General features: G+C 38.1%; 7 protein-coding genes across 8 annotated transcripts; 6 read left to right on the plus strand and 1 right to left on the minus strand.

Annotated features, from left to right (window-relative positions):
• Positions 1 to 7,598: 7,598 nt before the first annotated feature.
• LOC113732610 (serine/threonine-protein kinase MHK-like) lies at positions 7,599 to 9,391 on the plus strand. The gene is made up of 3 exons (XM_027258520.2): positions 7,599 to 8,003; positions 8,265 to 8,340; positions 8,908 to 9,391. The coding sequence occupies exons 1-3, from the start codon at positions 7,775 to 7,777 to the stop codon at positions 9,035 to 9,037; spliced, it is 435 nt and encodes a 144-aa protein (XP_027114321.1). The 5' UTR covers positions 7,599 to 7,774; the 3' UTR covers positions 9,038 to 9,391.
• Positions 9,392 to 10,908: 1,517 nt separating this feature from the next.
• Positions 10,909 to 13,107, minus strand: LOC113732618 (anthocyanidin-3-O-glucoside rhamnosyltransferase). The gene has a single exon (XM_027258531.2). The coding sequence runs from the start codon at positions 12,641 to 12,643 to the stop codon at positions 11,210 to 11,212; it is 1,434 nt and encodes a 477-aa protein (XP_027114332.1). The 5' UTR covers positions 12,644 to 13,107; the 3' UTR covers positions 10,909 to 11,209.
• A 3,308-nt stretch (positions 13,108 to 16,415) lies between these two features.
• Positions 16,416 to 25,430, plus strand: LOC113732625 (replication protein A 70 kDa DNA-binding subunit D-like). The gene is made up of 11 exons (XM_072081165.1): positions 16,416 to 16,729; positions 16,810 to 16,858; positions 22,847 to 22,996; positions 23,081 to 23,351; positions 23,435 to 23,519; positions 23,627 to 23,751; positions 23,845 to 23,923; positions 24,017 to 24,146; positions 24,236 to 24,393; positions 24,468 to 24,588; positions 24,684 to 25,430. The coding sequence occupies exons 2-11, from the start codon at positions 16,853 to 16,855 to the stop codon at positions 25,053 to 25,055; spliced, it is 1,497 nt and encodes a 498-aa protein (XP_071937266.1). The 5' UTR covers positions 16,416 to 16,729; positions 16,810 to 16,852; the 3' UTR covers positions 25,056 to 25,430.
• LOC140004257 (uncharacterized) lies at positions 16,867 to 22,954 on the plus strand. Of its 2 annotated transcripts, none has more exons than XM_072081143.1 (10): positions 16,867 to 17,381; positions 17,462 to 17,614; positions 17,712 to 17,774; positions 17,909 to 17,971; positions 18,067 to 18,144; positions 18,239 to 18,301; positions 18,395 to 19,306; positions 19,394 to 21,072; positions 21,440 to 21,765; positions 22,853 to 22,954. In XM_072081143.1, the coding sequence occupies exons 1-9, from the start codon at positions 17,027 to 17,029 to the stop codon at positions 21,476 to 21,478; spliced, it is 3,405 nt and encodes a 1,134-aa protein (XP_071937244.1). In that variant the 5' UTR covers positions 16,867 to 17,026; the 3' UTR covers positions 21,479 to 21,765; positions 22,853 to 22,954. The 2 variants fall into 2 exon arrangements, with proteins under 2 accessions (XP_071937244.1, XP_071937254.1); XM_072081153.1 differs by having other exon boundaries at positions 17,242 to 17,381; positions 17,556 to 17,614.
• Positions 25,431 to 33,418: 7,988 nt separating the features above from the next.
• Positions 33,419 to 36,038, plus strand: LOC113732640 (nicotine N-demethylase CYP82E4-like). The gene is made up of 2 exons (XM_027258561.2): positions 33,419 to 34,463; positions 35,252 to 36,038. The coding sequence occupies exons 1-2, from the start codon at positions 33,507 to 33,509 to the stop codon at positions 35,876 to 35,878; spliced, it is 1,584 nt and encodes a 527-aa protein (XP_027114362.1). The 5' UTR covers positions 33,419 to 33,506; the 3' UTR covers positions 35,879 to 36,038.
• A 772-nt stretch (positions 36,039 to 36,810) lies between these two features.
• Positions 36,811 to 40,504, plus strand: LOC113732651 (uncharacterized). The gene is made up of 6 exons (XM_027258569.2): positions 36,811 to 37,212; positions 38,079 to 38,278; positions 39,030 to 39,170; positions 39,247 to 39,327; positions 39,975 to 40,102; positions 40,210 to 40,504. The coding sequence occupies exons 1-6, from the start codon at positions 36,984 to 36,986 to the stop codon at positions 40,247 to 40,249; spliced, it is 819 nt and encodes a 272-aa protein (XP_027114370.1). The 5' UTR covers positions 36,811 to 36,983; the 3' UTR covers positions 40,250 to 40,504.
• Positions 40,505 to 42,300: 1,796 nt separating this feature from the next.
• On the plus strand, positions 42,301 to 45,352 carry LOC113732655 (uncharacterized). The gene is made up of 6 exons (XM_027258575.2): positions 42,301 to 42,663; positions 43,527 to 43,726; positions 44,039 to 44,179; positions 44,266 to 44,346; positions 44,927 to 45,054; positions 45,157 to 45,352. The coding sequence occupies exons 1-6, from the start codon at positions 42,438 to 42,440 to the stop codon at positions 45,203 to 45,205; spliced, it is 825 nt and encodes a 274-aa protein (XP_027114376.1). The 5' UTR covers positions 42,301 to 42,437; the 3' UTR covers positions 45,206 to 45,352.
• The last annotated feature ends 6,306 nt before the right edge of the window (positions 45,353 to 51,658 follow it).

Raw genomic sequence — 51,658 nt, forward strand, 5'->3', positions numbered from 1 at the left:
CTGCATTTTCATCTTTGACTATAGATTTCAGAAACTAACACAAACTTTGATCAAACTCTCTTAAACCAATGTCCAAACTTTGAACACAACACACAACTTTGACATTCAAATCAATAAAACACAGAACGAAATGATGCAAAATCAAGAAAACTTTCATGCAAAAACCATCATGCATTCTAGTTTCTGCAACTTCCGTTGCTTTTTGGCGGCCAGATTTTTATATTAATCCTTAAACCAAAACAACAAGCTCATCAATTAAGATCCATTAATAACCAACTCATCAACAAGCAAGGAAGATCCGAACGTGAAGCAGCCATTGAGAACCCAAGCAACAGGAACAAAACATGAAAGACACGGAAAAATGCAGCTAGTTTATGCAACATTGAAATGAATTACGTTGCCTTTTGTTTCCCCAACTTTTACTCATTCGACCGAGACAAACATCCATGCCTAAAGACTCATGATTATCTTCACTCATTCAAACACTAAGCGTAGTGATTTACAACAAAACTAGAGAAACAATCAAACAGGCTTCAGGACACAAAACGCGACAAGATGAGCTAGAAAACATGCTAGCATTTGAAGAACAAAAGCTGCTGCAACTTTGTCGGTCTCTTATCAGCACTATCCATTTTTCATGAGCAAGTAATTTACACACAACATTAAATCACCCTGATGAGATTGATAAAAGAGTCAAGATCGCAGACCAAAAACATGCCACTTCAACTTGGATCAAAAATGAATTCCTAACAATGCTAGTTTGGTCAGACCTGACACACAACATGAAATAAGCTTTGCCGGAACTTCATATTATTTTCTGCAATTTTCATCATTCCAGTGCTGGCCAAAGATTGAAATAACAACCCATGATACAATCCCTTAACATTCAAACACGGTCATCAAAACTCATCGAAGCAATTGAACATAAAAATATAACTAATCTAGACCATGGAAGACCAACGGCGCACAAGAACAGGAATTTATGATTTCAAATGTCTGTTCTAAGAATAAGACAACACATCTCATTCGAAAACAAGCTATACTTCCTAATTAACATCAGACTTTGTTTTCAAGGACAAACCTCAGACACACATCATGCAACAAAATCCAACCGATAGGCTGTTTGTTTTCGGGAAGAAAAGAGGAAAAAATAACGATGAAGAAAACGCAGCAACACTTTTTTACATGCTTGAAACAAATCTGGATTTGTTTGAAAGATATAAGGCAAAAAGGGATTACCTTTAACCCTGATCACTTACAAGGTTGAACAACCACCAGAGATCGGAGGATAGATGTCCAACTCGAAGCTGATACGACGGAATGTCCAGCTCCTTTCTCTACCACTGCCCGAAGTTCGCTGCTCCGCTTCCTTCAGCCGCCAGTCTTCTGATTTTCCAGCCGTCCCAAGCCTCTCTCTTGATCGCTCTCTTTTGCCGTTGTTACAAAAACCTCTTCCCTCTAAGATCCTGGCCCAGCCGCTATGCAACCTCCCAGCTCTCAGCCCTCAAGTTCTCGTTTTTTCTCTCAAGACTCCAGCCGTCATAAAACTCTTTGGTTTTTCAGCCGTCCTTCTCTCCCAAAAATCTCTGCGCAGTCGCTGTTTTCTCTTTTCCTCTCTTCCAGATTGGCGGCTATCACTTTCAATCCTTCTTCCCTCCGCTGTTGTTTCTTTTTCTCTCAACCCGTATGCTCTCCCCCAGAAAACTCAGCCCTGTTTTTTTCCTACGATGTTTTCTATCTCCCAATCCTCTCTCTCGGTTGTCTCTCTTATCTCCTCCGAAACTCAGCTCTCTCTGATTTCTTTCTACCCTCAAAACCCAGCCGCCACCTTTCTCTTGCTGTTTCAAAAACTCCTCCCATATAGCCGCCAACCTTCACTCTATTTCTGTCCAGCCCTCGGTTTTCCTTTGCTCAACCTTCCCAGCCGTCAACTCCTCAGATGAAGCCCCTCTCCTGTTCAGCCCGTAGGTTTCTTTCCCTCAAAACCCCAGCCGCCTCCTTTCTTTTCTGGTTTCTCCCTTTTTTTTTCTAGGCCTTAAAACCCTCAGCTCTCCCTTTTGTTTCTTGTTCTAACCCCAGCCTTCATCCAACCTCCTCCCTTTTCAGATTTTCATCCGTCAATCTTTTATCCCCCCACCTTGCGGCTGCCTTTTCTTTTCTATTTATATGGGGCATCATAACCCTAAACCCTTCAGTCCTTTCTCCTATATTTGCAGCCAAGGGCTGCCTTGAGCCCTTCCTTGCAAGCTGCGAAAAAACGCAGCTTGCATGCCGCAAGCACTCTTCTTTTTTTTTTAGATTAATTAAAACAAAATTGATAATAATAAAAAGAAATAACAAAAACAATTTTAATTAACATTGGATAAAGAATAAATAAACTAGAAACAACAAAGTGCAAATTCCATTTTTCCTTTTTTTTATTTTCCATTTTCATCCATTTTTCCTTTTTTTTCTTTTTTTTTTTTTAAAGAAATTCTATGCTAAAAACTTAAAAATAAAAATAAAACTAGAAACTAAAAACTAAAAAGCGAATAAAACTAACACGACAAATAAAAAACTAAAAATAAACAGTAAATGAAATTACACCAAAATTTGGTGTCTACAAGGTTAATTTCTACTGAAGTCTCTGCACATAATATTTTCCACTACTGCTCACAAAAGAAACAAAATTAATATATTTACAAAATCAATAGAGAGCCAAAAATAAATAAGAAATTGAGAGAGAGTGTGAGGGAATTAACTCGATAAGTTAATTAAATGGATCAGTAAAAGGGTTGGGAAAAAATTATTGACATACTATATTATTGGAAATAATTGAAAATAAAAAAATTACAGTATTGGGAATAATATTTAAAGAAAACACGGTACCGGAATTTCTAATTTGATGCGAACGACGTTTTAATCGGTGTAACCTGAATTTTGTCATTCAGATTTGATTTGAGATTTCTCTTTCGTCAGTGCAAACTTGTTGAAGCTTTTCCAACTGGTGTGTGGAATCGTTGTTGTGCATGTTTCGTTTTCTAAGCAAATGTTTTCTCCTTTGCAATTTTGTGAGTTTGAAATCTAGTTGTTGTTGAAATGCTTGTAGGTGGATATATTCCATGGTGAGGAAACTTTAGATGAGTTCCCTACAAATTTTGAGTGAAAAATTTTAATACATTAAATAATAGGACAACTTGAATTTGGGACAGCAGATAAGTGGGGCAAAGGTGAAAAAACACAATAACTTTTAATTGAAGTGCGAAACGTGGGAGGAAATGTAGGGGGAAACGTGGGATGATGATTAGAGAATTTGTATGAGTGGTTGTAGGATGAGTTAAGATAGTGGGATAGTGAGAGTGAGATAGTGGGAATATTGACCGGTGATAAGATGGGTTATAACCCACTACATTTTATGTATTAAAATAAATATAAAAATCTAGAAAAAAGAATGAGAAGTTTAGAAGTCATTGAGAGGTTTCTACTAAAAATCCCTTTCTGAATACATATAGATATAGATACTAAGCATTCGATTTCACACGCATCGTTTCCACTTTCCATTTTCGCTGAATTGCTGCTATTTGAGTAGCAACAGCATGATCGATGCATAAATCATGCATTTAATGGGTTTTTTGGAGCATGTGTTTGTGATTTTGTGTTTATATTTTATCCCATTGTTGAGTATCTTTGCTTTACGGTGTAACAATATACAAATGACCGTTCATAGGATTTTGTAAAAAAAATTCAGAAATAATGGATGATCAAAAAATCGATGCAATATCATTCATGACAAAAAGCAAATCAAAAGCAAAACATACTTAAAAGGTAGAGGGGTAGAGGGGACTGACTTGGAAAATTAAGCCGACAAGAATATACTTCCAGTTCTCCGCAAGAAGGTTGATTTCCGTTGAAATCTCTGCACATAATCTCTTCCATAACTGCTCACAAAAGAAACAAAATCAATACATTTACAAAATCAATAGAGAACCAAAAACAAATAAGAAACTGAGAGAGATGGTGGGGGAATTAGGGGTGGAATTCTTTAGAGGAGTTTTAATTGAGGTGAAATTCTTAAATTGGAGGACTCTTAATTGGAGTGGGAAACGTGAGAGGAAATGTAGGGGAAAACGTGGGATGATGATTAGAGAATTTGTAGGAGTGATTGTAGGATGAGTTAAGAGATAGTGGGAATATTTTAAATTTAAATTTGATTGATGATAAGGTGTATTATGACCCACTACTTTTTATGTATTAAAATAAATACAAAAATCTAGAAAAAAAAATGAGAAGTTTAGAAGTCATTGAGAGGTTTCTGCTAAAAACCCCTTATTGAATAAATATAGATATAGATAGATATAGATTGTTTCGAGTTAATTTTCCGCTTACCTTCCGTGTTTGTTCTAATTATGTGTGTGTGTTATTTCCGTTTCGGAAGGAAAAAAGTAGCAAGTCAAAAATCACTTATCCAGCTCAGCTGCTAAGAAGGGAGTGCCAGCGTCATATGTGGAGTGTAACAACCCCACCTTCCCCTAAGGCGAACCAAAAGGGTTAGCGGACTGCCTGCCCAACTCTCGCCAGGACTAACGGATCAATTTACTTCGATCTATTACGTCCCGGAACATACCAACGCGCGCAAACAAGTCAAAATCACCAAATAAAAAAAAATGAAAATTCGCGCCGATGATGAATAGTGACGGACACGTCAGAATCCGGAGTTCAACCCAACATCAATCCAACATATACATACATTAAAATTCAACATTTACAACCAAATGGCATGCTAAAAACCACTCATCATGAATATACATGTTCGGTTTGCCAATCAAAAGAAGATGAACCCAATACACATTAGGGTTTTATTCAAAGATCTATTCAAAAGATACATTTACATGAGCTCAACTTGACAACCATCTAACACAACCTTTTCCAAAAGTGGTCAATTTTCCTATAAGGAAAACAAATGGAACGGAATGAGTTTAAGTCCAGTGAGTTACTACCACATAAGCAACAAAGAGCATACAGCATAACCTTTCATTTCAAGTACACAAATAAGGAATATAACAAGTTGGTAAATGGATACAGACGGCTCTCAAGAGCCCATTTCCACGCTTACATTCTTGATTCAACTTCATTGACCCTCCGTCAATGTTTAAGAGTACCAACCGTAGAACCCACTTCACTTCCATTCCTTCCACCCAACATACCCCAACCGGGCCCGCACTCCAAACAGTAGGTTTTGGTAATACTCGAGTATACCGGAATCAAGAGTCTCATTACTACAAGATTCCCCAGTACAGTCCCCGTGGCATGTCAATTTTCACGACCAAACTCTCGCCGGCTCGATTCAATTGGCTACCAACGGGGTTGAGCTCAGTAATACAGTAAGGCCGTTGAATACTCGTCCAAACGACACCAAATCAGTTTTTCCATGAATGGAATTCAATATCTCATATATCAAGTTCAGTATTTCAGTGAAACGGTAAACAGTCATTAACGGTATCAAAGGGGGTGAGGACGGTCAAGTACACCCTCACCTTAACCAATTCCATTAGCCAAATAAGCCTTCAAGGCATCACAATCACATATAGCAAAGCCACATTACAACATTCAAGTGAGTAGTACACTCACCAATCAATTAAGTGTTATTTCATGCACTTTCGTCAAGAGAATGTCGTGAACCACCGTCACGCCCTAGAACACGTAAACAAGTACAATGAGACTCGATAACGAGTCATAAACCAAGGCCAAACATGACCCCAATAGGGTTCCATAAGCATATACAAACATTAAAGAAAATCAGAAATTTCGGAAATGTAACTAGCTTTGACCCTGAAAAAAAAACAGTTTTTTGTCCTCATTTTGCGGTAATGACACCAATTTCACTACGATTATCGGATGAGGGTACAAGACCCACCATTTCGAAGCAAAAAGACAGGGTTATAACATCATAGAAGGTCACGCAACCCAGTTTTGAGTGCAAACAGGTCAAAAATGCAGGATACTACATCAAAAACGTAAAACAGATTCACCAAAACGTATTCTAGCGGAAACCTCATAACTCAGGCTCTCCAAGTCCAAATCCAGAAATTTCAAAACCAACGGAAAGCTAAGAAACATGGCTAAATTTCATCAGAAGACCTCAAAGGCCAAATCGTGCATTTTCATGTAAAAAATGGAAGACTACACGAAAACAGAAATCTGGGCGCGAAACAGGTTTCGAAAACAGTCAAGGGTATTTCGGTCATTTCACATGCTACAGTGGTTGGATCAAGCTGAAAATTTACAGGCAACTAGTTTATATCCTTGGCTACAACTTTCATGTTTTGGCCAAAATCTAATTCGGTAAGGATCAGGGTGAAAAGTCACGGTCAAATTGGGTGAAAAGACAACCCTGTTCGCAGCACCCCTTCCTAGACCAGTCTCGGTATTTCCGACTTTTCTCATTCCACACTACTCCAATTGACCTGAAATTTTAAAGGCACCTTTAAAACATCAATACCTACAACTTTCATGTTTTAAGCCAAGGCCAATTCGGCCTCTAACCATGAGATACAAAAACGGACAGAATTGGGGATTATGAAACCCTAACTTTTCACATTTCCTTCCAAATCCAAAATTAGTTGCAATTACCAATCATTTACACCTACTAGAGTCATTAAACATCATTTCCAACCATCATGGACAGCCACAAACTCATGATCATATCAAACCAGAAAAATCATCAATAAATTGGAAACTTCATCAAGTCATCCAAAAGCAAGACATAAACCACAAATTTCAGCACTTTAGCTACCACTAAACACAACTCAAGCTTCATTAAATGTAGGAGAAAATTCAAACACCACTCACCTAGTAAACAAGAGAGGAAGAGTTGTTGGACACCTTAGCTTCCTTAAACACTTCACCAAATCACTTACTAGCACCAAATGGAGAGATTTTATGGAGTAGAAACAAGATCAAGCAATTGTTTTGGAGAATTTGAGCTAGATGGTAGCCAAGATTTTGAAGAGTTTTCTTCCTTCCTAAGCTCAAGGTAGCCGGCCAAGAAGGTGAAGATAAGAGTGAATTTTTTTGTGATTTTTTGAGATATTTATTCGATTGGTAAGAAAAGTCAAAAGGTGAATAGTTGTCAACAAGTGAAACCAATGGCCAAGTGACACTTGTCACTCCTTAAATGCAATCCTATCCTTCTTTTTTCCTCTCACATCAATCACATCACATCCTCTACTTATCTCTTAACACCCGATAAATTTCAACCAGTATCCGAAACTCAACCCAATTGGCCGAATTTTTCCGAACTTTTCGCACTAGTGGGTCCCACGTCCATTATATATCTGTAATTTTTCAAAAACTATCCAATACTAGAAAAATCATCTAAAAACTATAATTACTCATAAAATTCACCAGGAAAATTTTCCTAAACCAGAAAATGCAGAAAACATGCCATTAAAGGAAAAAAAAAAACCCTAGGAAAATTATTAGTGAACTTACGGGTTCTCACGAGGAGATGTCAGCAAGCTATTGGTTAACCGCCCTTCAGGAAATCCATAGGTGCCCACGTCATCGTCGCTCAGAAATCATAACTCATAAGTAGTCGACTCGTTCGTACTACGTCGGTCAGGGCTGGCAGTAGTACCAGGTAACGAGCGGAGGCACCCACAGCCAATCCCAAGAGTGGAAAGTGCCAAAGTCAACACTGAACCTGCAAACTTGCTCTGTCTTCGCCTTCGCGCTCTCAAACAGAAACCATAATATCGGAGCGTATCTTCTCTGGGGCAATTGAGTCGAGTTATTAATGGGTCGACGGAGGAATTCATCGGCAATGAGCAAGCTATTTACATGGGGGAGGAGGCAGTCCATGAAGGTCAAGGCTTTCTTGGCCGTGACTTGTCTTCTCTCAGCATTGGTGGCACTCAAATTGCTTATTAAAGATCATGACCACTTTTTTGTTGCCCCCGAGGCTGCACATTTTTTGGGCATCATCGTCCTGATTTATAAGCTCTCCAGTCAAAAGACTTGCTCAGGTAATTTTCACTTTTGTAATTTTGGTGCACAAGCCGAAGCTTGCTAGTTCTAGGATGAATTCTTTTCTAGTAAAATATGCAGAGAAGTATACTGATTTAGTTTGCACCTTCATAGACTTTTTTTTTTTTAATTCTTTTTCAAATAAAAAATAAAAATGGTATACTTGAGCTACAGGTTCAAATTTGATTGTCTAGGTAAGATTGCATGTAGTTTCTTCTTTTTTGGGATATGTTGTAATATTGCCTTTTCTTGCTTTCCAGTTTTTTGGTCACTGCTTCCTCCGGATGATCATGGAATCTCTGATCCTGTGGAGTCTTCCTTATCATTATCATTCAGGTAGCTTAACATCTACAGGACAGCTTATAAGCTATCCCAGTGGTTTTAACTGTCCAAACTATTTTGTTTGTTATTGATATTTCTGCGAGAGGCATGTGGTTGGGATTGTGTTTTCTTGTGAATTTCATTCACCTTCTTTGTATGCAGCGGTGCCTTCTCTAGTTGGTTGTTTTTCTGTGCAATTCTTGCACATTTCTGTTCTGGAATCACTGGTCTGAGGGGCCATAAGAAGTTTACAAGTTAGTAAATGCACGAGAAATCAATAGCAAATGTGCCTTGAATGTAAATGACTGGATATGCATTTATAAACTTAATGTCCACAAGTATGGAAGTTATGCCTTTGTTCTTGATCCATGATACGAATGTCAGAAAGGATTTAATGTTAAATCATCAAATTTGGTTCTGGGAAATGAAATTATTGGGAGTTTACAACTGAACTAAGGTATTACATGTGGCACCTGGCTAGAGTGCACATTTATAATCACTCATTTGCGCTTCCAAAGTTTTTAACCTGGCGAATGTTTAATGGGCTTATAATCTGTTCTTTACGTGTTTCCCCTGTGACAGCACAATTTCAAGTTCACCGAATGGAGTTCCACAGTCAGCTGGATTTGCCATTGCCTCCTTGCAGTCTAACATCCTAGACCATCCGTTGCTTGCTCTGTCCTCTCCCTTCCAGCACGGACGCTGTCTTTGAGTGGTGGAATTGGCTGTTGGTGATCCAATAAGAGAGAGATTGTAGAGAATAGCTGTAATTAGCACAGTTAAAGTGTTCATATAAGATCTGTCATATAGCAACTAAACTGGGTGTGTTAGTAGTTAATGGGAAGATTGCTTCTCAAGATCCAATCCTTGTATTGAAGACGCTGATCTGAAAAGTATTCTTTTCTCCGGAGGAGGATAGTCATGTAGATAACTATGTTGAAGAATTCCTCGAGTGGGGTAAAAAGAGGGGAACAAGAGAGGATAGCAAAGTTGTCAGACTCAAAGAAAAGTAATTATTAGTCGCTTTGTTTGTACCTTGTAAGCTTATACGAATGTGTTTCTTGTCTTCTGATGACTAAAATGACCCCAAATCTGCCTCGTCGGCCACCAAAGAAAGTTGCATCTTGAATTTTCTTAATGTTCAGTTTCGCATGCCACTCTTCTCAAAATTTTGCCAATTGTTTTAGTTCCCGGATTTTAAAGGGGAAAAAAAAAAGGTTACCATCATGCTTAAGGGTGTACGAAATCATTTGAATTCATCTTTTCTGCTGCTTGACCGTGTAGCTTTAACACACAAGATGCGGAGAAAATTCTGCAGATTCCTATTAGTTTGTCAGGGAGAAAGGATAACAACTACTGGATACATAGCGAGACACGCCAAAAACTTTTGGAGGTTGAAGAGGGGAGGTATAGGAGGACTTCCTGAGGAAACGAGTGTGGAAAGCAATTACTTCAAGATCTGGAAGAAGTTATGGAAGTTAGGTATAAAAGAAAACTGAAACATTTTTGGTGGAAGTGCATTAATGGAATTTTGCCAGTGAACAATCAGGTTTACAACAGGACAGGAAGAGGTGATCCAATTTGCAAGGGATGTGGGGAACAAACAAGTGGAAACAATAGAGCACATGCTTCTTCCAAACTGTAAGAGAGCTAAAAATGGTTGGAAAATGCCACCAGTTCAATAAGATGGGGCTTCAGAACATTCTGGTAACTTTTTTTGACTGGTGGAATACAGTCATGGAAGCAGAAAAGAGACTTGGAGGTCAGAGCCATATTGAGCTAATAACGAACATACTATGGCGAATTTGGAAAGTCAGGAATGAATGACAATTCAATTCGAAGCTCAAACATCCTCTGAAGATTGTCCAGAGAGTACAAAAAGACTGGCAAGAGCAAGTTTTGGCAAAGGAAAGACGTGAACAAATGAGCACTGTTGAAACATCCAGAGTCACTAAAGAAGTTGACCAGGCACAAGAGGAGGCATATGTAATGAACTTGAAGCTAGATATCTATGAAGACAAAGATACCAAGAGGTTGGGAAGGGGCATTTTTGCAAGGAATCACATGGAACAAGTTCAGACAGCTTGGACGATGAGGGACAGAGGAGCAAGCATACCAGCCTTGGATTTAGCTGAAACAGCAAGACTAGCTTTGATAAAGGCCAGAGAAAAGCAATGAGTAGAACTTAAGGCCCATATCCCTCACAAGCAGCTTCTGATTTCGCTGATGCCCAAGAGAATTAAGGACACCATATTAAGGACATTAACAACTTAAGCTCTTTGTCAAGCGTTAAGTCGGCTGCTTACTTGAAAGAGATATATATATATATATATTGGCAAAAAAGATTATTGTCAAGTCGAGCGTTTCCTTCAAAGATCTTTTTTTTGGCAAAACAAAGTATGATTGCTTTGAAAGATGGGACAACATTACAACATATCCCATCTCGTATTCCCTTTTTCCTTTTCTTCTCATAGATAATGTAAATTTTTTTGCGGGATCGAGGCCTTCAACAATTTTGGGTTACACTTCAGTCCATTCATCTCCTCATGAAACAAGGTATTTATTAAAAAAAAAAAAAAAGTATTCTCCCAACGAAATATATATCTTAAATAGTAAATGTCCAAAATGATGACTACAGATTGATCAATTCGCATACAGATTGTAGAAACCTGTTTCGTTTCAAGTGTTCAACAAGTACCGCCCTGATAACATTGGACGAATAAAACTAAACTAAGAGGCTCTCATTTAAAAGGATACATGACATGTTTTTTTTTTTTTTGTAAGCGATGGATTCGAATCATAAAGCAACAAATGAGAAGAGAAACCCCTCTTCTTCAAAAGAGTAAATAAAATTAAAGGACACATGACATCAAATACAGGAGGATTAAACTGTATGAAGCCCGGCCATGGCCTCCATCTCTTTCACCAAGTCAGAGACAAATTTCGTCTGAATTTCACTGTTTTGCAAAAACTCCTTCCACTTCTTGTGATTACCCCTGATGGACTTGGCCGGCTCCTTGTCAATGTCCGCCATCACTCTTCCCACAGCATCCTTTATGTCATCTTTCCCGAAATACCCATCTACATCCCTCCGATTCACCTCCACCCCAGCCTTCAAATCACCGCTCACTAGCTTGGCATTCAGCAGCTGATCTCCTCTTACGGGCAGCATCACCAGCTGGCAATCGTTCACAATTGCCTCTACAACTGAGCTGAACCCCGCATGGAAAACGTAGCAGCCCACGCTCTGGTGGGCCAGGATCTGCTCTTGTTGCACCCACCCGGCGTGAATTACGGCCTTGTGCTTCACCTTCTCCAAGAACCCCTCAGGTAGGGCCCTCTTCAACTCCGCAGAGATGTCGGTGTTCGCAGGGAAATTCAAGACCACGAAAAATGGAAGTCCCGTGAGGTCCAACCCCAGCAGTAGCTCTTTGACCTGTTCGTCACTCAGAAATGCTTCGCTCCCGAATGAACAGTATATGACGGACTTGGGTTCGAATTGACCCAGCCATGAAGCCCATCGCCCTTCCAGAGGCTCGGAGCTCGGCTCCGGAACCACCGGCCCAACCAGTAACACGGGCTTCTTGAATTGTTGCGTCACGTAGTCAACGTAGGGGCCCTCCATCTCTCTGCATGTTTTGGCGAGGATGACGTCACAGCCGTTGAGGCCTCTGAGCACCCGGTCGTACACGCTGGCCCCACTGTAGAAGCTCTTGAACATGTACAGGAAACCCCGCGCCTCGAAGGTTTTCACGGACTTGATGGAGGTTTCCGGGAACCCGGGTGGCGGTTTCTTCAAGTCTTCAATCGCAGAAGGTCTTGCGAGATAAGCGGTAGAACGAGGTAGCCTGGCGGGGACGGTGAGATAAGAGGTAGAAAGAGCGACGAATATGGAGTAGAAGACGGTTTTGATGCCTAACTGAGAAGCAAGAGGCGGGAGCCAATCCTGGGCGAAATCGAAGAGTACGAAATGGGGTTTGAGTTGGGACAAGAGGGAGCTGATCTGAGGCTGCATGAGGTCGAGTGCTAGGTTGAGGAGCTCGGACTGAGCACGTGAGAGATCGCTGGTGCTCTCCAGGCCCGGGGGAAGACCCTCGACGGGTGGGAGAGTGAGAGGGATGACTTGGGTTGTTGTGGGTGCTGAATCTGAGTGGAGCATGGATTTGATGCGGTTGACATTGCCGAGTGCAGAGAAGAAAGAGATCTGGACGCCATGCAAGGATAGCTTCTTCGACAGCTGAACAAATGGGCTAATGTGACCGAATGCGAAAAATGGGAACATTACCACATGGAGACGGTGTCCGCCATTAAATTCCATTTCTTTAGAGTGAGTTTCTTCCCCGATCTTCTTATCTTAGTGATTGAAATTCGAAAACTCCTCCCTTTTCTCTCTCTCTCTCTCTATATTATTTCTCTTTTAAGTTGCCCTTTTAGCAAAGCATGTAGCATGTAGCATGCAGCATGCAAGAAAGGAGACTAGGGTCTGGTTCTTGAAAGTTGAAATTGGAGTGGAGTTATATAGCAAGGGTGTTCGTTCTGCATTTTGCTATAGATTACTGGATAAAAGGTAGGATCTATCTTCTCCCCCCTCCTTCTTCTTCCTTTTTTTTCATTTTTATTTGAAATGTAACCCTTTTTTTTTTAAGAAGCAAATGTCGTACGCAATTAAGGCCGGGAGTGATATTTTGACAGTTTTGATGACGCATCTTTCTTCTAATGTTTAATGGTATACTCTAATGGAGCATAGATGCAAGACCTATGCGTATCAACATTTCTGATTTCAGAGAATTTATGTCCTGGTCTTAATGATGATCAACTGTGATGCCGCCGTCCGATGATGCTGATTAACCCCAAAAAACCACACATACGCACACACTTTATATGAGAGGTTATGTTGCTTATTGAATGGCGATGAGACGCGCAACGTGTAGTGATTAGTCAACGGACGATTGGCCGGTAAATTACTAGTCCTGCTACGGGTTGGGTATGCAGCTTGATAGGTTTGATTTTTTTTTTTTTTGTCTCTCGCACAGTTTAATAAAAGCTACTCAGTTAATTTTGTTGAAAAAATAAATCTAATTCACTATCTTTCTAAAACACCCTTAGTTGCATCAAATGGACTATTACTGATTATTTTTACATTAAATAAGTTAGGTTGTATTCAATAACAACCTATATTAAATAAGAGTATTTTAGAGAAGTTGTAAGTTAATTACATGCTTAAATGAAAAAATAAATTATAATTTGGGACGGATGGAAAGGAAATATAAGCCTATTAAAGTGGGATGAAGGAATTAACAAATTTTATGAATTTGGGGCAGGTAAGCTTGTACTTCAGTCCAATTCTGTATTATTATTGTATTTGTTACATTATTTAGTGTGTAATCATGTGATACTGTTGTATTGGGGAAAAAAATAGTCTACACAAATAAAATGTTTCATGGTATTCGATATAGCAGTATAATTTGATTGTAGGCCAAATGTTATAATAACAAATACATCAATAGCATGAACAAGATAAAAAGTGTTGAAAACACTGGCTCCGAGTCTAAATTTTAATATGGCTTTAGAATTCGGCACTCAAAAGTAAAAAGGGGAAAAACCCATGCACCTCTCTACCTTTTTTTTTTTTTTTTTTTGTTTCAGAAACTATGCACCTGTATGCTTGTTAACTGGTGTCGGCATGCCCGCACCCGCACGAGCATAGGAAGGCAAATGCTCTCGCATAGAGCTGTTAATCAAGTCGAGTTGAGCCGAGTATTTGGCTGTCGAGCTTGACTCGAATTTAATTCGACTCAAGTTCTAGCTCGCTCAACTAGGCGGATAAGTTTTGAAATATGTTCGGACTCGTCTCGCTGAATGTGACATATAGCTCGAGTTCGACTCGTTTATCACAAATGAGCCAAACTCACACGAGTTCAAACTCGTGCAAATTAACTCCACTAAAAATCTGTAATTTTCAATTTTTATACTTTTGAATTGTGAAATGACATACATACCCTTCCTTATCGAGACCAATCAAACTATTTAAATAACAAACGAGTCGAGTTTACTCGACTTGTTAATTAAACGAGCATATCTCGACTTCGAACCTTATCGAGTCGAGTTCAATCGAGCTTTCGATCTGCTCGTTTCAATTAACAGCTCTACGCTCGCATAACACCGGGTTCTTCTTCACAAATTTCTGCTTATATATAGCAGACAAAAATCATTGTAATGATCTTCCAAAACAAGAGATTTGCGGATTTATGCCTGGGTACAGACAGCCAGGTTCATTTGCTACAATGAAACTGATTTCGAATTAACGTATTTCAATGTGGCGCTGCTCAAACTACCATATGTACTGGAACTCTTTGCTTGTTTTGAGGCATTTAATTCGTCCTGTCGTGAGCTACCATTCAGCTTGAAAGAAAACAGCAAAGAGCCACCATTCCTCACTCTCCGTGGTCTTTGTGATCGAGGATTTTGGAAAATTGAGTCCATGCACGCGCAACGAAAGAGCACCCTCACACTCCCTCCCAGGTCTTAACCCCCCACACGGGAATGTCTTTACTTCAATATGCAGTAAAACAGATTAGGGAAATGATCGCATGCTGAGAGGTGTTTCCCTCTCCTTAATTTGTACGAAAAAGTTAAAAAAGAAAAAAAAAGAAAAAAGAGGTGATTTATTAGCTGCCTGTATTGCTTCTTGACAAAGTCATTTATGTTGGATTAAATTAACCTTGCTTGTCTAAAATGATATAATGTAGAGAAAACTAAACCACTCTTTTCTACCCACTCCTTTAGCTGTCAATCAATCCTGTTTCAGCAGATAAAATCAAAATGCAAAATGCTAGTTGTACAATTTGGTTGGACCGCTTACTCAGACATTCTAGAAGAGAAAGTAATTCATTTATCTTTTTTGTTTTCAACAAACGAAGTACTGATTCATTTCAAACTTTTGAATAACGTCTCACCAGATTTAGATTAGGATTGCTGACCCGGAATTCTCATCCAGAGGGCCGTGAGACGGTGGGGACGACCCCAGACTTTATAATAATTGACTCGCATCGCATTTGTCCACTTGTCCCTTTTGAGCCTAGTTGGCAACGTCTCACCCGCCACAGCGCTTATCCAGCTGTAGTATTTCCTTTTTTCATATCGTACGTAACTGTACATTGCACGCTCTAGTGTCCACGCACCGTCCCCCGTTTGTCTACTTCATCTACGCTATCCTCGACGGATAACTGATAAGCTGTTCCGTAGATATTCTCTGTCTCTCATTCCCTTCCTTTCCAAAGGTGTGTCCCATTTGAATTAATATTTTTTGGAGTGTTTGTAAAAAAATTATATTGTAATAATTTAATATATATAATAAAAAGATAATTAAAAAATTACCTTCACGAAAAACATAAAATTTTTTAAGAAAAAAAGGGCCATCCAAACAAGTGTTTTAGACATTTAACCCCTTCTCAAGGGAAAATCCTTACATATACATAAGAAGCACTTTGTGTTTCTACGGTGCAGCTATTTTCAAGTGCCACTTTGCTTCCATGTGTTGTACTTTTGAGTGCTGAAACCTTTGCTAGAGCTGTTGTACCTGAGGTGGAGCTTCAAGTGCACTGCATATTTTCTGGATTGTGTTTTGTGCTCCTGCCACTTATGGGCCCCGACTTTTAAGAAATTCAGAGAGTTATATATATATCCTACGTATAATATTCCTTTATATTATATACATATATATATTTTTTTTCGTTTGTAAAAAAAACCATTGTGTATGCTGAAGGCATTTTGTATATACATATATATATGTATATTTAGAGATATATCTAAGATAAAATATATATATATATATATATATATATGTATATTTAGAGATATATAAAATAGAGATATATCTAAGATAAAAAATTTAATCACATGTTTCTGTAAATCGTTTATTATTGTAATCCTTTATTATTTTTTATATGTAAAGAGATAAAACAATCCACTCACTTCAACGAAAATTTAGGTAAGTGCATAGGTTCCTTGTTATCTAAAAACATACGTGTCATTGTTTACAATTTTTTACGTATTATTTAGCTCAACTATTGAACGAAAATTTATGTAGACACACAGGTTCCCTATCATTATCATCATTTCAAAAACATACGTGTCATGTATCATTCAGCTCTTGCTTACAATTCATGCTTAGCTTTTGTTAATTGTCGGCCATTTACCTTTGCTGTTTACCAAATTCTTCTGGACAGTATCTGTTTTCTGCATCATTGCATGGCACCGCTTGGTTATATTTGTAATTTCCCATTTCTTTCATTGACTTGTAAGATACAAACAGTCTTCATGCAAAATCGACTGCATACTTCAGCTTTGACTTCCATGTAAACCTTGTTCTCGGTTCTTTTGAATACAACAATTCCCACGCAAGGTATTCTCTGAACTTCCGTCTCTCTGGTTTCTTTGTTTATCAGAAATTCTACGGTTACTGCTTTAATATCTTTTATTCAGCTCTCCAACAAATTTGCTGCACTGCTGTCTGCCTTAGCTACCAATGGAGGTATTGTTTTGCTAGATTTATTAACAAGTCTGTTAGTCCATAGTTTATGTCGGTCGTTTTTGCTGTTGTTGCTATCAGTATTTTCTGCTTATCACGCTTAACAAGCTCCTACTTTATTCACTGTGTAATTATATTATAAAAAATCTCTTCCATTATAATACGGACAACATGAGTTCCTCTAAGTTACATCCACCTAACAATGCTCTGAATGTCCGTGAGAAAAAATCTGAGAAGAATAGAAAAAAGAGAGAAAGATTTGCTGCTCTGTCGGTAGAAGAAAAAGAAGCTCATCGAAAGAAAAATAGAGATGCGTATCACAGAAGAAAGTTAAGCAAACTCTTGTCCAAGCCACTTGCTGAACAATCTCAGCAGATTTCCAGACCATCAGATACTCCAGGCTCTGGTTTACTAGCTATTTCTAACAACTGTGCTGATGGTAGCTATTTCCACCGATGCAATAACCTGTTGCCACGGACGAAGATATTAATGTCAGAATTAAGTGAACATGGTCGATGTGTCACATGTATGTTTCGCAAGCTTCGTTCACCCTTTCTTTTTTTTTTGTTGTCTGCATGTTGAGTTTCTGTTTACCCTCTATTGCAGCTCCAAATCTTCATGGAAATGCATCTGCTCAGAAAATTGATGCGTATGTCACCAAAATTGCCTCTCCTAATCCTCAGCTCTCTGCATGTAACAGTCAATCTGGTGGATCAAAATTAAAGAACAGTGTGTCTCACTTTTCCACTTATGAACAAGGTCTTCATCCCTGTTACTTTTATAGAAGTATTACTACCATTATCATAACTGTTGCTTCAAAATACCATTGTATTGTTCTAACATTCTTCAATTGCAGGTAGTTCTTCAGGCACGAACCACAAGCATGTCTGCTCACATCATACTACTCCATACACTTCAGGTGGACCACTACTTTACCTAACTTTGTATTAAATATTGCCAGATTTTATTGGCCATAGAAATGTATTTTTGAACATATAACTGGCCACCAGGTTCTTCATACTTATTCATTTATTCTTTATGTTAAACTTACAGCTAACTCATTTGTCTGTATGAGCTGCTACAACTTCTCTCCAGAGAGTATTGAACAAGTTCCAGGTATTTGATGCTTCAGTACCGTCATATATTTTGTTTCTTCTTAAATTACATTCAGTTTGTTTACTGTAAGTGACACGATGGGTTCCTCTTTATAGAACTGTCATCACTTGTTACACGATATCAGGCTACTCGACAGTTACTAGGATCTACTGCTAACAAAAATGGAGGTTTAGGTTGTCCTCTGTCACCAAGTTTCATTATTGTAATACTTGCTACACCATCAGTCTACTTCTCACCGTTGACAAAATCTTCTGAATAAATGTACAGCCAACACAAAATCAGTGCTGGAAAAAACTCAGACCGTTAATAAGACAACTAAGAGACCAAAAGGTATTTTGAATATAGTTTATTGTACATGTAGAGTTCTGTTCCAAACCTCTACTCTTCTGTTCAATAGTTACAATTACATTGAATGTATTGTAGGGAGAACAAATCCAGATGGGATTGGAGCATTGAAATTCATTAACGATGAACCAGACATGTTGCCTTCAAAGCCACATTGCAGTTACTGTGAGGCAAAAAAGTTCCATTCTGAAACACCAAATTTTTGTTGTTCTAATGGTGAAGTGGTTCTCCAGCAAAACAAACTTTCGGATATTTTGATAGAACTATATACTGGTCGGTCTGATGAAGCTGCTTCTTTTAGAACATATGTCAGGACATACAACAACATGTTTGGCTTCACCTCTTTTGGAGTGCATTATGATAAATTCCTCTGCAAAAGAACTAATGGCATTTACACATTCAAAGTCCAAGGACAAACTTATCACTTCATCAAAGATCTGATTCCATCTGGAGGTTCTGGCGTCTATCTGCAGCTATATTTCCATGACACAGACCATGAGTTAGAAAACAGACTAGCTATATCACAGAAGCTGACAGAGAGTATAGTAAAAAAAATTATGCATATGATGGAATCCAATCCTTACGCTTCTTTTCTTCGAAGCTTAAAACATGTTCCAGATCTTGACTCATACCAGATAGTACTTAAATCCCATTCAGAAAATGATCAGAGGGTCTTCAACCAACCAACTGCATCTCAAATTGCAGCTTTATGGGTGGAGGGTCAGGAATTTAAAGAAGGATACACGAGACATATTCAAATCTATACAAAAGAGGGTAAAGACCACCTGTTACAATACTATTATGGATGCTATGATCCATTGCAGTATCCACTGTTATTCCCGCTTGGAGAAACTGGATGGCATCCTGGTATAAGAAGGATAACTATGGAAAATCCAAAGAAGAGAAAGAGATGCAACAAAAAAGCTAGCTGCACTACTCCTTTTCCTAATTACAGATCTGCACAAGAGCTACTAGATGCTGAGGAGCAAGGTATGCATAGAATCATAATCTAGAATTATATTCTCCAGTATATACTTATAAATATTATGATGCTTACATTGAACAATTGTATTGCAGGTTGTAACGATCTGGAAAACAATAAGGAGTTTGTATCAATGCGTGAGTATTATTCATATAAATTGCAGATGCGAGAAAAATATACTCCAAGTGTACTTAATACTGGCAGACTGCTACAACAATATGTGATTGATATGTATATAAAGATAGAAACCCAGAGACTTGATTACTATAAGAATCGACAAGAATTAATAAGAATAGAGCAGCTTCAAGGTATAATGGACAGTGTAGTAGCAGGGCATTGCCAGGGATCAAGGGTAGGGCAGCGAGTAATCCTCCCAGCTTCATTTATAGGTGGTCCACGTGATATGAGGAGAAGATATGTTGACGCCATGGCTCTTGTACAAAAATTCGGCAAACCAGATCTGTTCATTACAATGACCTGCAACCCTTCATGGCCTGAGATCAAACAACATATGCTTCCTACTGATGAGGCTCATAACAGACCAGACTTATTAGCTCGGATTTTTCATGCTAAACTTGATCTTCTCAAAGAAGAACTCTTCAGAAAAGAAATCTTTGGACCAGTAGCTGCCTATACCTATGTAGTTGAGTTTCAAAAACGTGGTCTGCCCCATGCTCATTTTCTCATAATCTTGAAAGCAGGGTCCAAGCTCTACTCCACAGAATCTTATGATAACATTGTGAGTGCAGAAATTCCTGATAAGATGCCCAATCGACATTTATTTAATATGGTCCGAAAGCATATGATCCATGGTCCTTGCGGAAAACAAAATCCAGATAATGTTTGTATGCAAGGAAGTCAGAAGAAGAAGTGCAAAAATAATTACCCAAAGCCATTTGCTGATACAACCTTCCATGGAGAGAATACATATCCCACTTATCGCAGAAGGAAAGATGGAAAGAAAATAATAGTTCGCGGACATGAGTTGGATAATAGATGGGTAGTTCCATACAATGGATATCTGTTAGCAAAATTTGACTGTCATATAAATGTAGAAATTTGCTCCACAGTGAAAGCCGTGAAGTATATATACAAGTATATATATAAGGGGCATGACAGAATACGTTTTAGAGTAAATTCAGATGCTTCTGATCGACCAGATTCTAACATCCAACCATCTGCAATTGATGAAATAAGGGAATTCCAGTCGGCTAGATGGGTATGTGCAGTAGAGGCAACTTGGAGAATCTTCAGATTCCAGCTAAGTGAAATCCATCCTTCTGTCATTCACCTCCAGCTCCACTTAGAAAATTGCCAAGCAATGAATTTCACACCCGATCAGGACCTTCGAGATGTGGTGAGGAAAAGGCATGCAAAAAGAACCATGTTAACAGAATTCTTCTATATGAATTCAGTGGACAAACTGGCTCAGCATCTTAAGTGCACGTACAAAGAATTCCCAGAACACTTCATTTGGTACCCTGGCAAGAAGAAATGGGAACCCAGAAAACAAAAGCATTCTATTGGTAGAATTGTCGCAGCAAGCATAGGAGAAGGAGAACGTTACTTTCTTAGATTACTCCTAACACATGTTAGAGCTCCAACATCATTCGATGACCTCAAGACAATCAATGGAAAATATATCAGTACATTCCGTGATGCAGCTATCCTTAGAGGCTATTTTGAATCAGATACGTCGCAGGAGCAATGTCTTGAAGAAGCTAGCTCGTACCATATGCCATACATACTGAGAAGGCTATTTGCAACTCTCCTGGTACACTTTCCTCCATCAGATAGTAGATACCTTTGGAAAAAATTTGAATATTCTTTATCAGAAGATTTCATAAGAATGTCAGAATTTACACCTGATCAAATACGATACAAAGTACTTGAACAGATAAATAATTTTTTGCAATCAATGGGAAAAGACATCAACTCATATGCTCTGGTTCCACATGCTCTAAACTTTAATCATATGAACAAGAACACAAGAGACACAACAGCAGAAACAACAATCACTGTCCAAGAATCTGATCTCCAAGCAATTTATCAACTAAACTGTGACCAAAAAATTGCTTTTGATATAATTATCGATGCAGTGTTCAAAATAAAGAAGGGTTGTTTTTTTATTGATGGCCCAGGCGGAACAGGCAAAACATTTCTCTATCGAGCACTCTTAGCTGAAGTGAGATCAAAAGGATTCATAGCACTTGCTACAGCATCATGTGGAGTAGCAGCTTCAATATTACCTGGTGGAAGAACATCTCACTCAAGATTCAACATACCATTAGATACAACCAAAAATACCAACTGCAGAATCAGCAAACAAAGTTCATCAGCACAACTTCTAAAATCAGCCAGCCTTGTAATTTGGGATGAAGCTCCAATGATGAATAAAATCTCAATAGAAGCTGTTGATAGATTACTCCAAGATTTAATGGACTGCAATGACTTATTTGGATCAAAGGTAATTGTCTTTGGAGGAGATTTTCGTCAGGTATTACCGGTTGTTACTAAAGGCACAAAAGTGGATTTTATTGATGCTTCCATAGTAAATTCATATATATGGCCACAACTTCATAAACTTCACCTGACAGAGAATATGAGAGCAAGACATGATCCTGAGTTCATTGAATATCTACTCCGTATTGGAAATGGAACAGAGCCTGTTATCAATAACAACTCTATCCAAATACATACTGCATTGCTGATAAGATACACAAATGACGAAGATTCCATCACAGAGCTCAGTAAGGCTGTATTCCCGGATTTAATGGCATTCTTCCATGATGATTTTTCAGCCGTGAACCGTGCTATACTTACAACAAAGAACGAATTTGTTGATGACATCAACCAGAAAATCATACATCAATTACCTGGACAGGTCCAAGAATACATCAGTAGGGACAAATGCATTGACGATTCTGAACAGACAATCATGGAGGATTTCGTGAATGCCTTAACACCCAATGGATTTCCTCCTCACAGGCTGCTCCTCAAACCACATTGTCCAATTATATTGCTCAGAAACATTGATCCCCCCCAAGGATTGTGCAATGGAACGAGGCTCATCTGCAAATCTTTAAACTCTAACATTATACATGCAGTAATAAGTTGTGGAGAGTTCACTGGGAAAGAGGTCTTTCTCCATCGAATATGCTTCAGAATTGAGACCAATCCAGACTCTCCAGTATCTTTTGAACGCATCCAGTTTCCTGTTCGACCCTGTTTCGCAATGACTATTAACAAAGCTCAAGGCCAGACGTTGGATTTTGTGGGAATATACTTACGTGAACCAGTTTTCTCACATGGACAGCTATATGTGGCAATGTCCAGAGCAAAAAATAAAAACTCAATTAAAATGCTCATCAAACCACCTATATTTGATCCTGAACAAGACTCAATAACAAATAATGTAGTGTATAAAGAGGTCCTCGATTTAGCACATGAATGATTTGCTCACTCACACACGTGCCACTCTATTATATTATCTGTATTCTGTTTCTATATTTTTTTTCACAAAATCATCCACCAATTATTCTTTCAAGTTACAGGAAGACAGAAAAGTCATAGCATTTGCTGAAATTATTCCTGGACTTCGAGATTGGACAACAATAGTTCAGGTTCTTGACAAACAGAAGCCGCTCCTATCAAAAGCAGGAAATCGCTATCAGAAGCTTACACTCATTGATGGGCAGGTAAATACACTACAAAACTTCCTGAATTCTTACTACACCTCAAAATACATCTCACATTTGAATGGAACCAAACCTTTTGTACAGGGCACCACAGTGGAGGCTATGATATACAAATCAGACATAGAATTCTTTCGCAACCACTTTCGCCTGTATATGCGTTACATGCTGTCCAATGCAAGAGTTGAATATACTCCACTGGAATATCGTGTACGTGAAAATCAATGTACTTGGTATATTGACAACTCCACTGTTGTCCAGGCAATGGATGAACCAAATCCCCCAGAAATTCCTCCTGTTTTCAGATTCACTCCTTTCAGAAGATTCTACCAACACATTGATGATACGTCAGACATAGGTAATATGCAAAACTCAGATATATAACTATCTCATATTTGAAAAACTGCTAATTAATTTCTCCTTGATGAATGCAAAGAACAGATATACTTGGCATTGTCGCAGAGGTCCATCAACGATTTCACAAAGGCACTACCCCAACTAGAGAGATTGTAATCATAGACAAAAGGTAATCATTATTGTAAAGAGAGTAATCAGTCTATTAGATTGTGCCACCAAATTCAATAGATAGATATAAAAAAACTAATTTTAGACATCTAATCAAATACATTGCAGCTTCATGCCAGTCATCCTAACTCTCTGGGGTGATCACGAGACAGATGAAGGCCAAGCAATTGCCAACATGATTCAATCAATGCCACTCATTGTTGGCCTTCGACTGAGAGTTTCATCATACCACAGTAAGTATAGCTCAAAATATCACAAATCCACCATTCATATACTTCACCACATCTTAGAATATTAATATCATCTTCAATTACATAAAACTGCAGCTCTAAATCTCTCAACAAAGTTTGGCTCCAGTGTTTTGGTGAACCCCCCAATACAACAAGGTTCAATGTTGAGGCAATGGTAGGCGCTTGCTTCAATTAAACTGTCCTCCGATATGTTATAACAGAGTATTTGCAATATTCTTATAACTAACAATTGATATCTGCTCACAAGGGCTATGGAAAACAAAACACAGATCAATGACCTCATAACACAGAGAGCATACCTAAACCGAACCAGCCTACTACCACAACCTACAGAAGATGAGCTCTGCACTATCAAAGAGTTCCTGAATTTACCAATGGTGAGCTTCTGGAACTTTCAGAAATCTAACTTCTTGGCTCATTCACTTATCTACCAAATTAGGCAACTTAGAGTCTTATTTCTTCTCAGAAAAAAGCTTATTGGATTCAAGGAAGCCCACGATTCCTTGACAAAAGCCAACGGCTATGGTATAATGCATGCTCAAACTGTCACAAATCCTTCAGAGCTAAACCTCAATGGAAGATTATTTGCACTTCCTGCAACAAGAATGTTAACATTCTTCCAAGGTAACCATCACAACAGCAACTTCACAAACTACTTCAATAAACATTGTTTCACTAATTACCAACAACAATTACAGGAGTAGGTTAACCATAGAGCTGGCTGATTACTCTGGAAACCTCACACTTGATTTGTATGACAATGATGCACAGCAACTACTGCCCTTCACACTGCCACAGATTCAAGAACTCGAAAGCAAGGTCAGTATACATTCATATGCAAAACTTACCAACCTCCAGTTAAACATAAACTCATATACATTGTATAGACTAATACTCAAACACAAATATTGCAGCATCAGCTTGATTACACAGCTATTGAACAGGCTATTGAGAGTAGTATCCTCACCTGCTTCGTGAAAAAAATGACTGAAAATCGTGGACCTGCCGACACAGAAAAATACGCAGCTATCATAGTGCACAAAGCAAATGCTGCAGAACTAATATCAAGCACTTCTAGAAATTCAGCTTCAACTTCCACTCCTTCTACAAATCCACTTACAGCTCCAGAATCATCGAACTTGACCACCAGTTCAACAATTCTCAATGCAACTGCTCAAAGTTACAGGGGAGCAACAAATTTGGACAGCAATTTGTTCACAACACTCAAAATCACAGAAACTCCAACTAAGAAACAACGCACTGACCCGACTGACATGGAGCTGTAGATATAGTATATGCATCTATGCTTTTGACCAACCTTTTGAACATCTGATGAACTGCCATCTCCATCAGTGTACATAGGCTATCGTTTGTGGGTTGCTAAAAGGTCTACACCAAGGCATTAGTCTACCCTACTCCAAACTATCTGCATCAAAGCTTTTGACCAACCTTTTGAACATCTGATGAACTGCCATCTCCATCAATGTACATAGGCTATCGTTTGTGCCTTGCTAAAAGGTCTACGCCAGGGAATTAGTCTACCCTACTCTAAACCACAGCTCCAATTATGTTTTTGAACATTTTGTATAGCATCATCAGATATGTAGCTGTGCTTTTGAAGTGCTGAAAATGAAATCAGATGTCTAACTATGATTTTGAAATACCATGTAATTGATGAATACTATTTCACGTTACTGTTAAAAAATGGTCAGCTCATTTCTCGAAATAATTAACCTGTGATTATAGACTTATAACCAGTAACTAGATACGAACCTCATATACTTTCATTATATCTAAACTCCAATTCAATAACACAATCACAACATCTAATATGGTAAATTTATTACACAAACACTTACATTATATCAAAGTACCAAAACAAAATACACAGATCCAAATCCTTCAACATAGTGCAAGCCACAAACTAATGGCCCCAACATCTTCACATAATAATTAGTACATATGAAACACAAAAAAAGCCCAGAAAACCACTAAATCATAGCACTCTCAGCAGCTTTCTTCTGTTCTTCGACCTCAACTTGCATGCGGTGAGCAATTATCTGAAGAAAAGGAAATTCTCCAATATCTCCCAAAACTTCATCCAACACGGCAATCCTCTCAGATCTTCGATAAAAACTCTTAAACAAGTCATATATCTCATTCCGCAGCAAAATATTATTTGCCAAGGCCCTGTTAGAACTATTCAAACAGGTGGTATCTCCATTATGGCCAGGCAAAGACCCCACCACACCAGCTAATGACAATCGATTGAACATGACTTCAACATCAGGATGCAAATCACGTAATACCGCAAAACGATTATGAGTATACTCCATCTCTAAACCACGAAAAAAAACATCTACATCCTATGCTCATATATATATACACAAAATAGACAGTGAGTTTGCATGCCTGATCCCAAAGATTCCCAAAGCCAACATTTATGCACCCCTGAAAAAAAATCACATGCATCTGAACTCAATGAGACAAAACCATTTATTACACACTGCTCACGTGAACTATCTATAAACTCTATGCATCTGATAAAGAAAACTTCAAAATCTGTACAGCACTACAATCTTGAAGTGTTGAAAATACTTCATCGTTCACCGCCATTATTTCACCTGTCACGAAAACAAAATCTCGTAAACCAACAACTTAAACTCAGCAAACCAGCTCATACTTATACTCCACGTCTCACTTTCAAACAAATACGAACTGTGCGCATGTGAATAGCAGAAAAAATTACTCTGCTGCTAAAGAACCAACAACTTAAACTCAGCAAACCAGCTCATACTTATACTCCACGTCTCACTTTCAAACAAATACGAACTGTGCGCATGTGAATAGCAGAAAAAATTACTCTGCTGCTAAAGAATGTGACGTACACTTAAAATAAACAAATGAAAGGATAACAAACTCAGACCAAAAAAATTTGGCTAGAAGTATTATTTACCTATTAATGAAAACAATACACTATTAGTTAATAAAGACAATAAAAAATACTAACCAAATCAAATTCAACAACTGCAAACATGAAAAAAAATACTAAGCATTAAATACAGCCCACTGTACATTTTAAGCATCGGCGCAGATTTTAAATACTAAGACTAACCAGTACTGAACCACACTAACCTGCCGCCCGCGCATTGCGCGGAAAAACACACCTAGTATTAGATATAAAGATTAGTTTTTAGTAGTATTGTTTAATAGAGACTTCAAGGCGTTAACCTTTTTTTTTTAAGTAGGGAAATAGGGAAATAATGGGATGGAATAAAGAGAGCGAGGGGCATTAATTCAGGTTTTACTTTAAAAAAATTAAGTAAGACCTCAACTATTACTTTTCTTAGAAATTTTTTTTATTTAGGAAAGTATCAAATGTATATATATTACATGGCAAATTAGACATTTTTGAGATATACTAATTAGTGTTTATAGACACTTGTATATCTTTTTATTTCCATTTGAATTAGCTGTTTTTTGATTGTTTTTTAAATATTTTTTCGTAACAATATATATGAAAATTTTTTACTGTAAATATTTTTTATGGTATTTTTTGAAATTTTTTAGAGTATAAAAGTTTTTAAGATATTTTTATAAAATTAACACTACCACCCATTACTGCCACCTATTCCTTTCCGCTTATTCTCCTCTCCTCGATCTACCTCCTTCCTTCTCCAATCTAACTTGGTATAGTCAATACTAGATTGAGAGCAGGGGTAGAGAATACGCAAGGTATGGCGGGAAAAGATAAGGGAAGCGGAAGGGAGAGGGAGGAGTTAAGAGAGGGAGAGGGAGGAGTTAAGAAAGAAGAGGCGGTGGTGGTAATCGATGAAAAAAGATGATAGAAATAAATTTTTTTAATTTTTATGTATTTGGGAGTTGATTTTGATATATTTGAATATTTTTAAATTATTTTTATTTATATATTATCATAATATTGTATTTTAAAACCTTGTTTTTCAAAAGAATGGAGAGCTCAAACAAAAAATTGCTAACGTCCATGAATGTTACTTCCTAACCAAACAGCAAGATGATTTTAACATCTATGAATGGTGAAATAGAATTTTTTTTCCAATCACCAACAAATGTTAAAGAATTTCTTCGAGAAAGGTCGTGTATTTAAAGAATTTGATCGGTAACTTGTGGTCTTGAAAACTTACGCGGAACGGTGACGGTAATAGAAGCTTCGTTTGATGTAACGCAACCGGTGCGGGCTAAGCCGTTGCTAGTTGTACAATTTAGCAATACCTCGTGCGACGACAAAATTTCTTGTGACCGATACCCATTAAACAAATCTGTTTGATGGGTATCTTTACAGAAATGATATTGCAAAGGGGCCGTGAACGGTGTCTTTTCCCAAGGAGACACATCGAGGTGGGTTACGCAATTCCACAGTCAAGATCAGAAGTTGCGGACATGCACAAATCTGGAGTCTAGACCTAGGGATTCGAATTTGCAAATTCAATCTAGTAAAATACTGACTTTATGCCTTTTATGATAGTAATAGTATCATGATAGTTATACGTTTCAACGAAACGCTGGCCAGTGACTCAGTGATCACCAGAAAATAACTTAAATCTTTCATTGGATTGTAGGTAAATGTTCCAATCTCACCCTGTAATGAAAAAAATCAAACCATTTTGTTATAATATTTTTTTAGTATAGTTGAATCTGTATATTCACAAACTCTCTACTACATATATTGTTACTGATAAAAAAAAATATCATACATTTGAAGAATGTTTTTGGCGCTTGAAGATGAGGGTGGATAGTTGCGAATGGTTTCTTCTAGATACGGGCGACCGACCGATCAAAGAAAGAAATAAAAGCGCCTGTCATTCCGCGTTGTAGCCACCAGGTTTTGTCCCCGTCAACGGTTCTTCTAGATACGGGCGACCGACCGATCAAAGAAAGAAAGAAATACGGTTCTTCTAGATACGGGCGACCAACCGGTCAAAGAAAGAAATAAAAGGGTCGGTCATTCCGCTTTCTAGCCACCCGTTTGGCTGGGAGGTTTAGAAAATTTTGATTCCTATTACACAACTAGCTACCAGCGGGCAAACGCAAACACCGAGGAAGAACCCGCAGATTGGTCCCATTGTTTAATGGGTTAATTACATTTACCTCCCTTGGTCAAACCTCCCTTGAAATTTGACCAAATAACGAATCGGTCCATAAAATTTGACCAAATAACAGATTTCTCATCCACACTAACTTCTGTCACTTATAAGTAACGGAAATAGCCAAAAGTCTAAATAACCCTTATTAATTTCCACCAAATTTTTAAGGGTTAATTACATCTACCTCCTTTGTGGTTTGACCAAACTACCATTAAATGCCTGTGGTGTGGTAATATTACAAGTACCTCCTTTTTAAGTAAACCCGTCAAAAACACTTAAATAGAAGTAGTAAAATGTCATATTTATCCTCTCTATAAAAACTTGTAGTTAGAGAAAACTTACAGTTAAAAAATCGAAGGTGGTTTCAATAATAACAAATTAAACTAATAATTTGCTACTTAAATAAAACAGTTTTTAACCAGTATAAAAGGAAAAAAATAAAACCAAGCATGTAATAATCAAATTTGATAAAATATGCGCATAAAGGAACAAAAGAAAGAAAATGAAGAAAGAAGGAAATCCTAGAAAACAAAAAAATAAATTAAAATGTGAAAAGCAGAGAAAGGAATGGAAAAAAAAATATAGTGAAAAAAAGAAACCGACAATTGAGTGATGAAAGAAAATTTATGGAAGCAATGTAAAGGTTCACTCAATCCACCACAAAAGAGTCTCTACAAGTCTGTAACCCTTTGTCACCCAATAATCTTATTTGTTGTATTTCCCTTCTCTGCAACTACCACAATCACATCGACCAATTCAGAGACGAGTAAAATCTCAAACTCACTCAAATTGGCAGCGAGGAATTAACGATTATCAACCAAGATATGACTTGATTCATGCAGGTATTTAGAGTTCCAAACAATCATTTTTTCAACTCTGGGTTATATCTGTAGTTGGTCATTGGGTTTGATATTATCAAATGGGTTTTTTCTCTGCTTATAACGGAGTTAAAAGGATGGTTGTTATGGGAATAATAGAGATGAAGGCAATTAAATTTCTATAAATTTATTATGATTTTGACAGTGAAAACATGCTCACGAAGAAAATGATCATGAAAGTGGGTATCGATAATATATCTCGATAATTTTGCTGTCATAGTTATGTCAACGGTGGTAAATGGAGTAAGTTAGGTTTTGAAGAAAAGCAACAAAAGGAATGGGAAGGTTATGGATTTATGGGCAATCTAGGCATGATGGTATCATTATAATCTTAACAGTCAACAACAACAGACTAACGGGATGGGTGTATTTGTTATACATATTTCAATTTGAGGGATCTTTTTGTAGTTTGTCTAAATTTTAGGGAGTAAATGGTAATTTGGTTAAACCTCATGGGAGGTAAATGTAATTAACCCTTGTTTAATTTGTTTATTCCTACGTTTACCGTCGCTGCTTACAATTCATACGTACCCGTCTAATCTAGGGATGGCAACGGGGCGGGGGACCCCTCCCCCATCCCCCGCTCCGCTCCCTACAAACTGCCCCCGTCCCCGCCCCATCCCTCGTCCCCCACTCCCCCTGCCCCGCGCCGCTTCCCCCGCGGGTGCCCCCGTGGGGCTAATAAAAATTTGTTATATAATTTTATTATAGTTAAATTTTAGCAAATAATCAAGTATTAAAATATCAATATATCATCAAATTATTATTCATTGTAATTTTACAATTGAAACTTATAAAAACAATAAAATAAAAATTATTTGAATACAATCCAACACGACGAAATAAATATAACTAAAGTAGTCAAGTTTTCACTTTTGACATAAATACAATCACTAATTCATTATTGTACTTGTGCTTTTTTTTAAGAAAAAAATGTTATTGTATTAAGTGTAATTAGAGATTTAGTATAAATACATTAGTAAATTTAGTATAACCAATTAATAATTTGTATTAGTACATGTATATAATCATTAGTATAATTAATAATATCAATTGTATTATATATACTAATAGACATTATATAATACATATAACTAATAATATCATTATCATAAGTTTATAACTAATTAAATTATAAATTATAAATTATATATATAATTATATACATATATATTTTATATATTTATTTTTTAAAGCGGGTGGCGGGGCGGGGGTACACTCCCCCGCCCCAATCCCCTCCCCATTAGCCCCCCGCGGGGCGGTCACCCGTGCCTCCATTGCCATCCCTAGTCTAATCCTTTTGCCAGCTTTGCCTTTTTTTTTTTTTTGACTTTTAATTCCTTATGGTGTCACTTTAAACGCCAAAGAAGCGTTTACTTGATGGACACGACAGTGGTTGAATAAAAGAAATACAATCTGAAAGATACCCGACTTTGAGCTAGGGACTCAAATACGAGTTCAACTCAATTGAGAGCTCTTTTATTAGTAGAGTATTAGCTAGTTGATAAAAAATTGAAGGCTGAGTGTTCTTCAACTTTTCAATTCGGTTTAATGGTCATGAATTCTTAATTTACACGTAGGGTGTAAACGAATCTAATCAAATCGAATACTCTAGTGTTTAAATTTGTTTGATTATTTTACGGTATTTAAAATTTTGTTCAAATTTGATTTGTTTTTTTGTTGAATAGAACTTGAATGAGTTTTTTTTTTAAAATCAAATCTGAAAGTTATTAAATATAAATCTCAAATCAACTTTAATTTGATTAATTGGCTAATCAAACTCGAGCGAGCTCTTATCAATTTAAATTTGATTCGAGTTTCGAGTAATTTGGTTTATTTTTAAACCCTGTTTACACAAAATATAATTAAATAGTAGAAGGTTTGGATTTTTTATTTTTGTTTTTTTAAAAGTAGGTCCACACTCAAGCTATGACAGAGTGACTGATTCATTTGTTGTTTACCTGGAGCATATGAATACTTGGTATCTTCTGGGTCCACACGAGTAATCCGTTGGCTTATCCCACATGCTGCCCCAAGTTTTCATTGGATTAGATCCAGTGAAAGGGCCGCCACATATACCCGACCTAGTTTACAACTTTGCCTGGTAATGCTACTCAGCAGTCTCAAAAGGATGATCCGTTAAACTTGGGCCACGACGGAGCACCTTTACCTTGAGTTAGTTCACCTGGAAATTCTAGATGCGTTAATGTCATGGGCCACGATGACCCAGACACCTGAATTCTTTTTTTTTTTTTTCAATCTGTCTGTCCAAGCCACTATGTTTTCAACTTGGGCCACTATGTTTTTCTGAGTTGCAGTGGAAAGCATTCCAAGCCCCTTCCCAGAGAGGAAATGACAAGAAGCAACCTCTACTTCACAGAATCACAGAAACCGGGGCTAAGGTAACGCACTCACCATTACTGCTGCAATTATGACTTGGCCAGGAATGTTAAAATCACGGTGTTAAATTTGTCCATTTACAAGTACCTACTTTTATTACTACTACTCCCCGTCCCACTTTGATAGTCCCATTTATTTTTTCACACAATTTAAGAAAAAGCAATTAACTTTGTTAGAAAAGTAAATTTAGATTGCTATTTTCCTAAAATACCTTCACATTAAATATGGTACAATTTTATGGGAACTTGAATTGATGGTAAAAAAAAAATCAACTCTCATTAAATGGGGTAGACGAAAAAGGAAAACGGGACTATCAAAGTGGGACGGAGGGAGTAGCATTATAGTCAGCATTCCAAGAAAGATTGTGTCTGTTTTTTTTATTGCTCCGATCCGTGGATGGCTAGAATGCGTTCCTTGAATGAAATTAGATCTTGTAAAATCATATTAATTATTTGATGATACATTCCGTACTTTACTAAAAAATGGATAGTTGTTTGTCAACCATACATTATCTAATTAAATCGAATTCTCTCTTTACACGTTTCTCATAAAATCCGGTTCCTTCCCCTAACTAAGGAAGAGATCTCGGCGGAATTGCCACATATGAAATTGAGCACCTTCGAAACCCATTGCATTGGGCTGGGGCAGTGCAAGAGAAATCATATAGAATACATATCATAAGTGACAAACAAATATTTCTGGAAACACCATATATATTAACTTGGAATTTAACTGCTATTTATGCAAACAAGCACAAAATGCACCTAGTACCTGTTCTTTTCTGTTCTGTTTAAACCTTTTCTTATAAAAGCTTTGGTAGAAAATTAAATGAAGCACGCCTGATGGTTCATGCAATACTATACTGAGATTGAAGTATTCTTGAAATTTTTTTTTTGGGTTGTTGGAGGGGTGGGGCTGGGGGCCGGGACTCAAGAGCCCAAGTGTTGTTAATTGAGAATCAAATAGGTGTTGGCTTTGCTCTTGTGTCTGAGATCGCCAAGGGAAGAATAGTAGAATTAGCGGAAACCTACCACCAAAGTTCAAGGTTGTTTTATCAAAAGCAATAATAATATTGGTTTTGTGGAACCTGACTATTCATACATTTTCGTCAAAAACTAAGAAAAGGTTCAAGACCATCCTGTCGTTTTTTGAAATAAATTGACATCGATTTTTCCTTGGGCCACTTTTGCCCCCAAGAAGACTTGCTCATTCATGTATGGTCAAGCATTAATTAAACACGAATCTGACTGCTAAACTAATACTGCCACATAGTCTACTAGTTCTCACTTCTACTGTACTTCTTTGTTTCACCGTTCACACTTCACACTGGTTCAGGATGTATCTTCTTCCACATCTGCTTGCAATTGTTGGCCTCTTAGCTTTGCTTCTGCTTTACAAACAACGGAGACCGATGAATCAGAATTCAAATAGTAATAGTTTTAAGGCCCGCAAACAGCCCCCAGAACCATCAGGTGCCTGGCCTGTCATAGGCCACCTTCTACAATTGAACAGCCACGACACACTGGCCAGGACCTTTGGAGCCCTGGCAGATAAATACGGTCCTGTCTTTTCCATCCGGCTGGGAATGACCCGGGCCCTGGTCGTGAGCAACTGGGAAGCTGTCAAAGAATGCTTTACAACCAACGACAAAGTCTTGGCTTCTCGCCCGGATTCTAACGCCGGAGTATACCTCGGCTACAATAACGCAGCTTTTGGTTTTGCACCTTACGGCCACTTTTGGCGCCAGATGAGGAAGCTGGTTTTGCTACAGGTTCTTTCGAATCGAAGGCTCGAGACTCTCAGGCATGTCCGAGTCTCAGAAATACAAACCAGCACCAGGGAATTATTCTCAGTTATCAACAGGGAAGAAAATGCTCCAGCAAAGGTGGTGATCAGCGAGTGGGTTGAGCAATTAACTTTGAACATAATTGTGAGGACAGTTGCCGGCAAGAGATACAGTGATAGCGAAGCTGGTAACAGAATTGATGCTCAGTATTTCAAGAAAGTTGTCAAGGAATACATGTATGTTACAGGGCAATTAGATTTGTCCGATGTGATTCCATTTCCACCCCTGAGATGGCTTGATCCTCTGGGGCATATTAAATCCATGAAGCGTCTTTTCAAAGAGCTTGATGCTATCATGCAAATCTGGATCGACGAACATGTTGAGAAAAGAAGGACGAAGAGCATTTCCGGTGTTGAGCAAAGCTTCATAGATGTTCTGCTTTCAGTGATTGAAGATGACTTCACACTTGGCCAACCCAGGGAGACCTTAATCAAGGCCACAATAAATGTCAGTCAACTTTTCTCCACCAAAGTCGTTGCACTATAGTACTACGTACTAGATTTTCCAACCAACTAATCTTTTTTCCAACCACATCCACAGCCCTTTTTATCTCCCAAGATATATGGGAAAAAAAAAAAAAGACGAACAACTAGATATTTTTCGAAATATACAAAAGATATTTAATTCTAGTAATTGTGCCACTCACACACATATATCTATATATATATGTTGTGTACGTCAACATCGGAATAGGGAGTACGTGGCAACAATATATTATTGTTTATAGTCGTCTGTGCTGAAAAACAAAACCGAAGGAGCCAATCAAGAAAGCTAACTTTAGTAAATATTTAAGACGTAAGAACAAGGGACTTCAGGAGATTACAACATTCAGGTTTCTTATACAGTATAATCAAATACTATATCGCTAGTTTTAAGTTTGTTTGGATAAGAATTTATTTGGATGATTTATTTGAGATAATTATTATTGCACTTTTTGTGATATGATGTATGTGAGATAAAAAATTGATTGAAAAAATAAAAAGGCGATTGAAATTTACGAAGCAAGCATCTTATTCTTTGTTGGATGCCCGTAATTTTTTTCACCTTTTAACTTGTTGATAGATCATGATTATTTTGAGATCGTCATCAATTAATTTGTGTGATTCTATGAATTCTTTTTCTTGTTTTAGCAACCAAACATTTGGTCTTTCATTTTTAAAGCCTTGTTGCTGATGCTTGTCATATAGAATCTCCTAAAATAACTCATAATCCATAATTGATTTTTCACGTTGCAGAACCTGATCCTAGCAGGATCCGACACGACGTCAGTTCATTTGACATGGCTGTTATCCCTCTTGGTGAACAACAGGCAAGTGATGGAGCAAGCACAAGAAGAAATAGACTCGAGCGTTGGTAAAGAGAGATGGGTAAACGAATCCGATATAAAGAATTTAGTATACCTCCAAGCAATCGTGAAAGAAGCATTGCGCTTATACCCACCAGGACCTCTATCGGTGCCCCACCTAGCCAGGGAAGATTGCGAGGTAAGCGGTTACCATGTCCCGAAAGGCACTCGTGTATTTGTCAACGTGTGGAAGCTGCACCGCGATCCAAGAATTTGGTCGGAGCCGGACAAGTTTTGCCCTGAGAGATTCATGACTAGCCACGCAGAGGTTGATGTTTCTGGCCAGCATTTCGAGTTCACCCCTTTCGGCTCTGGCAGGCGGTCTTGTCCGGGAATTACGTTTGCGATGCAAGTGACGCATTTAACGCTAGCGCGGCTGCTTCAGGGGTTCAATTTTGCTGCACCTTCAGACTTGCCTGTCGACATGGCCGAAGGCCAAGGAATGACCTTGCCCAGGGTAAATCCGCTTGAGCTACTGGTGGTGCCTCGCTTGGCCTGTGAGCTTTATGAATATTAAATTAGCCAGCACAGCAGGTTGGATAAAGGATAATCTTCTAAGAAGTTAAATGCTTGCTTCTAATTGTTAGTACTACTACTTATTTCTTATTCCAACAAGTTAATGTAAAATGATTCGTGCTAGTGTGTATATATATATATATTTCTTCATTCAAAACCAATCATCGCACTAGTAATAATCAACTATCATCTTTGATGCTGAATAAAATTAATTAATAAATCTCTGCAGTTGAACAAGAGCACAAGAATCAGGAGGTGTTACTTAATTCATATATATATATATATATATATATGAATTAATCTTTTTTACACTGATAGTGTATACATTATTAATGTTGATGAATGATAATTATGTTAAATTTAAATTTAAAATTCAATTTTTATATACATATTATGAATCAAATAATAATAATATATATATTATTAATATATATAAAATTTATTATTATATATATATATATATATATATATATATATATATAATATACACGTACGCGCGCACATACACGCTAGGAAGTGGTAGCATTTGTAAATCCAATAAAAATATGTCCCTTTAACTAAGGAAATGGTAGTAAGATAAATAGTACTAATAGTGTGTTTGGATTGTGAATTATTAGAGATATTTTTACTGTAATACTTTTTGTGATGTAATGTATGTGAGATAAAAAGGTAATTGGGAAGGTAAAAAGGTGTATTGGAAATTGTAATGATGATGTAAACAAATAAATTTTGAGAAATAAAGCCCAATCCAAACAAAGCCTTAGTAGCAAGTCAAAAATCACGTGTCCAGCTCAGCTGCAAAGAAGAGAGTGCCAGCATTGTACGTGGACATGTCAGCAAGCTATTGGTTTACCGCCCTTCCGGAAATCCATAGGTGACCACGTCATCCCTCAAAAATCCAATAAAGGGCGTCGACTCTCGTACTACGTCGGTGCTGGTGGTAGTACCAGGTAACGAGCGGAGGCACCCAAAGCCAATCGCAAAAGTGGAAAGCGCAAAGGTCAACACTGAACCTGCAAACTTGCTCTGTCTTCGCCTTCGAGCTCTCAAACAGAAACCATAATATCCGAGCGTATCTTCTCTGGGGCAATTGAGTCGAGTTATTAATGGGTCGACGGAGGAATTCATCGGCAATGAACAAGCTATTTACATGGGTGAGGAGGCAGTCCATGAAGGTCAAGGCTTTCTTGGCCGTGACTTGTCTTCTCTCAGCATTGGTGGCTCTCAAATTGCTTATTAAAGATCACGACCACTTTTTTGTTGCTTCTGAGGCTGCACATTTTTTGGGCATCATCGTCCTGATTTATAAGCTCTCCAGTCAAAAGACTTGTTCCGGTAACAACCTCTTAAACCTTTTGTTCTCATGATCAATTTATATTTGAATTGGAGAGCTGTGATTAGGAATTTAGTATAGTGGCAGTCATTTTAAGTCACATCTCTCTACATAAAGGCACCAAAAAAGACAAAAAAATAAAACCAAAAAAATAAAAATAAAATCAAGCGAAAGTAATGTAATTCACCCTTTTTTCTTTAATTGTCGTGTTTTAGATATGGAGTTTACTACTACCTTTTTGTCGTTCTATTTTTTTTTTTTTTTTTTTTTTTGGCTTTAAGGGAGATTCCAAGCTTTGTAGGAGATAGGGGAGAGCTTGAGAACCAAAATCCATGGTCACCAGTCTAATGACCCTACTAGCTGAGTTAGGTTATGTCACTGTTCTGATACTTCCAGATTTGATTCTTACATTGAAATTATCTCTTTGAGGGGACGTTCTTCCCGCAATATCAAAAGCACTTGTCTGTGGTGTCCTAAGGAGGGCCTGACGTGCCATTACATAGTGGTGAGTCTAGGCAGTGTCACGCCCAAAATATCATAGCTTAATGGACTCCTTGACGACTGTGGTGGTTACCGAGAAGATGGAGGCCTGGTTACATATTCAAGCTCAGCTTCGCTAAGTCATTAGCAGGCTTATTTCCTTTGCAACATATCTCTCATGATGCATTCCCATGGGCTATGTACTTAATGAGATTATCGTCCGCCAGTTACTCTTTTAGTCATTTGGTAGTATTTAATCCAATTTTGTCAAATCATTTAATTTGCTTGATTTGTTAAATACTATTTGCCCTTTGTTGTTTGTCAGATGACCAAATGACCATACGACGGAATTTAATTTCCTTTATTTTGCTGTTTCTTTTCATTTTAGGCCTTTCATTAAAGTCTCAGGAGCTGACGGCTATATTCTTGGGTGTCAGAGTATTCTGTAGCTTTTTCATTGAAGGGGACATTCACACCGTTCTTGATTTTGTCACCCTTGTGTCAACATTGTGGGTTATATACATGATAAGATTTAAACTGAAGTCAACCTATACCGCTGAGCTGGACAATATGCCCATTTACTATGTGGTAATGATCTCTCTTCTGATAAGTTTCTGCTATGTACTATTAACGTCCGTGCAACTTAGGAAATGTCTGCAGCATGTCATTCATTGGTGTACATTCACAAAACTATTTTTCTGATCTGTCTGACTCTCTTGCACATGGAAACATATTCTTGAGGTCTCTTTTGTATGTTTTCTTCAATCAACCATGTAATTCTGACTTTAGAATCCGTCTCATTTTCTGTTTCAAGCAAGATAACTTGGCATTATTACTGCTTGTTCAAGATGGACTGGTATCACTATTAAGTGCAGCCTTTGCATCATTTAATAGCATGAGCTGCATTATAATTACCTAGAATACTTCACTTTCTGCTATGTCCAAGGTCTACGAAAGGAACGCGTAAGCTCTTCTTCATTTCTTTTTCTCACTTTTTTCCCTTTTTTTTGAAACCCAAAAAGAAAAATCTTTCTTGTGTGACCAACTTGAGTAACTCCCCATGATTGGGGAAGTAAAAAAACAGAATGCAGTTTGGCTCCTACAAATCAAACTGTTGCTACCAAGTAGATAAGTATAGTACCGGAGTTTGAACATTAACAATGCTTATGCGGGTGGTTGGGTGGGTGGAGACTGTAGGCACTTGGGTTTTAGGGGGAGCTGTTGCTTATTGATTTGCCTGTCCATGCAGCAGCCAACTTGGAACTTTGGTGCATGTATTACTTACCTGAATGCCAGAGCAGTTTCGTCACGCTTACCACTTATGATATCTCTTTGACAGGTGGTGCCTTGTGCCATTCTGGCTGTGCTTATTTATCCTTACACTAGTCATGCTACAATATACAGGATTCTTTGGGCTTTTTGTGTTTACCTGGAAGCCATTTCTGTGTTGCCTCAGCTTCGCATGATACAGAATGCCAAGGTTTTATCCAATCTTATACTTTACGCTGTTACACCGCATATAATTAATGAATTATTGTCTTCTCAACGTGTTTCAGATGATTGAAGCTTTTACAGCCCATTATGTGTTTGCTTTGGGAGTTGCCAGATTCTTTGGCTTTGCTCATTGGATAATTCTGGTTAGTGCAAGGATATGAAGCTCCATTACATTCCATTAAGTGTTTTTTCTTTTTAATTGTTAACATCTTTGGTGATATTGGACCATCCATATGTATCGGGATTCATTTGTGGTGTAGGGTAATCTGCAATTTCTTTTACCTCTCAAAGAAAGAATACTTTGAAAGGTTTGGGACTTGGTTAAATACGGGTTTTCAAAGTCCATTATTGATCTTTGATGATTTTGGTGAACTTTCAGTAGGGAATCAGCCAGTAGAAATTTGCAAACAAGTTGTCACTCTCGTGATAGCAGGAGATACTTTGTTTGTTGTCTGTGAGAACTTATCATGACAGAGACTGTTGATGGTCTTCAGTATTTAATTGATCTCTGATCTGTTTGAGTTGAGAACCGCCCCAAATTTCTTAAGATTTCCTCCTCCCTTCCAGATAAGGCGTTTCGTGCTTCTGATGGATGCAGTAATCATATTTAGAGACACATGGATTAGGCTTAGAGAATTGTTCACTATGAACAGAAAAGAAACAAAGGACGTAGAGTTGACTGCCAAGATAAAGCTGTTGTTTTTAGATGATCGGATGGATTAAGAAATATGCAAGTGGTTAGGAGGATTGTAATAAATTCCATTTGAAACCATCCACCATCTGTCTACAGGTTTCTGATACTGCCGGACTGAATCTGCTTCTGGTTAAAAGCGGATACCTTTGGCGGCTGGCTGTTTTCCTGGCAGAGGTGGTCCAGACCTTCATATTGGCCGACTTTTGCTATTATTATGTCAAGAGGTGAGCCCTTAGCCTTTTTAACTTGTTTAGGATGGTGTTCTTTTCTTGGAATAAACTAACTAACTAGTTAGAAGAGCTTACTGATGCTCCTTGATTGTGAATTGCAGCCTCGTCGGTGGTCAAGTTCTAGCCAGTCTACCCGTCTAATCGCTATAGTTACATCTCACACAGATCATGGCCATGCAACTGGATGGATGTTCCATATGTACCTGCCTACCTATGCTGGTAATCTTGGACAGAAATTGTTTACCTTGTACTTAGTTCTCTTCTTCTTCTGTAGTCATTTTATCATGCAAATTCTCTTGGAATGTACTTCTGGCGGGCCTCTCTTGGATGTTTTGATTACATGGCGGTGAATATTAAAATCGTAATAATGAACATGGTAATTCAAACTCTTGATAACTTGAGAGCAGCAGCTCCTTGGGTTTTTTCGTTTTTCTTTTGGGTACATTTGATTTGAGGCATAGGGAAATAGGAAGTAGGATCTGTTAGTTTCTTTGCAGGGGAGGGAGGGGCCTGCGGTGATCAACATTATTGACTTGTAATGTAACGAGTCAGCACAGCAGGGGCGTTTTAAGCAGCCGCAAGTAGATACATAGGTGTGCCTACTTTTAGTTCCAACTTCCATCTACCTCAACAGTAGGTGCTCCTACTTCTTATTTTTTGAAAAAAAAAGAAAAGAAATATTTCTGTGTCAATTGATGATGCTGATGAAACACCCGGTTGAATCTGGGGATGGAAATTAATGGGAGTTGTCCCCACCACATTTGATGGCTAAGAGATGTTTACTACTCCTTCCGTCCCACTTTGATAGTTCTGCTTCTTTTTTCACATAGTTTAAGAAAAAGTAGTTAATTTTGTTGGAAAAGTAAATTTAGATTGCTATTTTCCTAAAATACCCTCACATTAAATAGAGTACAACTTTATGGGAACTTGAATTAATGGTAAAAAAAGAATCAACTCTCATTAAATGGGATAGGTTTATAGCAACAACAATTTGTATTGAATAAGGGTATTTTAGGAAAATGAAAATACAATTACATTCTTCAATTGGAAAGTGGACTGCAATTTGGGACAGACAAAAAAGGAAAACAGGACTATCAAAGTGGGACGGAGGGAATACTATACAATAAATATTTGAGCACTAATTAATGAGTCGCCCGTTACCATCATGCACTAATTAATACGGTTGCCCTCTATTTACCACTCTCTATTCTAGCAACCTCTATTTACCACTCTCTATTCTATTCTATTGTGGGCACAACTTAAATGGAGAAATAAATAAGTCCACAAAAAAAGTGTGTACGTGTCCACATCAGATGCAAACCCACGCATCAAATCAACTATGTTCGTGTGCGTTAAAGAAAATGTTCATAATGAAAAATATTGGTTGAAAGTTATTATTGGTTTTTGTCAATTAGTAGGTTATTAAATAGTAAAGATTTAGGGCTTGTTTGAATTGCTTGTTTCCTTCGGAAAATATTGTCGTTTTTCGTGATCACATTTCCCTATCACCTTTTTCCTTCACATATATCAAATCGCTACAGTAATTTTTCCATGAAAAATGACGGAAAATGCAATCCAAACACAACCTTAGATGTGAAATGATTTTAGTAGCAGCAGTTACAGGAAGAACATTTGTATAAGAGTCGAGTGAAAATTTTATAGATAGATACAAATGTTAAAGTGTTACATTTGAAATAATAAATAATGATAAGTGTGTTTAAATATTAGATTATTTGGACAAAAAAAAAAGTATTGTAACATTTTTTTAAGAAAAATATAATAATATCTATGAAATGAAAAAAAATGTATTAATAATACTAACAAATCCTTACACGTCGCCAAACTCTTGCTCACGCTTTATGTGCGGTCTCCCTCCTTGGTTCGTAGATGAGGGTTCAAATCTCACCTGCAGCGAAAAAAAATCTAAAAATTGTGTCCTAGCACTCTCTTAATTTAATTCGATCTGTATATCCCATAATCCTTATCACATCCTTCTTAGACTCCCCCTCTCCTTAGATTAGATTAAGATTGAGTAAGTTATACAAACGTACCATTGCTGACCAAAAAAAAAAAAAATTTCACACACCAAGACACCAACAAATCCACGCTCCAACATCTTATTGGACTCAACCGCCGGAGCACAAAAACAAGAAGACAAGGTTCAAAACCGACGTTATCCCAACGTCCTCACTATACCCAGGCATCCTGCTGTCTTCTGCCTGCAACCTGCAAACGCCTTCTAAGTTCTGACTCTCAGATATAATAAATTCACTCATTGAACTATTAATTTAGGCACAAGGAGGCGGTGCAAGTGGTGGTGGTAGCCAAAATGGGTCGACTGAGGAGTTCGCCGGTGAACAAGCTGTTTGCATGGGTGAGGAGACAGTCGATGAAGGTCAAGATTTTCTTGGCTGTAACTTCGGTGATATGTCCACTGGTGGCGCTGAAATTGCTGATCAAAGATCACAACCACTTTTTCATAGCTTCTGAGGCTGTTCATTTCTTGGGCATCATGGTCTTGATTTATAAGCTCACCACCCAAAAGACTTGCTCTGGTGAAATAAAATCTACTACTATTACTTACCTAAAATTTCACCCATCTATTGTTTCATTAAATTCCAGTGCTGGATTTAACCCCCTCTCTTCAATTGGCAATTTAGTAACTTTGTTTTGCTCTTGCTTTTACGTCGCTTTCAATTGCAAAACTCAGTACTTATGCATGATCGGAATTCTTTTTTCTTTCTGTTTTGACACTCTAATGGCCACTTATGCTGATCAAGGCCTCACTCTCTCCTCTTTTTTACGTTTGGCTCATCTTATTCCTATCATCGAATTTGAAGTGTATACTATTTTCTCTTCTTCGTCTGATGAAAAAGGAATGATTTTTTAAAATCGTGGACAACTGCTTCTGTTGCCTGCGTGAAAAGATTTCAGTAGCCAAGTTCTCGCATTGACTGTAGTTATTTGGAGTAACATCTCATATGTGTTGACACATATTTTCACTAACCCGTAATCATGAAATCAAGATCAACATTTTGGGTTTACAAGAATTGTTTGGCATGTTGACTTGATCCAAAATTGGTATTTCCTCGGAGCCCTGTGGAGCCAGTGAAAAGTAAAAGTTAATTTTCTCAAATAATTTCATACTTGGCTGCTGAATACCGAGGAAATTACAATGTCCTTGGAAGTTTTGCAGTTTACTATCGCTCACAATTAACATATACATGCCAAAAATGTAATTGTTCTCGATTGGAATTTTCTGTAACTTGGTTCGTCTCCGAAATTGAACACAAGCTTGTAGTCGGATAATCAAATTATTACAGCTGATTCCTGTTACAGTAGAATCTAATAATGATTCTGATCCAGGTTTATCACTGGGCTTACCAAGATTGCTTTGCTTTCCCAATGTTGCTTGTAGGCGTTTCCTTGAAGTCTCAGGAGCTCACGGCTATATTTTTGGCCGTAAGATTATGCTGTAGCTTCTTCATGGAGGGAGATATCCATACTGTACTTGATTTTGCCACCCTTGTATCAACTTTATGGGTTATTTACATGATAAGATTTAAACTGAAATCCACCTACATAGCAGAGCTGGACAATATGCCCATCTATTATCTGGTAACCTCTTTGCTCCCAGATAGCTGCCATCTTATGCTAGCTTTTTGAGGCACATTTCAGTTCCTCGTGTTGATTTCATGCATTAATGCAAGAGTAGTTTAATTGTGGAGTGTGTGGAATGGTAGGGGAAATCTGCCCTAATTTGCTCGAGTTTCGGTATGCAGTAGTTCAATCTGTGGAGCATTTCAGTAACATAAAATTCATCCCAGTTTAAATACATTAAAAAAATAAAATGAACATTCATCTCATGCTTATGGTCTATGTATTTTAGTAGAAATGTTTTGCTATGTCGCCCTGTGATTTTGTTGGCAGGTGGTGCCATGCGCAATTCTAGCTGTAATTAGCCGTCCGTATACCTATCACGCACTCATCTACAGAATACTTTGGGCCTTTTGTGCTTATTTGGAATCCGTGGCAGTGTTGCCCCAACTTCGGATGATGCAGAATGCCAAGGTTTTCGCCATTTCTTGTTAAGTTTGCTTTTTTCAAACTGATGCATGTCTTGCAAGAATCTATTCGTTTTCTCACATGTATTTCAGATGATCGAACCATTTACGGCCCATTATGTATTTGCTCTGGGTGTTGCAAGATTCTTGAGCTGCGCTAACTGGATCATCCAGGTTAGTATGAGAGCCCATATATATATAAACATATTTTTTTTTCCAGCAACGATAACATTTGTATAACCTAATCATACATTGAGAAGCATAATTCAATATTTATAAGGGCAACTGATTGATATTTTACGAGGTATTCTGCTTGTATACTCTTTAGTGGGACTTGGGAGGTGCAAATTTGTAACTAGAATCCCTGATCCACTAGTCCAAAACTGGGAGGTGATATTTACAATTTTGCGATAACTTTTGTTAATCGCTGTCACTGAGACTTGCTAAATTCCTATTCATTACTTAAACACTCGTGAACACTGGATGAAATGCACCGAGTATCTTAGAATTTTTTGGGTTTATAGGAACTATGAATGAGATGGTTTTGCATGGGGGAACCATCAAAATAGGTTGACCTGACCCTTATTTGAGGAGGCAATTACCATTATGGTTTTCATAGTGTATTTCTTGGAGAAGACATGAGACGTAATAGAATGCCCCCAGCATGCATAAGTCTTGTAAATTTTGTAGATGTTGAATAGCTAGCATTCTTCCCTGGAAATATGGTCCCTAATCCATTTAAATACATTTGCAGGTTTATGATACTTCTGGAAAGTATCTGTTTGTGCTTGGAGGAGGGTATTTGTGGGTTGCAATGGTTCTTCTATCTGAAATTGTGCAGACGTTCATCTTGGCTGACTTCTGTTATTATTACGTCAAGAGGTGATATGCTTGAGCACTTCATTTCAACTTCTTCCTCATAGTTTGTCATTAACTGGTTCACAAGTAGCTTACCAGTCTTAAGTCTATTTTCTTCTTTTGCAGCGTGATCATGAATGGCCAGCTTCTAGTCACCATGCCTCTGCCTGTGTAATAATACTACCACACTGATATATATATATATATATATATCTTTTTTTTTTTGGGGTGATCATGGTAGGCTTGGACAGAACATTTTACCATGCTTTTTATTGGGTTAATTGACTTTTTTTAAAAAAAAAAAAAAATCATATTCTTGCGATTTTCTGTGGGTCTGGATCAATTTGGGCTTGGGTCATGGTCCATGCTGCCGTAAACGAAGAAGGAATGTGATTTATAATTGCTTGTCCAATATCTCAATCCAACAATTATATCTAAAATTTTGTATTCGAGATTCATTAATAATGGGGCGAGCTACAACTAAAGACCATTTCCCTTCTCTGGGGACTGGATTCCGTGTCCACCTAATAACCCTACAATCCACGCCAATGGCATCAAAATTCTTAAACAATGGGTTGTCTTGTCCAAAAAAGGAGGATACTAGTGTATTTAGTATATGTACTTATTAATATGATTAGCAGTTTTACCGAAAAAGCTGTCCTATATCATATGATTGGCTATTTTTCTTCAAAAAAAAAAAAAAAAAATGCAGCGCTTGCATTATTTGACCAAGACAAGAGAAACAGATCATATATATATATATATATATATATAGAGTAAATCTTATATACACTGACATACATTATCATCGTCGAATTTATGTCATCTATGCAAAAATTGTATTTTAAATTTAAATTTTGTATAGTTGTTATTCATCCAATACTGACAGTGTAGGAAAAATTAATATATATATATATATATATCATTCTATGACTAATGGCATGGATAGTTGTGGTTTGGGGACGTCACTGAATATTAACTACACGGTACAATAAAAACAATAACACAATTAATATATATATTAATAAAACAGTAACACAATTAATATAAATATTAATAAAACAAATGTAGATACTAATATAAAAAAGAAAATAAAAATGTAATAAATTTTTTTTGCACATTGAAATTAATAAATGTCTTTTCCTCCGTTCAATTCCAAAACATCCCATTTCCTACCTTCAACCGTACCTGAATGAATTCCTATGACCAGGGAGGGAGGATCTCAATTCGATAGTTATGAGGATTAAAGGCAAGGATAGTTGATCAAATACTTACTACTTTACCTTGTTTTGATTGCAATTTTTTTTTTTGAAAATTTTTAATCATTTTTTCACTCACTATAAAAACTTCAAAAAAAAAAAAAAACGATAGAGAGGGAGGGTGCGGGGTGCAAACGAACCAAACTCGAGTTAATTTTGTGAAACTCGAACTCGAGCTCGACGAGCTCAAAATATCAAGCTCGAGCTCGAGCTTAAAAAATAAAAAAATAAAAAAATAAAAAATTATTTTTTATTTTTAAAAATAAAATAATAATTATTATTTTTAAAAATAAATAAAATAATAATTTTTTTAATAAATAATAATATATTAGAAATATATATGTAATTTTATTATTAAAATAAAAAATAAAAAATATATATATAATTGAGCTCGCGAGCCAACGAGTTTAATGTCAGGCTACTGTCTCCATGGCTGAGCTTGATCGAAGATTGATTGAGAATTTGGGAAAATTGAGCAGAGAAGAGGGAAGGGAATAAGGGTTCGGAGAGAAGAAAAATTAGAGAGAGAAAGTGAGAGGGAAAGTATTGAATTTCTGTTATTTCTCTGATGATTCCTTTGCCAACCACACGCGTACAAATAAGCTGGACAACCGACTCAATGAACTGTGTAACTAATTCTGTTATAGTGCCGCGACGTCGTTTCCATAAGTTCTAGTTTATACGGCGCCGTTACACTTATTCTTGGACAATCAAACCTAATTCGCTCAATTAATTGCAAACGACAACGTTTTGGCTTCAATTGGAGAAATTGTTGTGTTCCCGACATTGCCTCTCCCTTTAACAGTCTTGTCCTCAAGGCTGAAACTATGGAAACTGAGTGTGGATGAAATTCTGATCTTCCCAAGAAGCTTCCTCGTCACCGAGCTGACACCATTTGATCAAATATTGGATAACAGTTTGCCCATTCCGCATGATCACTCTCCTTCGCAGAATCTGTTCAGGAAGCAAGGGACATTGATCATTGTCATCAGGTTCAGGCAAAGTAGCTGCAACTGGCTGCAGTGGCCCCAACTTCCTTTTGAGCAGTGACACATGGAAAACAGGATGGATACGTGCCCCTGCAGGTAACTTGAGGCGATAAGCAACTGATCCCACCTTGGCCTCAACCTGAAAAAGGGCCATAGAATCTGGCAGACAGCTTAAGACATTTCCTGATGGCAACTGATTGCTGCCTGTAAGGCTGCAGTTTCAGGAAACCCAATCACCCACCTCGAACTTCCTCTCAGTGCGCTTCTGATCAGCAAAATGCTTCATTCGCTGCTGTGCTTTCGCAAGGTGGTCTTTGATGCTACTGGAGATCCTCAACCTTTCCCGGAGAAGGTGAGAAGCTGCTAGTATGATGGTCTCCAGGTGAGGCCCTAAAGGTAAAGGAGGAGGTTTGTACCCATACAGTGCTTCGAAAGGAGTGAGTTGCAGGCTAGAATGATAGGAAGAATTGTACCACCATTCTGCTAAAGGGAGCCACCTGCTCCAATTGTGAGGAAACTCCCCAGTCATACATCTGAGGTAAGTTTCCACACACTGATTAAGCCTTTCGCTCTGACCATCTGATTGGGGATGATAAGCAGAGCTGTACCTTAGTTCCGTGCCTGCCAATCTGAAAAGTTCTTGCCAGAAAGTACTAGTAAAAATCCTATCCCTGTCAGTCACAAGGGACTCTGGAATGCCGTGCAATCTAAAAATGTTGTCAAGGAACAGCTGAGCCACCTGTTTGGCTGTGAAAGGATGAGCCAAAGCAAGAAAATGTCCTACCTTGATGAGCCTGTCGATGATAACCAACACTGTATTGTATCCCTGAGATTCTGGTAGACTTTCTATAAAATCCATAGTAAGATGAGTCTAGGCTAGGTGGGGTACAGGCAGAGGTTGCAGTAGACCAGGATATGGAACATGTTCAGGTTTGAACCTTTGACAGGTATCACAAGCTTTGACGTATTTGATGACATCCTGCTTCATGTTAGGCCAAAAAAATAGAGCTCTCATCCTTTGCCAACACCCTCTTTGTACAGAGTGTCCCCCAATAGCAGATGCATGGAGAGCCTGAATCAGTTTCTCTCTTAACCCATAGGCAGCGCCCACATAAAGCTTGCCCCTGTGTTTCAACAATCCCTGCTTCCACTCATACTGGGGTTGAGCTTTAGGGTCTAGTCACAATTGAGAGATAATATTTTGACATTGAGGGTCAGTCTCATAACTTCTTTGAAGCTCTTGTATCCACAAGGGGGTAACCGTGGTGATAGCTAGGCAAGACCCTTGTGGAGGAATCTCAGCAGTGTTTCTGTCATACACCCTGGACAGGGCATCAGCAACCTTATTTGTTGATCCCTTCTTGTACTGGATTTCATAATCTAGGCCAAGGAGCTTGGCCAACCATTTGTGTTGCAGAGTAGTGGTCAGTTTTTGGTCTAGCAGGTACTTCAAGGACTGGTGATCTGTCCTAATAATAAAGTGATATCCCAGCAGAAAATGTCTCCATTTGGTTACTGCCATTACGAGTGCCAATAACTCCTTCTCATATGCTGACAACCCCAGATTCCTAGGTGACAAAGCCTTGCTGAGGAAGGCTATAGGGTGACCCTCCTGCATTAGCACTGCTCCTATTCCCCCTCCACTCGCATCAGTTTCTATAATGAAAGTCTTCTGGAAATCTGGCAGACTGAGTACATGAGCCTTGCACATAATGTGTTTCAGTGAATCCAGGGCCTTCTGTGCTTCCTTATTCCAGTGAAAGCTGTCTTTCTTGAGTAAGTCTGTTAGAGGCTTGCAGATGATCCCATAGTGTCTGATGAACCTCCTGTAATATCCAGTTAGTCCCAAAAATCCCCTCAACTCCTTTAAGGTTTTGGGGGTAGGCCAGTTCATAATGCTGTCTATTTTCGACTGATCCATGGACACTTCATCTGCAGTTATAGTGTGGCCAAGATAATCCACATTCTGCTGAGCAAAGGAGCATTTGGATTTCTTTGCAAACAAACTGTGCTCTCGCAGGACAGCCAATACTAATTTCAAATGTTCCAAATGTAACTCAAGTGTGGCACTGTAAATCAAGATGTCATAAAAAAATACCAGAACAAACTTTCTGAGATATGACTGGAAAATCTGATTCATAAGGGATTGAAAGATTGTTGGTGCATTGGTCAGCCCAAATGGCATGACCAGAAATTCATAGTGACCACAGTGAGTCTGAAAGGCAGTCTTGTGAGTGTCTTTAGGCTTAACTCTGATCTGATGATAGCCAGAGGTTAGGTCTAATTTGGTCTTGTATTTGGATCCTGCTAATTCATTGATTAGTTCATCAACATTTGGGATAGGATACCTGTCCTTAACAGTCATTTCATTTAAACGTCTGTAATCCACATAAAAGCGCCATGTTCCTTCCTTTTTCTTAACCAACAATACTGGAGAGGCAAAGGGGCTATTACTGTGGATAATTATCCCATGCTGCAACATTTCCTTTACCTGCTTTTCAATTTCACTCTCCTGGGAGTGAGGATATCTATACGGTTTCATTTTGAAAGCCTGGGATCCTTGCTTTAGAGGGATCTCATGGTCTATCTTCCTGGTAGGTGGTAACTCAGTAGGGGTCTGAAACACATCATTAAAGTCTTCTATGACCTGCTGGACTTCAACAGGCACCTTAGATTCTTCTGTCAGCTTATCTTGGCTCATTCTCATAGCTAGACACATTTGCCTTTTATATTCAATGAAATTTCTCAAGTCACTCCCTCTGATCAGATCCAAATCACAGTCCTCTGCTTGCCCCCTGAGTTGCACTACTTCACCTTGATTGTGTAGGGATATAGTCAACTGATGGAAGTCGAACGTAATGGGACAAAAGTGAGTCCTCCAATCCACTCCTAGCACCATATCCCAACCACTTAAATCCATCACCTTGAGATCAAAACAGAACTGATGCTGATTGATTCCCCAGGTTACCTTAGGACAGATGGCTTTACTGGACACGCAAGCTCCATTTCCCACTATTACAGAGAATGGTTCTACTAGTTGGTAGGGAATATCATAGGCAATCACCTTCTCACTACTGATATAACTGTCTGAACTTCCTGTATCCACTAGGATAAGCATCTCTTCCCCATCCCACTTCCCTACCAGTGTGATTGTTTTCCTCTGCATGGCCTCTGACAGAGCATACAAAGACATTTCCATGACTTGACCTGGATTCCCTGTGGACTCATCCTGCTCCCCAACAGCATCTTCAAACTCCCCTTCTTCTTCTTCTTCAGTAACTAAAAGATTTAGGTGGCCAGGTTTGCACTGATGTCCCTGCCCAAACTTCTGTCCACACTTGAAACAAAGCCCATTACTCCTTCTGTATTGCAACTCCTCTGCTGAGAGTCTCCTAGGTTCAGATCCTGATGTGGCCAGCGTTTTCCCCTTGAAAGGAGTGTTCCTAAAAGTGCTGGTAGGAGGTACCCTATACTGCGAACCTTGGATCTGGTGTGGGGAAGAGTTCCTGGAAATTCCAAACCTATCTTCAAACGCAGTTTTTTCTCCCTCTTTGCCTGTCCTAGTCTGAAGTCTCAAGGCCTCCTCCTGTAGTACGGCTAGTTCAAATGCTTCTGATAGACCTATAGGCCTTAACATTTTGATCATAGTTCTGATTTCGTCCTTAAGTCCACTGACAAAACTAGATACATAATATTTTTCATCCAGGTGCGGATTCCTAATCATCATCAAGGTTTTAAGTTCCTCAAACCTTTCCTGGTATTCCTCCACCTTACCCGATTGTCTCAGCTTGTTGAATTCCTCTACCACATCTCTCCCGTTTCTATTGTCAAACCTCTTATATAGCAATTCTTCAAATAGTTTCCAAGTCATTCCTGATTTTTCTATCTTAACCCCCTGGAATCAGTTATCTGCCTTCCCTTCCAAATACATTTCTATAACATCAACTTTTTGATCTTCAGGAATTTGGTAATTTAGGCAATACTTATTGCATTTTCGAATCCATTCCCTTGGATTCTCACTAGTAAACAGAGGTAAATCAATTCTAGGAGGATTTGGTACCAGAAGCTTACTTGTTTCTTTCCTTGCTGATCTGTTGCTGTCTGTTCCAATCTGTAGTCTCTGGCTCATTGGAGGAGTTGGTAAGAGTGGTGCTTGTTCCATCCTCTGTCGATCATCTTCTGGAACAAGCTCGCTCCTTGCCTATCATTGCTCTCATGAAGGCGCTGAGTTCCTGCTTCATTTCCGCTACTAGATTCTCTACTTTCTTGCTGTTTCCTTCTAGTTTTGAGCGAATTTCCTCCTGCATTTGCTGTTGTCGTAACTGTGAAGATTGTAGATCTTCCATTACCTCTTGGAGTCTGATCTCCTGCTTCTTGATC

The sequence above is a fragment of the Coffea arabica genome, chromosome 1c (assembly GCF_036785885.1).
Source record: "Coffea arabica cultivar ET-39 chromosome 1c, Coffea Arabica ET-39 HiFi, whole genome shotgun sequence".
In the NCBI taxonomy this organism is placed as follows: domain Eukaryota; kingdom Viridiplantae; phylum Streptophyta; class Magnoliopsida; order Gentianales; family Rubiaceae; genus Coffea; species Coffea arabica.

Bases quoted from the DNA above. Each gene is read 5' to 3' on its own strand.
- LOC113732610 (XM_027258520.2), top strand. From the start codon at position 7,775: ATGGGTCGACGGAGGAATTCATCGGCAATGAGCAAGCTATTTACATGG. The intron at 8,004-8,264 runs GTAATTTTCACT...CTTGCTTTCCAG, and splicing joins CAGTCAAAAGACTTGCTCAG to TTTTTTGGTCACTGCTTCCT. The intron at 8,341-8,907 runs GTAGCTTAACAT...CCCCTGTGACAG, and splicing joins TCCTTATCATTATCATTCAG to CACAATTTCAAGTTCACCGA.
- LOC113732618 (XM_027258531.2), bottom strand. From the start codon at position 12,643: ATGGAATTTAATGGCGGACACCGTCTCCATGTGGTAATGTTCCCATTT.
- LOC113732625 (XM_072081165.1), top strand. The intron at 23,752-23,844 runs GTAAGTATAGCT...ATAAAACTGCAG, and splicing joins GAGAGTTTCATCATACCACA to CTCTAAATCTCTCAACAAAG. The intron at 24,394-24,467 runs GTAACCATCACA...CAACAATTACAG, and splicing joins AATGTTAACATTCTTCCAAG to GAGTAGGTTAACCATAGAGC.
- LOC140004257 (XM_072081143.1), top strand. From the start codon at position 17,027: ATGAGTTCCTCTAAGTTACATCCACCTAACAATGCTCTGAATGTCCGT. The intron at 17,382-17,461 runs GTATGTTTCGCA...CCTCTATTGCAG, and splicing joins ACATGGTCGATGTGTCACAT to CTCCAAATCTTCATGGAAAT. The intron at 19,307-19,393 runs GTATGCATAGAA...ATTGTATTGCAG, and splicing joins ACTAGATGCTGAGGAGCAAG to GTTGTAACGATCTGGAAAAC.
- LOC113732640 (XM_027258561.2), top strand. From the start codon at position 33,507: ATGTATCTTCTTCCACATCTGCTTGCAATTGTTGGCCTCTTAGCTTTG. The intron at 34,464-35,251 runs GTCAGTCAACTT...TTCACGTTGCAG, and splicing joins TAATCAAGGCCACAATAAAT to AACCTGATCCTAGCAGGATC.
- LOC113732651 (XM_027258569.2), top strand. From the start codon at position 36,984: ATGGGTCGACGGAGGAATTCATCGGCAATGAACAAGCTATTTACATGG. The intron at 38,279-39,029 runs GTAATGATCTCT...TCTCTTTGACAG, and splicing joins ATATGCCCATTTACTATGTG to GTGGTGCCTTGTGCCATTCT. The intron at 39,171-39,246 runs GTTTTATCCAAT...AACGTGTTTCAG, and splicing joins GCATGATACAGAATGCCAAG to ATGATTGAAGCTTTTACAGC.
- LOC113732655 (XM_027258575.2), top strand. From the start codon at position 42,438: ATGGGTCGACTGAGGAGTTCGCCGGTGAACAAGCTGTTTGCATGGGTG. The intron at 42,664-43,526 runs GTGAAATAAAAT...TGTTGCTTGTAG, and splicing joins CACCCAAAAGACTTGCTCTG to GCGTTTCCTTGAAGTCTCAG. The intron at 45,055-45,156 runs GTGATATGCTTG...CTTCTTTTGCAG, and splicing joins TGTTATTATTACGTCAAGAG to CGTGATCATGAATGGCCAGC.